This window comes from Sminthopsis crassicaudata, chromosome X, assembly GCF_048593235.1.
Source record: "Sminthopsis crassicaudata isolate SCR6 chromosome X, ASM4859323v1, whole genome shotgun sequence".
Taxonomy (NCBI): Eukaryota; Metazoa; Chordata; class Mammalia; order Dasyuromorphia; family Dasyuridae; genus Sminthopsis; species Sminthopsis crassicaudata.
Window position 1 is genome coordinate 69,474,486 of NC_133623.1, and position 72,089 is coordinate 69,546,574.

General features: G+C 40.8%; 2 long non-coding RNA genes and 1 pseudogene across 2 annotated transcripts; 1 reads left to right on the forward strand and 2 right to left on the reverse strand.

Moving 5' to 3' along the window:
- Positions 1-5,079: 5,079 nt before the first annotated feature.
- On the forward strand, positions 5,080-36,875 carry LOC141549102 (uncharacterized). Its single transcript, XR_012484225.1, has 4 exons — positions 5,080-5,190; positions 5,555-5,768; positions 7,002-33,561; positions 33,868-36,875. It is a non-coding gene; the product is annotated as an uncharacterized LOC141549102 (long non-coding RNA).
- A 3,603-nt stretch (positions 36,876-40,478) lies between these two features.
- Positions 40,479-45,498, reverse strand: LOC141549179 (small ribosomal subunit protein eS24 pseudogene; annotated as a pseudogene).
- Positions 45,499-59,460: 13,962 nt separating this feature from the next.
- Positions 59,461-65,225, reverse strand: LOC141549180 (uncharacterized). The gene is made up of 2 exons (XR_012484274.1): positions 65,108-65,225; positions 59,461-64,746 (listed from the first exon to the last, which is right to left on the reverse strand). It is a non-coding gene; the product is annotated as an uncharacterized LOC141549180 (long non-coding RNA).
- Positions 65,226-72,089: the final 6,864 nt, after the last annotated feature.

The window sequence follows — 72,089 nt, forward strand, 5'->3', positions numbered from 1 at the left end:
TATAGAAATTGGCAATAAGCAGAAAAAGCAGGGACTTGATTATAACAGCATCAAAACAGGTCCTTCAGGCCTCAGCCTGAAAGCACATACATGAGAGGATAAAGCATCCTTACCTCTGTTTGAATGATCACAGTTGACAACCAATCATGCAGCAACAAATCCACCTCATAGCCAAACTCAGGAATAATCAGGCAGAAAACAAAGAAACAGGACTGGGACACTGAGTCAGAAGGATATGAACTAGAGCAGAGGCCAAGGTTGTCCTCCCAGATGTTCTGCAAATAGGCTTTCATCTGTGACAGTTCAGGATGGCTCTTAGTAACTTAAGGCATTTTTCTCAAATGTTGGGTTACTGACTTAATGAGCCATCAGATAATCGTACAGAAATTCAAAACTCAAAAGAATCAGTCAGAGTCCCAAGAGATTTTTTCTCTAGTAGCAAATTCTACTCATCATAGCCTAGGGCTAGATACATTATTTTTACTCCCATGAAGTTGTGATGAGCAACAAAAGTTTATCAGGATTCACACATCTGAGATTTTGTTTAACATCTTTATTCATTTTTTATTTTTTATAAAGCTTATTAGTTTCAAAATATATAATTTAACAACAGTGACTCCTGCCTAGTCCTACGTTTCAGATTTTGTCCTCCTTCCTCTCACCCCCTCCCCAATCCAATATGTGTTTAACATCTTTAACATGTTTTCCTTTTCTTCTTCTTGAGTTGCACTCATCCTGGTGCAAGCTCCAGTCATTAGAAATCATTTCTATATAATAAATAAATTTATAGATTCTTAGTAAACACATTCCTTGTTTGGGAACTCTATATCCCCAACAAGCTCAATTCTCAGGGCTGATGACTTGCCCACACTGATGATTTAAAGAACACTGACAAGCTTATAAATGAAGGGGAATGGATAGAGACCCCAAAGAAGGGACTGAGCTTGCTGTTGCCCACCCCAACTATCAGATTCCGTGGTTGTACTGCTTGATACCTGCCCCAATCTGTGAATGGGGCACACCCTCACACGTGAAGGCGAACTGAAAGGCTTCACCTATCTCTCTTGTTCCATATATCATAACGAGCAATTTTAGGTTTAACATGACGACAATAACTACAAGTCTTAGTTTAACAATGTTAGAATTTTCATAAATAATAGCCAAATAGTCTTGGCGGTCATTGCCTCTTAATATTTTAGCAAAGGTGGAAATACCTAATTTGCTAAATTACATTTACAAAACCTTATAAAACGGAGGCTGATGAAATAAATAAACATTCTATCTTCTTTTAGTTGTTCAGTTTACTCTGTTCCCAAGCTGTTGCAGCTTTGGAAGTTCTCAAGGAGAGTTCTGTCTTCCCCTTCTCGTCTCTTCAATAAGCTTCCCTAAATGAGACAGAACAGACTCTATTGCAAAAATGAGTAGTAGTCCCATATAAATTCCAATCAAGTTTCCAATTTTAACATACAAACCACTTTTCAAAGTTATTTTAAAATTGATCTAACTTCAGTTTATGAGATTCCCAAAATTCTAAATAAATGTCATTTGGTTACTTTCCAATTCACACAAAGCATTTCTTTTTCTTTCTCTCTCTCTCTCTCTCTCTCTCTCTCTCTCTCTCTCTCTCTCTCTCTGTCTCTCTCTCTCTGTCTCTCTCTCTCTCTGTCTCTCTCTCTCTCTTTTTATGAACCAGGTAAGGGTTAAGTGCCAGTTTTTAGTGATAGGACCCCCAGAAGTCTGACTCTAATAACTCGAAAGCAGGCTGTTTGTTGCCACAGTTTTTGACAGTGAACTGCTTTTATGTTTTCCTAAAGCTCCCAAACTCTTAAATCTTCTGTACATTTGTCTTTATTGGGCTCTGATTAGAGCTGCTTTAAAGCTGCTTTTACTATCATGTCTCAGATAACAAATGTCACTGAACTGAGTATATTGTCTCTCTCTCTCTCTCTCTCTCTCTCTCTCTCTCTCTCTCTCTCTCTCTCTCTCTCTCTCACTCACACACACACACACACACACACACACACACACACCACACACACATCTGAGATGAGAGGGGCTAACAGAGGGGCATCGGTAATATTGATTTTGTTAGCCATCCCCACAACAGAGATGTACTCAGGACTCTGGGTAGTGGAAGATGCTGATTGATTAGGGTTGGGGAAAGGGTCTCGATACCTTCTGGTTTCCCCTTTGAGCGGCTGCCTTAGCCTTTATGTAAAGTGAACCACAGAACTGAGGAATTTGGTTATCACTGACCAGCAGGCCTAGGACTATCCTGAAGCCAGAAGACTTGAGAATCATCGAGGGAAAGATTGGGAGCAGAACAGGAGCCCGGACAAGATAACAGCCAAGGAAGGCTTAGCAGAAAGGTGACAGAATGGTAGCTCAAAAGTCACTAAGATGCTTCAGAATGGGGTAAATTCCGGGAATTCTCCCCACTGTCTCAGGAACTGATTTTGCAGTCTGAAAATGACTCATTGCCAAACTCCTTAATCATTGCTCTCAAAACCCCAAAATCAGCTAAGATGTTATTTCAGCAGTTCTCGAATTTTAATCAGCTAACATTATTTCTGTAGCCCCCAGCTTGCCCAGAACTGGGGTCCACAGGGGAAAAAATCAGGTTTTTCCTTTTTTAAAGTGGGAGTCAAAGATGTGAAGAAAGCTTTCCTAGAGTTCTGACTACAGCACAGAAGTTTTGGCTTGCTGGCAGCATTTTAAATTTTTCCAGGTGGAGAAGCACTGATGGAGATCAGTTATCTCCATGGTCCCCCCCTCTGGGAAAGTCTTCTAGTCTGAAATGCAAGTTAGGTCAACCCCTGAGAAGCTCCCTCTGTAGAGGGAGTCTCACCTTGCCATGCCTGTCAGGAATCCCAGTCGTGTCCCCGAGGCTAAATTCTCCCTAGAAAATCGACTTATGGGCCATCTCGTGGCCGCGGCCTTTCTTGGGGCCAGTCTGTCCCGGCACTCTGCTCATGGCGTCTCTCCCCTCGTCCTTCCCCATGTCACATGGTATCTTTCCTAAGCCCACTGTGCTTCGGAACCCCCCCTCTCCTTACAGCTAACTCCCTCTTTTGGGAGGCTAAGTCCCTTTCAGAATTCAGGCTGCCAGCTGAGGGTGTGCCCCAACCTCACGGGGTGCTCCTTTCCACTGGGGAATTGTCTCCTATGCTCTCCAGCTCTTTCATATTCACCATTCCCGGTGTCCCTTGTGCCCTTCGTTTAGTCTGCAACCTCTTCCCCTAAATAAATGTACCTCTTGCCAAAGAGAATGGCCATTGGGAATGCTTCACATGACCAAACCCCGACTTTTGGCACCTCCCACCTTCTGGCGTCTGCATCAGCTCCACCATCTTGGGGCTCGAACCCCATCCCAGATAACAACACCTGGCTCACAGGATGCACCTGGCACAGAGACTGCTGTGAGGCACAGGAAAAAGTGACATGAAAGAGGGTTGTCCCGTCTTGGCCAGAAAGCATAACATTTCTATTCCTGTAGCACCTTGCCTCCTGCAGCATCCCAGGGAGGGTGAAAAGGTGGCAAAGGCTCCCGTCAGGAGGGAAGGATGCCCCAAACGGCAAGAATTCCCAACGCTGAGGCTCGGAAGGGACCCCAAGAAGTGTGGGGTCTGCAGACCAGTGTCCTGAGCTTTCTCAGAAGAAGTTGCAGGCTTCAAGCCACAGGGAAGTCAAGCGGCACCGTTTAGTGTAACTGAAATGCCCACTGAAGGGGGCTAAACTGGAAAAGAATTTAGCAAAGGACCCGGAGCAAGAAGGCAAATTGATGCAAGTATTTCACTTGTGAGCATCTCCCCTTCTCTCCCCCCGAGGCCTGACTCACAGAGAAGGCGAGCAACGGATCCATCACCCGTGAGACTGTGTGAAATGTATTTCTGCGCTAGCCAGACACCGCAAAGCAGGGAGAACTTAGGCTAAAGAGAAATAGTCCGTTAAAAATAGGAGGAGAAGCTGAGGCCAGGGCTGTGCAGGGACAGGTAAGGGAAGTGAGCAGCAGCTGCCAGCCTCGGCTCTCCAAGAGGACCAGGACACCTCGAGGGGCTGCCCTGACTCCGAGTGGAGTTCAGGGAGGGAAGGTCACCTCCCCCCCCCCCCCTAGCAAGGCGCTGCTGCCCTCTGCCTCAACTTCCAAAGCTCTACCTGAGGCACAGGAGAACCCTCTGAGGTCCCGAAAAGCCAAAGCAAATGCATTCATGGCAGAATCTGTCCCTGAAATGGCCATTGATCCCCTCCCCCCCCAAAAAAAACAAACCTACAAAGGTGCGCATGTCAAAGGACAGGCTTAATTAGGAGCACCATTGCAGGGAAGGCATCCTTGGCGCCTCAAGGACACTCCTTCTATCCTGCCAAGAAGGAACAGCAACCCCAAGAAAGGAGGCTGTTTTTAATTGTCTGGTGGCTTTCAGCCGTGTCTGACTGACACCTGAGGTGCACTTTCTGTTGGGCGGGACGGGGAACTGGCTCCTCACTTCTTTATGGGCTGATTTTATAGAGGAGGAGACGGAGGCAAACACGGATTAGTGACTTTTCCCAAACAGCAAATGTCAGGGGCCACATTTGAACTCAGGAGAAGGAGCCAGTCCCCCGTGGGGCCGCATAGGCCCCCCCCCCCCCCCCCCCGCACCTCGCCCTAAACAGAGGCAGGTTGGCCACTTTAAAAGGTGGGAGGGAGGGGGGGAGGCAGGGAGGACGAGCTGGGGCGGGGTGGAGGGGGAGGGAAAGAAAGCCCAGTTATTTGGAGAATCAGCCCACAGCACTGTCTCCTCAACTCCCCTCCTCCCCACTTTCCTGTCCTGAAGCCTCTATCAAGTGAGGGGAAGGGGCCTAGCAGCCTTGTCATAAGGGCGGGGAAGGGGCGGGGGGGAAAGGGCCTTCTCTCCTTCACTCCCAGTCCCAACAGCAAGACCCCCTTGTCAGCTGGCTGTGCACGCCTGCGCCGGCCCCGCCCCCGCCCCAGCCTACACTTCCTGTTTCCTGTAGCCTACCTATGGCCAGACGCAGGGATGGAGGAGGGGTGCCCTACGACTTCCGCTTCCGGTCATGCGCGGTTTCCGATGTCGCACATCCTGTTTCCGACGGGCGGCGCTTCCTCTTCTTGTCCGTTTCCAAGGCCTCTTGACTTGTCCTTCCTCCATTAGGCTCCGGGCCTGGCGGACGAACCTGGTGTCTGGGAAGGTATAAAGAGTTTTCTGTAGCTGCCTTTGCGTTGGAAAGGAAGGAGGCGCAGCTGCGAGGGAGCGGGGAGGGGTCGAGGGTAGGCCTGGCCTTGGCTCCGGGGGAGGCTGGGAAGGCAGGCCGCCTCCGGCCCCTCCCGAGGTTCCGGCACCATTTCTTTCCTGCCTCTGCCTTTTCTTTCTCTTCTTCGTTTCTCCTACTCTTTCCCTTATTCTCCTCTTCCTCCCCCTCCCCCTCCCCACTTTCCGGGCCTGGAAATCTACGTGACGGAGCAGCCTAGAAAACAGAGCAGGCCGGCTGCTTCCGGATAGGCCGTGCATTGTTAGCGGTCGGCCATCCATTTCTCCCCCTGTGTTCTCTGCAGATCCGGTGGTGGCGCCTCCGGGAGCTGGGCCGTAGACCGACCACCGCGACGGGAGAAACCCACCCGGCAAAGGTGCCTTTGAAAGGGAAAGTGGCCGGGCCACACCCCGGGGGAGGCTTTCATTTCCGGCGGTCCGCGGCTGCAGAGGAAGTGGCACCTTGCTGAGCGCTGGGAGTCGGTGGCGTTGGCATTGCAGTGTGGGGCCAGAAGCCAGGTTTGAAGGCGACATAGTCCCTTTGTCTTCTGTCACTCGTGTGGGGGCGGGGTGGGGGTGTTCTCCTGCAGACAGTGCTTCTCAGTGGCCCGCTCTGCCCAGGGGAGGGATCGGCTCCCGTTAAGGACGGGAACACGGGAACACGGCACAAGGCGTTTCGGGGCTAAAACGCTGCCGAGCTTCTGATGCTTAGATATGGCAGTGACTGGGGAAGGCCTGGGGGGAGGGGAAGGCATTCAGTCTGATAGAGAGAGTGTGTGCCGGGCCTGGGCCTGCTGCAGGAGCCTCCTCAGCACTCTGCTTGTAAAGGCCCTGGGAGCTTTTAACCCTGGAAACGAGGCAGCAGCACCCATCTAGAGGCTGCTTGGCTGCTGTCATGCTAGGTTAGACTTGAGAACTTAAGGGGAAATAGCGGGAGAGATGGACCGGGAAAGTGCGTCCTCTGCGCCTCTCCCAGAGCCTCCCTGAGGGGGGAGTGACCCTCTTCCCACCCCTGCTTGTCACCCGGTCCTTTTCTCCACTTCGTCCCATCACATCCTTCATGGAGGACTGTTCTAATTAATGACTAAAAGTACCACGTCTTCCCCAGGAATTAGAGTGAGCTCTGCATCCCTACCCAGGCTTATTCAACATTCTTACCATATACAGAAAGACCTTGTTCCTTAAAGAAACCCCCCGGGGTCTGGGATTATTTGCAGTAAATCTGCTAAGAGAAAGACCGTGACCAAAATCATTTTTATTTTCAGACTTCTGAGTTCTGGCCACACAATCCCATGACTCTTTTCTCTGGGGATGCGCCTTAAAGGCTCTTGTCAAGCATTCTCTGTTTCTTTGCAAGATAAAGGTGGAACCCCCTTCTCTTTGCCCCCTAAAGGTAGGGGAAGAGTGGCTTGAAATGCCCAGTCAGGCGCGGTGTGCAGGATTAGGGAGAAGGCGTGAAGAGGCCATCAAGGCCCGGCTGGGCCAGTGCCCGTATCATTTGGAGGTGCACTTGTTGTCTGTCCCGGGTACAACACTGCCTGGCCCAAAGCTGGGGGAGGGGGTGGGGGGCGGGCGGCAGGAGGGTCGTTTTCTCCTCTGTAAAATGGGGATAAGAACAGAACAGCCCCTACAGCCTGGGATTGTTATCAGGATCAAAGGAGACGTTTTGAAAGTACTCAGCACAGTGCTTTATGGTCGGTGCTATGCACATACACATGTGCGGTGTGTAATAACTGTTACTGTCTGTGGCAGGAGCTGTGGAAGATGATGCTGCAAAAGAAATTGAAAAAGACCATGCTTTGTCAACTTAAGTTGATGAGCTTTGTTATGGACAGTTACACTTTCTTTCCCTAGTTTTTCCCTCCCAACAGGTAAGTAAGTAGTAGGTGGTTCCTGGTTGGACTGAAAAGGTAAGTCTCCAGCTCCCACTGGTAGCCGTGGCATTGCACAAGCATTAACAGCAGAGCAGCTTATGAACAATTCTCCATACACAGGAAGCCACGTAGAAGGAATTAGTCGTTTCATGAAGGCTGCGCAGCAGCGCTAGTGCAGTGCTTGTGATTGAGAAACAGTGGGGAGCAGCTCTTTGAGAGTGGGAACAGAGCACTTGGGTTGCTGTGTGAGTGCAGGGCTGTGTGTGTTTTGTGGAGTAGCACAACGGAGAGTGAGAGCTGTGCTGTTTGCATTTTGGAGACTTCCGGTAAGGATCTTGGAAGGCTTTGTCATGTATATGGAGCTCAACTTCCAGTAAAGACTTCCAAACAAAGCCTTAAGCTTCAAAACTTATCAGTTGGCACAGCTTCTAGCCCATAGTCCCTGCTTATGATCGCCTGTGGTCCGTAATTGTAACAGCCGGAACCTCACAGTTGGAAGGGACTTGGAAACTAGTGACTGGTGCAGAAATGGGAATCCCCAGTACCGCCCCCCTGCCTAGGGGTCAGTGGGGCAGGCATTCTTGTCCTCGTTTGACAGATGGTGGACCTAGGGCCCAGCAGTGGAAAGTAACTAGCTTAATGTCACCCAGCTAGATGGGAGCAAAACTGGGATAATGAATCAGGTGTCCAGGTGGAATGCTCTCTGTGCATAAGCACTGAGGTGAGTGGAGGTAAGCAGATGACCCATAAGTCCACTGCAGTGTCGCAGGCAAGAGGGGCTGGGCAAGGTGACCCCGCAGCAGACAGATGGTGCCCATGGGATGGAGAGAAAGGGAAGTGGGTGAGAGGGGTTAGGGAGGCAGGAGCAGCTAATTGGATAACTGGGGAGATGTCAGCAGCAGCTGGAATGACCGTGATCTCAGGGAGGTGATGCCGTTTGGGAGGAAAGGTATCAGTAACATAGGGGATGGATCTTCCACAACCCCTGCCTCAGTGCCCCTCTAACAAGGAGGGGGCAAGGTTCTTAATGGTTTGTCATCACTGGGAGGGAGGGGAAAGCTCTTCCCTGTAGTAACTGTCTAGCTGCTGCTGTTTTTCACCTGCAGTGGTTAGGTTGTCATTGCCCTGAGGCCTTGCCTGTCTGGGGCTGCTTAGAACATTACAGAGGAGAGGGAGGGCAGGAAGGGTGTGGAGTAGGGAGAGTGTTGCTTTTAATGGGAAATTTGGGGTTTTTTTGGAGAGAGGGCCCATGGTAGCTATTGGGGCAGGGTGTGGGTTGATCACACTGCCCTTGAGATCAAGGCACAGGTCTGCTCTGGGATAGAGAGAGAAACAGACAAATTGTGAAAACCCAGTGGTGATCAAAACCTGGAGCTAGTGATAGGTGCCCTTGGTGCCCCGCTGGGCCGTATACTTCGAGGGGCCTGCAGCTCTTGAGAGCCTAGGCTGGAATCCCTAAACAGAACCCAAATCTTCTGTCTCGACTTTCATCTTGGGGTTCAAACAATCTGTTTCCTTATCTCAAGGCCAGAAGTAAAATGGCACATCTTTTATAGCTTTCTTCCCAGTTCCCTTGAGACACTAGATGGGGTCATTAAAACAGGTACCAAAACATAGATCTCTCCCACTCTTCTCTCTTCAGAAATACCCTGGTGCAGGCAGTATTGGGAAGAGATTTCCACAGAACCCCATTGAAGAGAAAGGAGAGGGACTAGAGAAAGCCTCCACAGGCAATGCAAGCCTCCTGGTTTGTGGTGGAGCAGCTGCAAGTGCTGTGGTGTCAAGAGTAGCTCCTAGAACTTGCAGGTCGTACACTTACGACCCAGAGTGCTGTGAAAGAGCCAACAAAGCTTCCATCAGCCTTTTTTCTTTTTTCAGAACAAATCAGACAGCTCTAACTTTTGTGTTTTTTAAAAATAGCCTTATACCTCACGAGCCCTTCTTCTGGATCCCTTCCTCCCCTCTGTACTGTGACAGATAAAAACTCCTGCTGTGGTTGTGTTCTGCATTGAGGTTTGTGGTTTCCAGGAATAGGAAGGAGAGAGTAGCCAGGGCTCTTCCCTGCTCAGGCGTCACCTGGAGTATTGAATCTCAAAGATCTGGACTGCATCCAGGATAGAATTCGGCTTGGAGTTCCTGTTAAAACAGCCAGGGATGTTTAGCCTGAAATGGGGGAGACTTATTAGGGGGCAACCAAATGGCGTTAGACCCTGAACAACCATGTGTCCTTAGATAAGGCAATGGAGCCTAGAGTTGCCTAAGGGGAAGTTGCAGATCCCTTACCCCTCATCCCAGCTCCCCTGTATGTAGTCTCTCTTTCAGCAGTACAGTGTTAGTTGCTTGAGGGGACAGTCTTGCTTCCTAGTATTTCACTACTACCTGGCACATAGTAAGCAACAAATGTGTTCTCCCACTCCCCCTTCCCCTGAGATGCTTATTCTTCCTTTAACCCCCAAGTCCAAAAGGTTAGTAAGTCTTATCTTTACTCTCCACAACACTACTCTGAGCCATCCCCTTTTCTGCACTTACACACCCACTACACATCTGGGGTATGATAATAGCCTCCTAATTAGGCTTCCTGACTCAAGTCTTTCTCTTCCTCACGTGTCCTCTAGATGCCAAAAGAACATTCCCAAAGCACTGGTCAATAAACGCTCTCATTAAAAAACAGTTCTTTCCTGTTATGACTAGGATGAAATACAAGCAACTTTCTTGTCATGTCAAGCCCCTCATATTGTAGCTAGGCCCGCCCTTGGTAGCCGTCTTATATGTAATTCCCTTCACCTCCTGTGTGGTCCAGACAAGTGCGGATTCTTAATGCTCTTCCCCCATGATGCTTTTTGACACCATTTGCTTGCCTTTGAAAAGTGGGAACACCCCATGCCCAGAAGGTATTCCTCCTCACTTCTGTGCCTTGGAATCACAGCATTACTCCGTATCTCAGCCAAATCCCACAGGAAGCAGGTCCGCATTTTCCCGTGGTATTCCCGTGTTCTACCCTCTCTCTTGTTGCCATAACTTGGCACATTCTTCATCATTTGTACCTGGTGAGGTCAAAAGTGGTAAAGTCTCCATCCATTTGAGGTAAGCACCCAAGTTATTCTTGTTGTGAGTCTGAGAGCCTGGGGAGGAGCACCCATGCCCCTAATGGACCGGGCCTGAACATGTATTTCACACCAGAGGTCTTTTGCTGGGAAGAATTCTTGTGACCAACATGGATACTGCATTTTGCTGCTCTTCCACTTCAGAGGGGAAGAATCCAGGCTTAATAGACTTTGAGATAACTATGTAGTCTTCCTCTGACATCTCATGACCATCTTCTAGGAAGTGTGATCCCACTCAAACCATGTTCTGCTTTGGTTGCATTTTGGATCATCTGAAAGTTTGATCAGGGGAATATAATAGTCATGGGCTCCATTTTAATCTACAAATGAGAAATCATTTTAATTGCCTGGTTTGGAGATTTTAGCTCTACCATATTCCTTGCATCCTTCAGTATTCTCCCAGTTACTTGAAGGCTCAAGGAAATTGGCCTTTTACCTCCAGTTCCTGCACCATGCTTCATTTCTCTCCCTTTGCAAACCTGAGTTCCCTCCATCCACGCCATGAATGCGTTTCATTCTTCGCTGTGCCTGCCAGGAGCCCCAATTGTCCTGCAAAGCTCAGCTCAAATGCCACCTGATCCATAAGTGAGTAAGATACTGGTTCTCTCTGGCGACACTGAGGACCCTCTCCAGTGACCCTCTTGCCAATGCATCCAACTCAAGTATGACCATCTAATCCACAATTAGAAGAAAAGGAGGCTCTGTTACCTTATGATTGATTAGCTAATAGAGATATTCTCATCTTGGGGGTGAGGGTGACTTGTACTCCTCCTCTACCTCCCTAAGGACAATGGGGATGTTCAGGGTTCCATCTCTTAACTGTCTCAGGTCGCAGCTGTGACGGCAGCTCAGCACCGGAATGCTGCTGTTCTTCTTTACACCTGTGGCCCACAGTGGAGAAGGCCTGAAAACTCAGGATACCTGTCTCACCTTGGCCATTGTTGGCAGTGGCTGTTGTCTTTGTAGATCTGATGATATGACAAGGGTTCAGTACCCAGCTGCTGCTCAGTCTTCCCAGTGCCATTTTTCCTGCATTTTCAGGAAATTCACAGTGCCTATCTAAGTCTCTGCCCAATTTACACACCTTTGAGGAGGAGGAACTTGGGAGACTTTTCTCCTTTGTCCTGTTTGTCCTGCACAGTACTGGAGGCCAAATTAGCTTAGGGGTCTTCTACTTGTCCCCCTTCAAACCTAACAGCTGGCCTTGCCTCTAAGGGGTATTTGCAGCTTCCTCCCCTTCCCCCAGGCTATTTGACAGTCCCAGCACTTCATCTGGCTCTGGGGCCTTCCTTTGTCCTGGGAAAGCTCTTGCCCATCCAGCCCAAGTCCCCCGAGATTGTTCTAAGGGATGTGGTGGCTCTCCAGAGAAAATGCCAATTTTGGTCTCATGGAATCTATATCCCAGAGCGGGTAAAGCCACTGCCTTCCGTACTCATAGATGGAGTTGTATTCTTGTGCTCAATTGTAACAGTCTCTGTAGGAATGCCTCTTGATTAAAAGAGCTTCCACTTCCTTAAACTGCTCTTCATTGTCAGAGGATAGACAAGTCCAAAATTCCCAGGAATAATTTCTTACTCTCAGTTCCTCAGCCATATCTCCATGGAGAGAAAGGCAGTGTTAGAAAAAAAAACAACAATCTTGATTTCCTTGGCTCTCATCTATTCTAGGGATTACTCCACATGTGCCTACCTGATCACACAGATATTAAGTCAATGAATAAACATCCAGTGTTGTATCACCAGTGGTCTCTTGGATTAATATACTATGCTTAACCAATATGATGGCGCAGCAAACGACATGGATTCAATGAAGAATGATCCTGAGTCCCAAATCAAGTTTCTGAAAATCTTGTATAGAGAAAATTTTGTCAGAAATGGACAAAGAAATTCTCTTATATATTACAATTTTGTACATTCATTGAGACCAATTTAAAAAGACATTCATAATTCCATGCTTTTGTCAGTGTGAAAGATGTTAAAACAGGCTTAGCAAAGGAGAAACATGGTCATACAGGAAGAAAGACAATAGATAAACTAAGTCAGGTCACAGCTTCACTTTAAGGGTTCACGGTGGGCTCATTGAGAGGGGATGTTTTCTTTGAAGGTCTTTTGGCTTCTAATCTGAGGAATGTTTGAAGAATTAAGTAAATTTTCACCTGCATGGCACAAGATTTAGCCAGCTGGCTTATCTCAAGGGAAGAGAAAGTACCCTGACTTGCCTCCAAAGAATAAAATTAATAAAAGGAAATGAAATTTTTAAAATATCAGAGAGGCAAGTCAGGATAAGCTTGTTATGCCTCAAACAACCATAAAAATTTTTTAAATGCATTAAAAGAGTTCCAAGATAAAATCCAGAAGAAAAGAATCTGTGCCTGTGGGGGGAAAATTGCTTCTTATGACCAGAAAAAACAAAAATGAAAGCTGAAAAATATTCTCCAGAATGGGAAGACAAATTGTCTTTTCTGAAGCAAATGTGACCATAGAAACTAAATTTCCAGAAACTGGAAGTCTGAGAATTGTCCTGAGTCACCACCCATTCAGTGACAAAGGGCTAGATAAATATTGAAACAAGAAGAGCTGGTCTTAGATTCACCATCACAAAAAATTCAGTCTGGAAGGTAAACATCCTGTCTCCACTTTTTCCAGGAAAATAATTCTAACTAACAAACATAAATTTGGAATAATGCTATTTGTAGAGGACAATTCCTTTTAAACTCTTCCGAAGCATGAAGACTATGTAGACAAATCTTTTAAAAAAAGAGACCATTATAGAATCCAACCAATGAATAAACATTAACCCTCTGTGGTATTCCAGGCGCTCTGTTAAAGTACTAGGCTTATAAAAAGAGACAAGAGTTCCTGCCCTTTTGGTGTTCATAATCTAAAAAGAGAGACAAAAGGCAAAGTAATATATATTACAAAGCAAACCATAGAATAATTAGAAGAGAGGAACTACTGCAATTAAAAAGGGGCTAGGGAAGACTTTATTTAAAAAGGGAACAGCCAGAGAAATTTTCTAGAGCCAAAAGATGGAACATCTCGTTCCTGAAACAGCCAGATGGCCAGTGTCACCTGATAGAAGAGGATGTGTTGAGGAGTCAGATATGAGAGGACAGGAGGTGTCTAGGTTATGAAGTTTTGAATGCCAAATAGCATTTTTTTTTATTTGATCCTGAAGGCAATAAGGAGCCACTGGAGCTTATTGACTAGCAGGAAAGGACCTGAGCTTTAGAAAATCACTTTAGTGACTCAGAGTAGGACAAATCTGAGTACAGAGAGTCTGGAGACTCTTAAGACCCATCATCAGGCTATTGCAATAATGAAGGCAGGAAGTGGTGAAAGTCTGCCTCAAAGTAATGGCAGTGTCAGAGAAAAGGTGTTTTAGAGAGATGTATCCAGTCTGAAAGAAACAAGTTTTGGCCACATCTTGGATGTGGAGGGTAAATGGTAGTGAGAAATCAAGAATAATTCTTAATTTGAAAGTCTGGAGAACTGGGAAGATGGTATTTCCTTCTCCAGGTAGAAAAAGGAGAGAGTTTAGTAAGAAAGATGAGATCTGCTTTGTATATGTTAAATTTAAGGTGTATCCAGTTTGAGATGTCTCGAAGGCAGTTGGAAATGTGAGGTTTGAGATCAGTAGAGAGGTTGGGGCAGGAAAGAGTTTTGAGAGTCCTCACTATAGAGATGATGACATCCCCAAGTGAAATAGCACAGAGGGAGAAGAGGACCCAGAACAGATATCTGAGGAACACCTATGGTTAGAGGATATGATCTGGAAGCAGTTCCCACAAAGGAGGCTGAGAAGGAGCAGCAGATAGGAGAAACCAGGGGAGAATTGGTGTCCTGAAAACCTACAAAAAAGAGAATCCAGTAGAAAAGGCTTCACCCCGGTAAGACCCAGCAGTTGACGTCTGCAGAGGTGAAAGAGGATGAGGATTGAGGAAAAAGTCATTCCATTTGGCTGGGGCTTTTATATCAAAGTTTGAGGTGATTTGGACTAAAAGATATAGGCTGGTAGCCTCCTTCAGAACAGGGACTGGTCTTGAGAAAATAACTTATTTGAGAAAAAAAGCTGGAAGGAGGCTGGAGAGCTTCCTATCCCTCTATACCCAACTCCACTCCAGGGCAGAGCATTCATCTTCACAGAGAGGATCCCATACCAATGAGCTTTGGGCCAGGATTACTTATCAGTTGCCAGGTTTGGACATTCTCAGCTTTACAGCATCTCTTGCAACCATGATTTCTCTGTACTTTAAGGCTGAAGCAAATTGGCCTGCCTGATCTTCCTTAATCAATGGGGATGGAATATTTCATATGGAAGAGTATAACATGGTCTTTCCCTGACGTATCGTGACCAAAATGGTTATTTTATATCATACTGAAATTTGAGTTCAAAAGGAAAGAATTCAGAACTTATTACAACAGAAACAGATTTTCCTTTGACCAGTTTTCCTCTGACATCTCCTTTACCCTCCACCCTCATCTCTACTTCTAGGATTATATTCCCATTCAAGCTAAACTATACTTTGATTGCATTTCAAAGTATGTGAAGGTTCATTTCTGGTACATGTGATCAGCATGGAATCCATTTAAACATGTAAATGAGCAGAGAGAGCTTCAAGTCTTCCAGACTTGGACATTGCTAACTCGAAAATATCTTTTGCATACAAGATTTCCACACACTTAACCAAAAGCTGAAGCAAATTCTGCCTCATCTTGCCTTTACAAATCTCTGGAATCCTCCACTTTGTGTCGTGAATGAATTCCATTCTCACTTTTGCTCTCTAGAACACAAAGTGTGCCCAAGTCTAAAGCTCAAAGCTCAAATCCCACATCCCCAAAGTGGAAGATGGAAAATCCTAATCCCCCCATTGTGAGGGGAAGGGGGGAAACATCTTGTTATGTCTTCTTGTTACGTCTTCTGACATCTTGTGGCCAAAATGGATATTGCCCCATGCTGTGATTTCATATAATAGATCAAAAGGAAAAAATGGAACTCATTTTAAAATACTCAGATTTATCAATCACTTTTCCTGTGACATCTCATATCCCTCCCCTCCCCATCTATGTTTATACTTCCACTCAGTCCAAACTGTAGTTTGAGTATATTTTATTGTATTTAGGGTATCTGAAAACTTGTTAATGGTAAACTCGGTATGAAATTAAAACAATAATTAAGATCTATTTTGTCCAAGTATATGTCAGTAAACCTGATAATTTAAGTGAAATGCAGAAATACTTACAAAAATAAAAACTGCCCAGATTAACAGAGAGGGATATGGATTAATTAAATATATTTTACAAAAAATAAAAAAATTAACAAGCTATTATTGAACTCCTAAGAAAAAAATCTCGAGGGCCAGATGGATTTACAAGTGAATTCTATTATCAATTATTTCCCATACTATGCAATATTATCAATTAATAATACATTCTATCAATTAGTTCCCATACTATACAAACTATTTGGAAAAAAAGAAGAAAGAGTCCTACCAAATTCTTTTTATGACACAGATATGGTACCCAGGTAAGTTCAAAACAAAGGAAATTATTGACCAATTTCCCTAATGAATGTTGGTGCAAAAATTTTAAAATATTAGCAGGGATTATAGCAACTTATCACTAGGATAATGATATATTATGCATATATACAATACATATGTGTGTGTATATATATATATGCATATATATATCACATGTGATATAATGATTAAGTCAGATTTATACCATTGATGCAGGTTTCTGGCCTGGAACTATGAGCAAGTCCCTGTTCCTGCTAGTATTCCTCCTCTTCACCTTGAGGCTTTGACTAGAGCTGTTTACAAGCAATGTAACAGCATCCCACTCAAACTGCCAATAAAGGGTCCACTGTAATCTCTTTCTGACCAGTTGTCCAACACCCCCTTTTATTTGTGGGCTGAGGGCTCTAAAAGCTAGCACCTAGTCATCACTAAGGCCTGCTCCTGTTTTGCAGGTACACAGTCTGCACTGGACTTCATTTTATTCTCCTGCCAACCTTCTAAATAGTCTTGCACTGGAAAATTGTTTCACCCTATCTTGTTGATTCTAGCCCTCCACAATTCACTTTGAGATGTTATTTTAAAGTTTTTTGGGGGTGGAAATTTGGGAGAGGTCAAGGGAATCCCCATCTTCATAACCCTGCCTATTTTGTTATTTTAAAATTTTTTTTATGAATCTTTAATTCATTAATTATTTCTTTTTCTACTTGGTTATTTAATGATTGTAATGATATAACCTCACACACACACACACACACACACCCCTTTGGATTGCTTTATCTAAATGCTAGAAATTTTTGTATGTTGTATCATTATCATTTTCTTTTACATAATTATTATTTCTATGATTTGTTCTTTAACCCACTAATTATTTAAGTTTTCATTGTTAAGGTTCCATTTGAGCTTGCATCTTTTGTTTGTGGTCCTGGAACCAATTCTTATTGTATATTTTTGTCTGTAAAGTATACATTAACTATTTCTGGCTTTTTACATGTTTCTTTTATCTCTGTGCCCTAGATCATGTTTGATTTTTTTCTTGTACAGGTCCTATGTGGCACAGAAAAAGATATATATTCTTTGGCTTTCCAATTTAGAAGATACCACAAGTTATTAAACTTTAGCTACTTCAATAGTTTGGCTCTACATTTTCACTTTTGTTTATCTTTCTGTTAGACTTATCCAAAACTGAGAGAGGTATATTAAAGTCTCTTTTTTTGATTATATCACTCTCTTTATTTTCTTGAAACTTAAGTAATATTTCCTAAATGAATTTGGATGCTAAAGTAATTAGGATATAAAAATTTATTACTGATAGTAGTTTGTTGTCTGCAGTTCCTTTCAACATCATATAATTTCTTTGTTTATCCCTTTTAAGTTTTTGAATGTTTTTACTTTGTAAGATTGATAGCAAATCTGTCTTTAAATTCACTTGACATATGATCAATTTTTCCATCCTCTCAATTGTATTTTGTATATGTCTTTGTTTTATTTTAAATGTGTTTCTTCTAAGCAATAGATTGTAGGGGTTTAGTTTCTTAGCTAATCTGTCACTTGTTTCATTTTATTAGATTGTTTGGTCCATTCACAGTTGAAGTTATAAAAGTAAAGTTTGTATTTTCCTCCATCTATCTCTAAAATATCAGAAGGGTTTTCAAGTTATTTTCCCCTTCTTCAGTTACTTTATTTTATTCTTTTTTTAAGGTGGCTCTGTTTCCACTGGCCTTCTGCTTCTTTCTGATCCCCTCTTCTCATTTCTTTTAGGGTTTTGTTTGTTAGTTCTTTTTTTTCCTTCTGCTTTTATTTGATTAAATTTATCTTCTAACTTCTTATTTAGTCAAATAGATTCCCTCTTCTCTTACCCTTCAACTAATCCTATTAATTACTTTTTAAAATTTCACATTTGTTTTCTATTTATCTTAATCTCTTCATACCCATCTTCTCTTTTCATTTACCATCATTGTCTGATTCATGATCCCTAAAATTATCTAGTCTCTTTGTTTTCTTCATGCAGCTTTTCTTCATGCAGCATGTTTTCTTCAGAGATTCCAAGGTAGTCATTCTAGGCTCTCCCCTGTGGGCCACTGCTTTGTAGAATTTACCCAGGTGGATTCTCTTTTTTCATTGTTCCTCACTGGCAGTGAGGAACAGTGCTGATTATTGCAGATGTCATGGAGATCTCTACTCTATGGTAGGGCACCACCTTTACTACTTCTTTGATTATGTAGCCCCAACACTAATTTATAACCTCTGCTTACCTTTTCCTACATTTTCCTGGAAATCTCCTTTCTGTGTCCATGCTGTCTCAGTCCTCCAGTTACTGGGTGGCTGCCAATGCATCCAGTTCTTTAGTGCAGGACATGTAGACATTTCAAGAGCAAAAGCTCCCAAGCCTCTTCCAATGTGACACTCATCCTTATCTGCTTTTACTAACCATTTTACTTCACTCATTGAAACATTCATCGATGGAACCCCTTCACATCTCCAATGTAAAGTTAAGTAAGATAGAATTCTGGAAAGATAGTGGGATAGGTCAGAAGACTTTGGGCTCTCTAAATTTCCCCCACAAAAAAAGAGGGAACATTGCCTCAGAATGAATAGAGAGCAGCAGAAATAAACAGGAGTCAGGGTAAAGCAATTGTCTTCCTTTTTTTTTTTTTTTTTCTCCTACAAATTATAGTTGATTTTTTGTTCTTATTTTTACAGACTCTACCTGAGCTATATGATTTGATAATTATGAGTCATGCATCTTTGCATACAGAAATTTGGGGGTTTTGTATTTATTTTATTTATTTAATATTTTCCCTCAAGTACAATTAAAACAATTTTTTTGTGTTTTTAAAATTTTTGAGTTCTAAATTCTCCCTTATTCCCACCTGCAGTTAAGAAACCACATGTGAAGTAATGTAAAACATTTCCATAAAAGCTATGTTATGAAAGAAAACAGATCTCCCACCCTAATGAAAATAAAAACCCTCAAGAAAAATAAAGTTTTAAAAAAAGACAGAAAAAGGGAATGCTTTGAACTGTGGGGGTCAGACAGCTGAATAGAAGGACCTTCTATTGTTGGGGCTTATCAATCACAGCTATGCTGACTTGACAGAGTCCAGGGCCATGGCTGCAGGACAAATGAACCTAGTATATGTTTAGTAGCAAAAGGGTCTGACTATTGTAGTTTGCAACCACCTGAAGGAACACATAAGCTATAGCTTATAGTGAAGAGAAGTGTCCAAGGCTGGACCATGACAGAGCTGAGAAAATAACAGTAAAAAGACCTGAAAAATAGGACACTATTCTCTACATGTCTGAAACCTAATAATAATAATAGCTGCAAAAAACCCAAAATCAAACGAAAAATATCTAAGCAAAGGAGACAAACCCCCTTCTCCCCACCCCGGACCATAATTAGCTACTATGAAATCAGAGAAAATCTCAGTTCATATTCAGAGGACAATAGTGTGGCTAAAAAAAGGTCACTCCTTTTTTCTTTCATAATATTTATTTCTTTAAAACTAAATACAAAATAAAATAAAATAGAAAAAGAGTGACAAAAAAAGGTAAATTAAAAACACACACAACATTGTCTTGTACCCAGCAGAACATCAGGCAGGATTCTAAAGATAATAAATTTCCTTTTAAAGAAATCTTATATAATAAAAGATTATATTCATGACTTTCCGTATTCATGACTATTCATCATTTCTTTGCTTCTTTGTAAGTTATTCTTTTGTTCTCTGCTTTTTATTCCCCTTTCATCCCCCCCTTCCCCCACACAGGCTACAGTTAAACACACACAAAAGCCTGCACTGCATGTGTGAACATCTCATCAGAAAAAAAAAAAAACAACTGATCTGGAGAACAGATAGAGGAGAGACAACATAAGAATAGTCAAACTGTCTCAAAGTTATGATAAAAAAAATCTTGATACAATAATACAAGAAATTATCAAGAAAGATTTCCCTGAAGTACTAGAACAAAGACAAAGGAAAAATAGGAAAAAAAATTACCAATCACCACCTGAAAGAGATCTCAAGAGGAAAACTTAGAGGAATCTCATAACCAAATTTCAAAGCTCATATGTTAAGGAAAAAAATTTAAGTAACAAGAAAAAAAAACAACTTAAATATCATGGAGGTACAATAAGATCTTGTATAAACAAGACCTAGCAGCTACTACATTGAAGGTAAGTCCTGGAAATACTATATTTCATAGAGCAAAAGAGTTGAGGTTATGACTAATGGTGACTTATCTTAACAGCAAAGTTAAATATAATGCTGAATGAAAAAAAAATTAATGAGCTGAAAGACTTTCAGGTGTTTGTGACAAAATAGCAGAAATTAAAGAAAAATTTGACATTAGAAGAAATATGAGAAACATTAAAGACCAGTTATAAGGAACTCAATAAGATCAAATTATTTACTTCTTATATATGCAAATGTTGTCTGTACTCTTATGACTTATTGGGTAGTTTTGAGAAAGATGATGCTCAATTTTGCTGCATGATTGATTCTTGGCTGCAGTCCAAGTTCCTTTGTGGAAGCTGCCCTGACTCCCTGCCCCAGGCTCCCTGTTCTGTGGTCTGGGCTGGGCAGCCTATCCTCTTGCCCAGTTGAAACAGACCTTTGCTGAAGTTCTTCCACACTATCTTCTTCTGGAAATCTGTTGTACTCCAAATATTTGTAGGTTGTCACTCCAAAAGCAGTTCAGAGACTTACTCTGCTGTTAATTGGAGGGAAGTTCAGAGGAGGTCACAGAAAGCCTTGTCTGTTCTCAGACATCTTGCTACTACTGATTTCCCAATTGCCAGATGCAATGGTCTTTTCTTGGTCCTCATTCTCCATGATCCCTCTGTAGCTTTTGAAACCACTGATCACTTTCTTCTCCTTGATCCTCTCTTCTCTATGGGTTTTCAAGACACCCCTCTCTCCTGTTTCTTTTCTACTTGACAACTCCTCTCTCCTTTTCTTTTCAGATCGTGCTTTCTCACCATAGTCTTCCCTCAAGGCGTTCTCCTTTCACCCTTTTATGACTGACTTCTCTTGGTGAGCTCATCAGCTCCCGAAGGTTTAATTATCATCACTTTGCTGATGATTCTTAAATCCATCTTTTCTGCTCCAGGAGAAGACAGTGGCAGTGGAGATGGAGTTTTCTTCTTGGGCACCTGAAAATACATATTCCCCAGGTTAGCCATTACCATCACTTGATCTTATTAGAAAGGCTTCTAATTTATTCCCATTACATATCAACCTTGTTTATCTTGGTTTAAGTAGATGCTACTTATGCCTTCAGTTGACCATTTAGTTCACATTGTTTTTGCTGGCATCTTGTGACCAAACTGGGTATTGCACCATCCTGAAATTTGAATTCAAAAATTCAAAAATCCAGAACTCATTTGAACATAATCTCAGATATATCAAGTTTTCCTATTCTCCTCCCCAATCCCCCAGCCCCCACCTCAGCTTGTAGGAGTACATTGCCATTCAATCATTACTTTAGTTGTTTTTTAGGTTGCCTGAAAGCTCATTTGTAATAAATGTAATTGTTATGGAATTCTTTTAAAACTTCAAATGAAAAGGAAAAGTCCTCAAATCTATAAATTGCCTGGATTGAAATTTTTTTTTCTTTTTATTTTTTGTTACATTTTGAATTCTAAGCTTTCTCTTTCCTTCTTTTCCAACTCCATACTGGACAAGCTAACATTTGATGCATAGACACATATGTGTGTGTGAAACCACATAATACATATAATAATACATGAAACATATAATGTATATCAGTTCTTTATCTGAGGTAAATAGTATCCTTCTTCATAGATCCTTTGTAGTTGTTTTGAATAATCCTAGTATCCATAATAGTTTATTCATTCACATTTATTCCTTGAATCATATTGCTGTTACTTTATACAATGATTTTTCAGTTCTTTCTTTTTTTTCTTTTTTTTTTGTGCAAGTCTTTCCATGATTTTCTAAAACCAAACTGCTCATCATTTCTTACAATACAATAGTATTCCATTACAGCATCCAAAGCCTTCTTCAGTCGACTTGTTCTATATCTTGCCCTGGACCCAGATGGGTCTGGAGGCGAAAGTGAGGCTGATGACATTGTCCAGCCGTCCCTCACTTAAATCCACATCACTAGCATGTCATGTCAGTACCTCCCTGATGTCAGGGTCCTCTGAGAATGAAGGACAGACAACCACAAACAACCACAATTTGTTCAGCTATTGCCCAATTAATGACCTCAATTTCAAGAGAGCTGCTATCAATATTTTAGAATATATAGATTCTTTCCCTTTTTCCTTGCTCATTTTGGGTAAAGACCTAAGAGTGGTGTTGCTGAGTTATAGCTCTTTAGGCATAATTCCAGATTGTTCTACAAAATGGTTGGATCGCTTCACAGTTACCCCAGTATTGTATTAGTGTTCCAATTTGTCCAGAGCCCCTCCAACATTTATCATTTTCCCCTTCTATCATTTTAGTCAATCTAACAGATGTCAGATGGTATCTCAAAGTTAGTTTAATTTGCATTTCTCAAATAATGATTTGAAATGTTTGTTCACACAACTATATATCGTTTTGATGCTTTCTTCCCAAAACTGCCTGTCCATATCCTTTGATCAATTGGGGAATGAATCATATTCTTATAAATCTGATTCAATTCTTTATATATTTGAGATATGAAGCCTCTATCTCAGAAACCATAAAATTCCCCCCTTCAGTTTTCTGTTTTCTTTGTTGGTTACATTTGTTTTATTTTAAAAATTCTTTTCTTAATATATTTGTTTATTTTAAACTTAAATAGAAGATGAAAAAAAGAAAAAAAGGCAGGAAAAGAAAACATTGCCCTGTTCACAGCAGAACATGAGAGTATTCAAAATATGAAGTAATAACTTTCCAGTTCAAGAAAGCATATATGATAAACAGTACATGTTATATTCAGAACTGTCCATCTTTTCTTCCTTTAAGTTTTATTTTGTTCTCTGCTATGCACTTTTTACTTTGTTTTTTCCCCCTTTTCCTCCTCCTTACCTCCCTCAAACAGGCTACAGTTAAATGTAGATACACACATGTATATAATCAATTAAGTTCATAGTATTCTCCTTATATTGAACTAGTCCTACATTCTGTATATAAATCTCACCTGGTCATATTGTAAGATCTTGGTGATATGTTATTATAATATCCTTGCTAATATTACCTTCTATTCCTCTTTAAGTTAAGAAGACCTATAAGGTAAGTTGAGTTAAGAAGAGCTGGCTTCAGTATTTGCCTTTGCCCTTGGCTATGTGACACTAAGGAAGTGGTTGATTGTGCCCCAATTTCCTCACCTGTAAATGTAAGGGAATGGATTTGTTGGGCTCTGAAGTCTTTTAGAACTCTAAATCTGCATTCCTATGGGACAGCCAGTTTTGGCCTTGGAAAAGAGATGAGTTCCTCGGCAGCCTTCTTTCTTAGAAGAGGCCGGGAGCCCACGGGTCCAGAATATTACATAGAATGTTGTGGTCACCTACCTTGTCAGTTGGTTTTGCAGATCCATTATTCTTGGTTTGAAGGGAGGGTTCATTTGTCAATGGAGGATGAGGAAGTAATGGGCAGAAATGGCTGCTGTACAAACAAGAGACATTCATAAAGCTTCCATGGAAAAACAGGGATTGAACTAGATAATCTCTTTGGCAAGATTTCCCAGTCTATGCAGGGAGCCTTGGGAGTTATATTGTAGGGGCGCCTTTTTCATTAAGTAAGAAAGAAAAAGAAAAAGAGACTATTTAATGAATGAGAATGATTTGTTGTGCGAGGCTTCTACAGTTTATTTCTTTGTGTCACACTGCACATAATGCAGACAAAAGTGTATGAACTGAATTGCTCATTTCTTCTCTGGCTATGAGTAACTTGTGCCTTTGGAGCAGAGGGCATTTACTATCTGGTAACTGATATTGATTTGAATTCATCTCTTAAAACAGTTCAAAAATTATTATGCTGGGAATTAACACTAAAAAGTTGGGGTGCATGTTGGGCACCAGGCACAGTAGGCATGGGAAGTTTTTACACTTGTTTTTCCAAGCAAAAGATGCAGTAATACTGATGTGCTGATTATCTCACCAGAACTCAACCTCAGCTACATATGAAATCTGCAATATTTTACCCCTTGGTAAGTAAATGGACAAGAAACCCAAACAACTAATTTCAAACTCTAGTAACTTTCATCTATTCTTAAAGGAGAATACAGAGGCATCTTCTGCAAGGTGTAATTTTCCAACTCATTGTCTTTTCTCTTTTGCTGCTCCCTGCACTATATTAATTGTTCTCTGGCTTGATTAGCCCTGCTCACTCTGAACTAAAGGGGCGATGTATAATGGCCGGGCCAGCTTTCTGGAGGTCCTTCCAAGGGGCAGGATTGACACCACGGGAATGGTCAAGAATAGTCTTGGTTCTTTATTGTGGCCTACTCTTGATCTTAATGCAGGAGATAGGAGAGCCCCCATGAGGCTGGTCAAAGATAGAATCTCTGTGGCTGACTTTGTCCTCAGTTTAAATGCCCTATTACAATTACATCAGTTGTAGAGCTCTTGCATCACCATGCTTAGTACTAAGTATATGTAAACTAGATAACCATTGTCTCATCAATTCCACTGAGTTAACACCTTGTTCAAGTATTCTTCTCCAAAGTTCTGCCCTTTACAGGGATGTTTGGAGCCATGCAGCAAAGTGATGGATCCCTTTCTGCAGGGCAAGGTACTCCAAAGAAGCTCCCTCCACCTCGCCTTGTCTCAGCTTTATCTCACCCGATCATGATTGGTGTATTCCAAGGTACCTGAGGTCCTCTTATTTTATTTTGTCTGTAAGAGGCTCCAGCTCCCTTTGTCTACCCCAGTATAAAACTCCACCATCACTAATGTCTGCGGGCCATCTGGTGCCATCTGGACAATGTGGACTTCCTGGGAACTCCTTGGCATTGTGGTTTGTATGTCATTTAATAAATCACATAATTGGACCAATTGAGTAAAAGTCTGTTTCTCAGAATCCCTGATTCAGCTAGCCCAAATGAACTTGGAAAGCCTCAGATCTTGGTTACTGTGGTTCTTTCCGTTTATGGGACATCTTCAAAAAAGTGCATGATTTCAGTATGACCTTGTTGCAGTAGGTAGTGTAACTTTGTGCATAGGATGTGGACTGATGAGTTCTCTGCTACAGGAAACCCTTTTTACCCATACAGTAGGGAACCTTCTGTGCAGCTTCACTTGAGAACAGTGGGTCACACAGTCAGTATGTAGTAGGGGCAGGACTGAACCAGACCTTTCTCTTTTCATGCCTCTCTCTATTCCCTGCTCCATGCTGCCTTTTAGTTTCCTATTAGGGACATTAAAATGAATTTATTCCCTCCTCTTCCTAAACTCAGGAGTCATTCTAAAACAAAGGCTACAGTTTACTAATGGCGTTGTAAACCTGAGTATTTAAAAGTTGATACCTCACAAAGAAAGCAGTGAGACCCAGTGCCATCCTTAGACCAGGAAGACCCAGATTCATGCCCTTCCTCAGATCATGCTGGTTATGTCACCCTAGGCTAGGTGCTTAAATCTCTCAGTGCTCCCTAGCAAGGCTGGGACCCTGAAATTACAGAACATTTGTTGATTTATCACTGCTCACTTACATGCCTGCCCCATACCAAAAAAGGCATAGTTTAGACTAAAAGAAAATGAAGCCCCCAAACCTGAAAACCTTTCAGCCTTTATTTTTCACCTGCACTAATACTTATCAATGTTCCGAAATCAGCATTGATTAATATGCCTTAGCTGGATAAAGAAGTGACTAGTGTAAGGTAATTTTGATCTTAAGTGCCTTAACATGTAGCACTTCTTGTTCTGTACACATATTCAGTGGGCTGAAACTATTAATATGGTTTCATTTTCTCTTACCATCCATCCATACTGCAGATGGTTTCCTTGTTTCTGTTCTTGGCTTTCTGACCCTTTTCACAGTTGATTTCCATAACTGTTTTGAAGGAAGGAAGCTTTATTTATTTATTTTTACCTTCCCACAAAGTCAGATATCACAGAACCTTAGAGAAGTGTGGACAGTGAATGCCCTGAACCAAACTTCAAGTTGCCATCCACTTAGTGCTGGGGGGGGAAAATCTTTACATCTTTAAATGACTGACAGGGGTCAGAGTAGTGTCTGGGAAAGGAGGTGATGGCCTCCAGCTAGCTCTTTAGGAAAGGAAAAGAGAATATCATTTCTGGTAGACAAACTCCACTAGTGTTGAAGTGAGAAATACTTCTTGAACATGACAATTGGATGGTTACAGTAGCCATCACAGCCATTGTGAACATGCTGCCAGGATGTATAATGGCAAGCCAGACTTTGTGAATGGCCTCCTAGCCCGGACTTTTGTTACTCTGTTCTTATCAGTGGTTCCTTGCTTTTTTCCCCCTCAATACAGTCTTATTTTTCCAATTACATATAAAGACAGTTTTCATCATTCAATTTTTTAAGATTTTGTTTCAATTTTTTTCTCCTTCCCACCCTTACCTGCCCAAGACACCAAGCAATCTGCTATAGGCTATACATATATAATCCATGTCATGTTTGAAAGAAAAATCCAAACAAAGGGGAAAAAACGGTAAGAAAAAAGCAAAGAAACAAAAAAAGGTGAAAATAATATGTATGCTTCAATCCACCTTCAGTTTCCATAGTTCTTCCTCTGGATGCAGGTACCATTTTCCATCCCAAGTCAATTTGAATTTTTTTGGATCATTGCATTGCTGAGAAGGGCTAATTGATATTCACACAATCTTGCTGTTACTATGTACAGTGTTGTCCTGGTTCTGTTCACTTCATTCAGCATCAATTCATGTAAGTCTAGGCTTTTCTGAAATCAGCCTGTTCGTTATTTTTACAGAATATTATATTCCATTACATTCACATACCATAACTTATTCAGCAATTCCCCAATTGATGGGCATCCACTCAACTTCCCATTCTTTGCTACCACAAAAAGAGCTGCCGCAAACATTTTTGCACATGTGGGTCCTTTTCCCTCTTTTTGATTTCTTTGGATAGAGATCCAGTAATGGGACTGCCAGATCAAAGGGTATGATACCCTTTATAGCATAGTTCCAAATTTCTCTCCAGAATGACTAGATCCCTCCAGAAGGGCTGTATCCATTCACAATTCCACCAACAATGTATTAGTGTCACAGTTTTCCCACATGCCCTCCAACATTTATCGTTCTTTTCCTGTCATCTTAGCCAGTCTGATAGGTGTGACTTCAGGGTTGCTTGAATTTGAATTTCTCTAATTTAATCTTTTCATGTGACTAGAAATGGCTTTAATTTCTTTATCTGAAAATTGTCTGGTCATATCCTTTTGGCTATCAATTGGGAAATGAGTTGTATTCTTAAATGAATTTTAGAAAGGAGGTTTTTATTGGAAACACTGGCTGTAAACATTTTTCTCTTCTAATCTTGGCTTCATTGATTTTGTTTGTGCAAAACCTTTTTAAGTGGCTGAATCCCTTTTGGGCTAGCCCACCAGGTTTTCTGTTCATGGAATCTTTCCTCCCATTCCCTCCCCTCATGCCTCATAGTGTCTTTTTCTTGATTATAGTTAACCAATTCATTTAGGGTGCTAAACTTCTCTATGGATTTAGCCTGCCAGACAATGGTGTGTTCTTGTCTCATGGAGTAACATGATAGGTTAATTGTGAGTTCCACTGGGGAACTTATCTTTTCCGTTGCTAATTGTTAAAACCCTTTCCTGAAGGGACCCACATGTGCCAAAATGTTTGTGGCAGCCCTTTTTGCAGTGGCAAGAAACTGGAACCTGAGTGAATGTTCATCAGTTGGATAATGGCTGAATAAGTTATGGTATATGAATGTTATGGAATATTATTGTTCTGTAAAAAACGACCTGCAGGATGACTTGGGAGAGATTTACATGAACTGATGCTAAGTGAAATGAGCAGAACCAGAAGATCATTATACACGCAACAGCAAGATTATACAATGATCAATTCTCATGGATGTAGCTCTCTTCGACAATGAGACCAGTTCCAGTGGTCTTGTGATGAAGAGAGCCATCTACACTCAGAGAGAGGACCATGGGAATTGAGTGTGGTTCACAACATAGCATTTTCATTCTTTTCATTGTTTGCTTTCATTTTTTTTTCTTTCTTATTTTTTTCCTCCAGTCTTTGGTGTAGGGTAAGGTTAGGGACTCCCTCTATTAAAAGGGCTGTGGTAGCTAGCTCTAAGATAGGAGGGTCACCCCAAAGACACCAAGTTTCTTTGAGTAGTCTCCAAAATCCAGCCATGCCTAAGAAAGCATGAAGCTGTTTCTTTGAAAAAGGTTTAGGTAGTGATAAGATTGCTTCCTCTCCTCTTTGAGTGAAAAGGAGGTGATAGTTAATTCATGGTCCAAATACTCAACAGATTGATGGGCAATGTGGGCTTTTAGACAAAAAAACTTCATAGCCCTGGAAGTGAAGGGTTTTTATGGCTGTAGCTAGATAAGCCTCTGAGGTTGGGTTGCAGATTAAGCTATCATCTACATACAGGATGGTCAAACCCTGTCCAAATATGTGTGGGCTGTTAGGGAAGCTCAGAGCTACTTCCATGTTATGGGCCTAACTGTCCATGCTGATTGGTGGGGATTACACTTCCCTGGATTTGCCCATTTACAGGCAAAGAGAAATTGTGAATCTTTATGCAATTGTATGCAAAATTTAAGATCTAAAGTAGAAAAGCATTGTGTGTCTCCCGGGATACTTGTATTGTGCTGATGACTTCTACTGACCATTTGCACTGATTATAGAAATTTGCCATAAGAGGAAAAAGCAGGGACATGATTGTAATAGTGTTTACAACCAATCATGCAGTAAAAATTCCACCTCATAATCAGACTCAGGAATAATCAGGTGGGAAGCCAAGAAACAGAACTAGGAAACTGAGTCAGAAGAAGCCTACCTTGAGCAGAGTTGTCCTCTTGCCCAGATAACGGTCCTGTGGCCGTTCAGGAAGTGTCCCTTTAAGTAACTTATGGCATTTCTCTTAAATGATGCATTTCTGACTTAATGATCAGGCAATCAAATTCAAAACTCAAAAAAATATTAGTTACAGTCCTAAGAGATTTTGTCTCTAGTAGCAAATTCTACTAATCACAGCTTAAACTTATCTTTTATGAGCCAGGAAAAAGTTAAGTGCCAGTTTTTACTGACAGGGTCCTCGGAAATCGGTAACTCAAAAGCAATCTGTTTGTTGCCAGTTTTTTAAAGCAGCAGGGAAATGCTTTTTTGTTTTCCTAAAGTTCCTAAACTCAACTCTTCTGTTAACACTATCTGTGCAAATAGATTTACAATTTACATATATCTCTTTAGTGAGCTTTGATTAGAGTTCCTTTAAAACTGCTTTTACTATCATTTCAAATAACAAATTTCGCTGAACTGAGAATTTTTTCTTTCTCTTCTTGTCACTCCTTCGTCCTGTATCATCTCTCTGCAGTCAGGGAAGGAGGGAAAAGAGGAGAAAGAGAGAAACGCTCTCTTTCCCCTATGCACTATCCTCCTAATCCTGGGAAAGTCTTAATTTAGTAGAATTTGCTTCCAAGTTACTTTTCACACGCATTCAGAAATCATTTATCTCAACAGTGGCTTTATATGTTGGTCACATCTAAAAACCCATATAAAGTTATCAATTATGAAGCAATTATATCCAAGAAAGCAGCTAATATTTATATAGCATTTGTTTTATGCTAAGCACTTTTGCATTCATGTGATTTTTATAACAATCATTATTAGTTCTCTTTACAAATTAAAAAAAAAAACCTGGGCAGAGATAAAATAATTTGCAATAAATTACACGGCTAATACATATCTACAACTGAAACAGAGAATTGCGGGCTTACCAAATGCAGAGGCCGGCTGGCTTTCCCATCTCACACTGCCATGCTGGGTACTAGCAGGGGCCCTGGATTGTTCTCAGCTAGTTGCTGGACCGAACCTGCTGAAGCTGGGGTGACTGGTGCCAGTATCTTCCTTTGATGGTACCTTCAGGGGCCACAACTCAGGTAATGCTTACCATGGGGCCTGACCTCCACTCTATCCCCACTCCTCCAGGCTGGGTTGGGGAGGTGTTTGGGCAAGGTTGTGTGGGGTCCCATGACTATTGCTGCTTCCCCTGTGACTACAGGTGAGACACAATTTAAGTTTCCCTACAATTCTTTAGCATTCACTTTTTCTTAATCTGATCTGAGAGGGGTTAGCAAACAGGGGGACATGGACTATATTGATCTTGTTAGCATTCCCCTCAACTGAAATACACTGAGGACTGGAGAGTGGAGCATGCTGAGTGATCAGGGTTGTGGAGAGGGTCTCAATACTTTCTGGGCTGCTTTCCCAAAGGGGCAGAAGGGCACTCTTGTCAAGGAAGGTTAGCAAAATGTTGCTAGTTTGTTTTTTCTTTTTTACTCCCTTCTTTCAGAATGGGGTATATTCCTGGAACTATCTCCAATTTCTTGTAATCTTAAAATAGCTAATTGCTAAGAGGGTTTCCAATCTGTTAAGATGTTATTTTAGCTGTAATTTTAATGAGCTAACTATTTCTGTAAGCCCCAGTTTGGCCAGAGCTGGAGTCCCCAGGAAAAAGTTAGGCTTTTTCCCCCTTTTAAGATGGGAGTCAAGAATGTTGAAGAAATCTTTCCCAGCATTCTAACTATAGCATAGACGTTTTTTTCTTGCTGGCTGGGTTTTAAATCTTTCCAAGTAACAAAATCTAGCTCACAGAACAGACACAACACACATTCTGCCAAAAGATGCAGAAACAGACAAAAATTTCATGGGAGAGGACTGTTTCATCCTACATAAAATAGCAGTATCTCATCAAGTACACTATCTGGTGGCATTTAAAATTTTTGCTCCTAAGATTTGGGTTTGGATTGCCCCTTCCCCATTTTGCTCTTCTGAGGAGAGCAGCGCCACTTTAATGACTTGTGATCCTGTAAAACACAGAGCCAACTTCTCGACGCTGATCAACAAGTCTAGTGGGGTTGTCTCCACCAAGCTAGTCAGCCAGAGTGACCCTCTTCTGTGCTGTTTATCAGGGCTTCCTTCTAGTTTACTAGGCAACATCTCTTTCATTGGATCACTAAACTTTAACAAGCTTTACTTGTAAACTTGTCTCCAGTGATCCCAGGGTCCAGGTTCAGCCTGAGAACAGCCCAAGGGCACAAGCTGTGCCACTTACCTCTGGATTATGCGGGCATAAGTTACCTGACTGCCCTCTTGTCCTTGGGATCCTTCAGAGTTTTTACTTTTGCTTTCTGTTTTTATTAAGTGCCTCTGCCTCAGACTGGTACTTCATGGAAGAGAGGCTGGGAATGTGATTTTAAGGACCATTGGAGAAAACTCTCAACTTGTGCCTGTCCCTGTATCAGAACCTTAACTGTCTCTCTGTGAAGTCACGTGATCCCAGATGAACCCCCTCATAAACTGTGTGGAACAGGGTACTAGACCCCCCCTTTACCCAAATTGACTACTTGGAGGCCTCTCCATATACAAACAGAAAGCCTTTATTTGGTCCTTGCAAGAAATGGGCCAGAATACTCAATAGGTAGTCTAGTCAGGTGTGGGCCAGTATATACACAGAAGCTGGATTATATAGCTGAAAACCACTTATCCTCTTGATTTTTAAATTCATTGGTTGAAGTGAATTCTTCAGGAACACGGAAGAGTGCTGTTGGCCAACATATAACAACGTCTCCTTTTTTGACATGAGCAACCTGAAACTTAGGCCTAAGATATGATCTACTTTACTTTACAGTCTCAAAGAAATCTTCCATTCAGACTCAGTTGGAGTCCCTGATTAATATAGAGGTTGGGCATTTCAGAGAAAATATGTTGTTCCTTGTAGATTCAGAAACAGAGAACTCCTTGCTCTCTCTTAGGGGGATGAAACTGAGTGAGGATAGCCTTATGATCTTTGGAGTAAAAGGAAAAAAATTTCAAGTACCACTTTTAATGAAGCAGCCATTAAGTGTGGAAATAAGTTAGCCGCCACTAGGTTTTTGTTTGTCCCAGAAGCAGGAGTAAACCTGTTAAGAAGAGATTTAATTCTTAAGTTGAATTTAGAGATAAAAGTAATGCAGAAATGGTTGTTACATTTGGTAACTCCTGAGATCTATAAAGAAATCAAACCAGAAGTTTGGGCGAAGAAAGAGAACTGGGGGTGGGGATGAAGGGTGATTCAATAGAAGTTAAACTAAAAGATCCTCAGGCTGTAGCCTGTATTAAACAATATTTTATTACATTAGAAGGAGGAAGGGGTTACAACCAGTTATTGATCAATTGTTAAAGGAAAGACTCTTAGAACCATGTATGTCTCCCTTTAACACTCTGGTGCATCCAGTTCAATAATTTGACTGGAAAGTGAATCAGTTATTATTATTATTATTATTATTATTATTATTATTATTATTATTATTATTATTATTTGCATCACCCAGTGGTCCCTAATCCTTATATCCTCCTTAGTCAAATACCTGCTACCCATGGATGGTTCACAGTCATTGATTTTGGACTTGTCTTTTAGTTAAAGATAGCCAGGACCTCTTTACATTCACTGGGAAAATCTGGAAACCCAGTTAACATCAATACAGGTGGATGGTTTTGCCTCAGGGATTCATAAAGACTCCAAAGCTTTTTGGACAAATTCTGGACAGTCTTTTGGAAAATTTAAACTTCCAAGGAGCTTGAGTTTGTTACAATATATAGATGACTTACTCCCTACTGGGGAAAAAGGAGAGGGAGGTATCTCAGGACTCAGTGAATCTTCTTGATTTTTAGGATACAGTGGGTTCTTTAAAAATTTGGATATGTAGAGATTTATGACATAGCAAAGCAGATTAGAGATGGGTGTGTAATTTGCCAGACAGTCAACAGGAAAGTTCTGAGGAAACAAACAAAAGTGGGGAGAGAGATTGGCTATAGCCTTTCCAAAGTGTTCATATAGACTTCACTGAGATGTTATCAATTGGGAGACTCAGATATTTGTTGGTAATCATAAATCACTTAACTGGGTGGGTGAAAGCCTACCCTCTGAACTCAGCCATGACAGCCAGGGTTGGCAAAATATACCTTGAATAAATCATTTTTAAGTTTGGGTTCATTTGAAAGGATTGATCCAGATAATGAATCTCATTTCACTGCCAGAGTATGGCAGAATCTTATGAATTGGGGGCAGCTAGGGGGCGCAGTGGATAGAGCACCAGCCCTGAATTCAGGAGGACCCGAGTTCAAATCTGGTCTCAGACACTTAACACTTCCTAGTTGTGTGACCCTGGGCAAGTCACTTAACCCCAGCCTCAGGGGGGAAAAAAATCTTATGAATTGTTGAGGGATAAAATGGAAACTTCATACTCTCTCTGGAAGGGAAACAACAGATCAGTAAAAATGGGGATAGAGACTAAGCGTTTGCCATGAGCACTTATGGGTAGGATGGCTCCTAGGAGGGATATAAGAATGTCACCCTTTGAGATGTTATATAGGAGGAAAGGGGAGATACCAACATTTCAGACGAAAGATGGGTTCCTGGGAGATTATATACTGGCATTTTCCACTTCTCTTTCAGAATTCTGATCAAAAGGACTCTTCGCTCAGACTCCACCTCTTGATTTCATGGTACATCCTTTCAAGCCAGGGGATTAGATAGTAATAAAGTCTTAGAAGGGAGAAAAGCTGTATCCCAACTGTGAAGGACCATTCCAAATTCTACTCATTAACTGAAACTTCCATAAAAACTACTGAACACAGTTGAACTCACTACACCAAGGTAAAAGGGCCTATTACTAGACTGTGAGGAACAGAGGAAGTGGACAAATAATTGAGAAATAATTCCCACTGGGAATCTACAGCTAAAATTAATGAGGGGAGTTTGAACTTGAAAACTGTCCTGATTTAAGACTTTGACCTTTGGATTAATCTAATAAATTCTAAAGATTATCTACACTGGGGATCAGTGGGTCTTGGGCACCTGTTTGGGTCTAATTGTGTTATGTTTGTGTATCTTTAAGAATTGTAGTCACCAGCAGGATTTCTAATCCTGTAAATATCTTCTTGCTTTATGTCTCTTACACAGGTTGATGACCCTGGTTGTGATGTAAACTGAGATCTTTTGGGGGCCAAGAAACTGGATCCACCTGGGAAAAGCCTGCAAACTCCCAGTTATTCAATTGAACATTTGCCACAAACAAACTCAGCGGTTCAAACTTCCAGTTATTCAAGTGGAGATCTCTGTCTGATGGTCCTCTATTGAGTAGCCCAGTCATCTCCCAGCCCCAGGCCAAGATGTATCCCATATAATCACAATTTGTCAATCCATCTCTGCCAAATTCTTAATGAGGAGTTTTGCCCACTAAGAAAGCTTTCTTCTTAGTGAACAATTAAAATTCCCTTTTTGCCACACAGACTTTGGGTTTGTGAATTCTTTCGCATCGGACCTACGTCTCCAAGTAGAGGGGATCTCTCCCCATATTCCCACACCTCATCAGTTGGACTCCTGAGCAAAGATACCAGAGACTCTTAGCTTGGTTGTTTCACACTCAGCAGCTCCTCTGAAGCAATCACTGAGTTCAGTGGAGAAGTCCCCATGACCAGAAATAAGGTAAATATAAAAATACTGTTTGGAAGTAGATTGGGAGATTAAGTGGGTGTAGTGGGATCAGATGAACCTGAATGGAAACAGAATTCACCTGAAAGAAATTTGCTGGGAGTCACAGAGACCTTACCCATATCAATCTTCCTTTAGGCTTATTTGTGTAGAGACCCAGTGTTGAGGGCCACAGATAGTGGGGGAACTCTGGGTGAGGTATAAGACCCTTCAGCCTGGAAGGAACCTGCTGACAATGTCTAGTTTGGCTCTCCACTTCCCTTTGGTGTTCTCACTCTTCCTGAGAAATCAGAGAGGGCATGGCCACCTATGTTCTACTTGAAGGAAAGGGATACTTACTACATATCTATAGTGCTTATAGTTAACACATGCACAGTGTGCTGTAGTTATGTAATCCTATTAAGGTATTTGAGAGCTGAGAGGACTTGAAATAAACAGACTCCATCTTTGACCATCCTTGTGAGTCTCCTGCCTTTCTTCACTCCTCCACTAAAGACTGGAAGAACAAAAAGTCAAGAATATCAAAATAGTTACTGAAATAAATACAAAGGACAGTGACCTAGCAGTATGACATCTAAAACTATTATAAAGTAGCAGTCCTCAAAATCATCTGGTACTTGCTAAGAAATAGACTGGTATCAGTGGAAGACGTTAGACACACGTGATACAGTATTCAAAGATTATAGTAATCTAGTGTTTGATAACTCCCCAAACTCCAGCTTCTTGGATAAGAGCTCACTATTTCACAAAAACTCTTGGGAAAACTAGAAAAATAAGATGTCAGAAACTCTGCATAGACCTACATCTCATACCCCAAACCAAAATAAGTTTAAATGGGGACATGATTTAGGGGTAAATGGGTAATACTATAAACAAATTAGGAGAGTAAGAGATAGTTTATCAGATTTCTGGAGAAAAGAGGAATTTATGGCCAGAGAAGAACTACAGAATATTATGAAATGCAAAATGGACAACTTTGATTACATTAAATTAAAAAAAAAATTAGTGGGGGCAGCTATGGCACAGTAGCTAAGGAGTACCAGCCCTGAAATAAAAATTTGAGTTAAAATCTGGCCTCAGAAACTTAACACTTCCTAGCTGTGTGACCTTAGGCAAGTCACTTTTACCCAAGTTGCCTCACCAAAACAAAAAAAAAAGTTTTGCACAAACAAAACTGTAATGTCCAGGCTAGCTTTCTGGAGGTCCTCCAGGAAGGGCCTTGGTATCAGCAGGATAGACACCAGGAGAATGGACAAAAATAGAATCCAAAATCTTTATTGTCTCTTACACAGTGTGTGTCTGACATAGTCTGACCCAGTTTCCTCCAGCCGTCTGCCAGTCTCAACCAGTCTCCCCCCCTAGTGCAGGAGGCATGAGAGCCACCACTAGGCTGGTCAAAGATAGAATGTCTCTCTTCCAGACCTTCTTAGTCCTTATATACCTTATTCTAATTACATCATTATAGCATACTGATTATGTGTGAACTTGGAGAACCATTATCTCATCAATTCCACTGAGTTAACACCTTGTTTCACGCATACTTCTCCAGAGTTCCGGCCCTCTACATCTCCTACTTTTTTTTTGTTTTAGAACAGAAGTGGTTGTAAGGGTCTGAGAGGAACCTCACATAGTGTAAGAGGAAGTAAAAAGGCTTTAAGGTCTTAGGCACCCCGATGTATTCTGTGTGATCAGCACTAACTGCCTCATGAGCCGAAGCTCTAGTCTCATTGAGAAAGCATCATCAATGGGAGAGGTCTCCTTCCCTTATTAGCTGTGCATGTGACCTCATAGACCCTATATAAGCAGTGGGGACCAGGAAGTAGGTGGAGTTCAACAGGAGTCAGTGGGAGTTCAGGAGGAGGTCAGTAAGAGTGAAGGATGTGAACACATGGAATAAAGACCTGATCTTGTGAGTCTGCTGTCTTTGGGTGCTCTGTTGGACATGAGAATCACTGCTCAGAGAGGCAGTGGCCAGGAATCTGAGAAGACCTGTGATTGGGTAAGATTCCTTAAGGCCTGGGAATTAGGCATTTTCCCTCTCCCCAAAGAAAGCTACAATTAAACTTGGATATATATATATATACACACAAATATTTATAAACATACACATATATGCACATATACATGTATTAAAATTGTACTATGCTTATTTCCTCCTATTATTTCTCTGAGTGATTAATATCTTTCCTTCATAAGTCCAAGTTTTTCCATGTTTTTCTGAATCAACCAGATCATCATTTCCTACACCACAAGTTTCCAACCCAAGCACATGCCACCTGAGACATTGTCTATGAAAGTTTCCCCCCCCCCCAGAATTTTGCATTTCTTCTGTTCTTGGCTATTTAGGTTTTATTTATGCAAGAAAATTTTAATTTAAAATGGAAATTATCATTTTTATACTTCTACAATGCTCTCATATTATAATTTTTCAAGTTTTCCTTAGTTGCTTTGAAGTTTCTGACCTTTTGTTCTTCCAAATGAACTTTGTTATTGTTTTTTCTAGCAGAGTAAAATAACTTTTTAGTAACTTAATTGAAATGTCATGGATGCAATAGGTTTGTTAAGTAAAAATGTCATTTTAAAATTATATTGGGTTTACCTACTCATGGACAATAAATATTACTTCAGTAATTTAGAACTGACTTTATGTGTGTAAAAAGTGTTTATGTTCATATAGTTTGTGTCTCTTTGTGGGTATACTGTTAGGTATTTTATATTGTCTAGGTCTAATTTGAAATGGTCTAAAACAATATTGAATAATATTGGTGACAGTGTAGTTTATCTATTAACACTTTTCTGATTCAATCTCTTTTAACTTTATCTTTTGTCTGAGGTCATTACTACAATCTCTGCTTTTTTATATATTGAATTCTTCTCCTGTCCTTTATCTTTGTATGAATCTCTCATTTTTGCAATGTTTCCCGAAAGCAACATATTGTTGAATTCAGATTTTTAATTTGCTATCAATTTCCATTTTATGGGCAAGTTCATCCCATTTACTTTCAAAACTACAATTATTTGTTGTGTATTTTCCTCCTTCCTATCCTTCGTATCCTACTTACCTTTTCTCTTCACTCCTCTGCTTTACTTCTATCTGCTATCTTGCCCTCCTATTCCTTAACCTACTTTCCCTTCTAAGAATTCCTCTTTTTTTTCCCTCCACTATCTCTTTGCCCTCTTATTTCTTTCTGATTTTAGAAGATTTTATAGATACACACACACACATATACATATATATATATATATATATATATATATATATATATATATTGTGCTCTCTTTGACTCATTCCCAATGAGAATAAGGTTCTAGCACTACTTGACCCTACAATACTAGCTACTTTCTGTATCACTTTTTCTTTTTATGTGTTATCTGTATGATTCATTTGTATGCATCCTATCTCTCCCTACAGTTTTATTTTTTTAGAATCACCCCATCATACTCAGCTCAATTCACACTTTTTTTCAAACTACTCAAATAATGAAGACAATAATAAGAATATTGCAAATATTTTCACATATATGAAGTAAATAATTTGACCTATAATTGATCTTTAATGTTTACCTTATAATTTCTCCTAAATGTTAAATTAAGTTCTGAAGTTTTTGTCACAAAAACCTCAAAGTCTTTGAATTCATTAATTATCTCTTTTTTAAATTAAGAATTTATATTTAATTTTGTTGAGTAAGTTTCCCTTGGTCATAACCTTAGCTCTTTAGTTCTAAAAAAGTTTTATTCCTAGACCTTCAATTCTTCAATGTAGTAGTTGGTAGGTCTTGTGTAATATTTATTATAGTTCCATGATATTTAAATTGCTTTTTTTCCTTGTTGTTTTTTCAGTGGTGATCAGTGGATTGTTTTTTTTTTTTTCTATTTCTGCTTTGCTTCTTATTGTAGAACTTCAGGGCGATTTCCCCTCATAATTACTTGTAATATCATATCAAGTTTTTTTATTATATTTTTCAGGGGGTCCAACTATTCTTAGATTATTTCTTCTCTTTATGTTCTCTAAATTAGTTGTTTTTCTGATAAGATGTTTCACTTTCTTTTTTACTTTTTCATGTAATGCTAGTAAAACCGAGGTAAGACAGAGATTGGTTTTTAATCATTTTAATTGTGGAGAATTTAGACTATCCGAGACTAGCCAGCTGCATGGGACTCTTGTCTCAAAGCATTCAGCAGCAAGCAACTAATTCAGAAGACTTTTATAGCTAGGGGAAACAAAGGCAAATGGGAGAGGGGCAAGGATACTGAACAAGTCATAGCTCCAGGAAAGGACCATAACTCAATCCTGATGGGATAAGGGTAAGGGAGATTGAGAACACTGGATGAGTAGACAAGAAGGTCAAGGGCAAGAAACAGTGAGGTGAGGGGCAATACTCAAAACAAAAAGGAGAGCAAATTATCCCAGCAAACATTTGAGATAAAACACCTGGAGTTTTATGACTCAATGGTATTTCAGGGCCTCTCTTCCAACTTAGTCCCAGTGGCAAGGGACAAAGAAGTGGGGCTATAATAACCTTATTCAGAGCATAATAATTCAGGGAAACTGAGGCACAGAGGGTCCAGTTGTTGTGGGCGTAGCCCCTTTAAGATTCCTTGTCTGATCTACCTTTGGGACAAGATATTCCTAGGGGAAAAGATCTGTATCTGAGCCAGTTTGGGCTGTACCCAGCCCCCAGCTGGTTTGGGTTTTTAGCCCCCTTTGATATAAGATGTGGTCATACTAGTTTGGGCTGTACCCAGCCCCCCCCCCCCCCACCGGATCTGAGCTGGCTTGGATAAAGCCCACCAAAAATCTGGCCTTCAAGGAATTAACCTGAGCTCCATCCATTGCTTCTTCAAGCAGATAAAAAGAGCAAAGCTAGAATCATCTTTGGTCAGAGATTTGAAAGATGCCAGCTAAGATGCTTGCAGCAGAGATTCTCTGTTCCCGCCGCTTTCGGTGTATATCTTCCTCTCTCTAATGCCTTTTACTAACCAGACTTTAACCTTACTTCAAAACCTGGCAATAAACATCTTTTTACCCATCTAGGTTTTCGGGCCTGTAAATTCATTTACAGGGGACTCTCGCCGCCCCTAGACCTGACTTAACTTTGTATCCTTGCGCTGATTCCTAAAGGGGTTTCAGGGGAGCTCCATATGACTCCCTGTACCCCGAATCCTGCCACTAGACCTTAATTAATCCTATTGAGGTATATACTTTCTCATTAGGTATTTACCTCATAATTTGGTTCATGTTACCTCATCATCTTGAGGTTCCCTATTACCTCATCACAGTGACCAAATCAAGTTAGAAAACTGGAATCCCAAACTCTCAGAGTTAGAGCTTAATTTTTTAATGTAGAAACTTCAATTAAATTTTGTATTATAAGAGCCATCTTTGCAACATGGATTCTCTGTTGATCAATCCAATTCGACAACCTCTCATCCTGCATTTCTTATTTACTTTCTTTCCTTTTATAAATCTTGCACAAAAGAACCCTATGTATTGGGAAAACCTCGTTTTTTACTATGTCAATGATACCAATATAGTATTCAAAGCATCTCCTCAGCCATGAGTAATTATTACTAGCATACAGTAGAGGTACACAGGGCTTCATTTTCTTTTCTTGTGCCAGGACACTTACTCTGTCTCCACTACTGAAGCACAAACAGCATTTGTAAGTCAGAGAAATCCAATTAATGGGGTGCGGACTCCACCATTGCAGCTGCTGTTTTGAATACAAACACTTCAGGGAGAAAGTGCCCCAAAGCAAGGAAGATGGGTAAAGAGTCTTGTTGGGGATATTGATGGGCCAGAAGAAGCAAATCAGCTGGCTCACCCTCAACTCAAGTTTATAATCTCTCCAATCTGGGACCCTGTAGTATGATTTATGTCTATTGCAAGAAGAAGTAATTTCAGAAAATGAGATCATTACTCCATACCCCAAAGGATAATAATTTTTCTTTTTTTTTTTTTTTTTTTTTTTTCAAAGGATAATAATTTCCATTTGTTTGGAGGGAAACCAATTTTGGGGGTGAATGGACCCCAGCAAAATACTACCCAGTATCTAACTGGGCCTCTACTAAAGAGAAAACAGACCCTATGCTAATCTTCACTCTTGTACTCTAGTAACCAACTTGTATACTTTTTTGGCTTAAGCTTATCTCTGTAACACTCTCCATACTATATTTCATTCCCAGTTTCTAGGCAGCTTCTATACTGGTTGAATATATCAAGTGTCTCTGGATTTGGCCTCCAAAATAGACTTAAAAACTTTAGCATTGCCTTCTAAACCCTGTTTAGGGAAGACCTCCTCTCTCACTTTCAAAAGATTTATTTTTGCAAATCAAAGAGTGGGGAAAATTGATATGATTTATTCTCTTCCCCTGTCAGAGGAAGCCCAAATGGCTTTTATCAGATATAACAAATTCCCAGATTACACTATTTGAAAAGTGACTATGTGGATGGAAATCTTTTGTCTATCCCTCAAACCTTTGTGAATCTTTAAGCAACCTTTTGAGATACTGATTAGTGTATTTTTTATTAAAGCTTTTTATTTTCAAAACATATACATAGATAATTTTCAAAATTCACTATTGCAAAACTTTGTGTTCCATTTTTTTCCTTCTTCCCCCCCATCAATTCTCCTAGATGACAAGTTAATCCAATATGTTAAACATGTGTGTAAGAGCCCTTTAAATGATTTTGAGTGCCCCCGGAAGTAATCTCTGTGGATATTAGGACTGCCTTGTAGGTGGGATCTTGGCCACGTTGAGATAGCTTCCTAATGGGTGACTCTCTCGCTGATTGGCTGTGTGTGTGACCTCACAGGCCCTTTATAAGCCCAGTGCAGGCAGCAGTCGCTCTCTTTAACCTGGTGCTCTTCACCCTGGCTCCCTAACCTGGGTGGCCAAGCCAAGATGGGTAGCCAAAAGAGGTAAGGAGTTTGGTAGTGAACGCGTGGGTCTTCAGACCAGGTGTTCACTAGGGAACCAACAAGTCAGGGCATCAGTCAGGGCATTATGTGAGTAGGTATAATAAAGACTTTTAAGATTACACGTGGCTGTTCTTGAGTGCGCTACCGGTTATTAAGCTATAGATTCAAGAGATCGTGGCCAGAGACCTTTGAAGGCCTCAGAGGAGGCGAGCCGGGTAGAGTTGGCACTGCAAAGCTCAGTGGTCAAAGGTACTCTGTTGGGCCTAGGACAGACTAGTAATTGAAACTGCCAGGAGAGCACGTTATACATGTGCAATTCTTCTATACATAATTCCACAATTATCATGCTGCACAAGAAAAATCAGATGAAAAAGGAAACAAATGAGAAAGAAAATGCAAACAAACAACAATAAAAAAAGATGAAAATACTGTGTTGTGATTCACACTCAGTCCCCACAATCCTCGCTCTGGGTATAGATGGCTCGCTTCACCGAAAGTCCAATGGAACTGGCCTGAATCACTTCGCTGTTGAAAAGGGTCACATCTGTCAGAGTTGATCATCCTATAATCATTGCTGTGTACAATGATCTTCTGGTTCTACAGACTTTACTTAGCGTAAGTTTATGTAAGTCTTTCCAGACCTCTCTGAAATCATCCTGCTAATTGTTTCTTATAGAACAATAATATCCTATAACATTCATATACCATAACTTATTCAATCATTTCACAGTTGTTGGGCATCCATTCAGTTTCCATTTCCTTGCCATTGCAAAAAGGGCCGCCACAAACATTTTTGCACAAGTGGGTCCCTTTCCCTTCTTTATGATCTCTTTGGAATACAGACCCAGTAGTGACATTATGGGATAAAAGAGTATGAACAGTTTGATAGTCCTTTGGGCATAGTTCCAAATTGCTCTTCAAAATAGATCAGTTCACAACTCCACCAACAATATATTAGTATCCTGGTTTTCCTATATCCCCTCCACATTCATCATTATCTTTTCCTATCATCTTAGCCATTGATTAGCATATCTTTATACAGTCTGGGACCTGGTCTGCTAGGTGCATTCCATCTGGCTCTTTGATTTCTCCACTGACCTCCCTGGCACTTTCTCTCTCTCTCTTATTCTCCTTCTTGAGTTCATGTCTTTACTTCTTAGAAATCCCCAAGGCTGTATTTCTCCTATGAAAGATCTGGTTATGATGAAGATCTTTGCTAAGTTTTTTCAGGATTAGACCCACTATGAAGTACTCCCTCTCTTCCTACTCATAGTGCCTTTCCCTTGCTAATCTGCCAAACTCCTCTATGGATCTAACATGCCAGTCAATGGTTTACTCCTATCTCATGGAGTATTTCCTTTCTACTGGTTAATTGTGAGTTCCCCTGGAGAACTTGCCTTTTCCTTGCTAACTAACTCTCCCAACTCTATTTCATATTTAGCATTCCTGGTGTCCTTTGTATCCCTTCATTTTGTCTGTAACCTATTGCCCCAAATAAATCTACATTTTGCCAAAGAGAAAAAAAGAAACAGTGAATCAAACAGGCAAAGAGGGAGTCCTGCCAAATTCCTTTTATTATACAAAAATGGTGCTGATATCTAAATCAGGAAGAGCCAAAACAGAAAGAAATTTATAGACCGATTTCCATAATGAATATTGCCACAAAAATTTTCAATAAAATATAGCCAAAAAGATTACAGCAACTTATTACCAGGATAATACACTATGACCACATGGGATTTATACTAGAAATTCAGGGTTGATGTAATATAAGAATATCAACATAATTGATGATATCAATAAGAAAACATACAAAAATCATATGATTTCTCAGTAGATGCAGAAAAAGCTTCTGACAAAATGCAACATAAATTCCTTATAACAAATACTAGATAGCATAGGTATAAAGGAAATTTTCCTTAGAAGGATAAGTAACATTTACCTAAAATCATCAGCAAGCATTACATGTAATGGGGATAACCTAGAAGCATTCCCAATAAAATTGGGTGAAACAAGGATGCCAGTTGTTACCACTATTACTCAATATTGTACTAGAAATGTCAACTTTAGCAAATAGAAAAAGAAATTGAAGTAATCAGAGCAAACAAAATTATCACTCTTTTCAGATGATATGATTAGAGAATCCTAGACAGTAGGAAAAAAAAAACTAGTGTAAAGAAATAAGTAAAGTTGCAGGATAAAAAACAAACTCAAATAAATCATTGGCATTTCTATATATTACCAACAAAGTTCAACAGCAAAAGATAGAAAGAGAAATCCCATTTAAAATAGCTGTAGACAATATAAAATATTTGGGATTCTACCTGGTAATTCAAATCCATGAATATATAAACACAATTACAAAGGACTTTTCACACAAATAAAGTCCGATCTAAACACCTAGAAAAACATCAATTGCTTGTGACTAGGCCAAGGTAATATAATAAAAATGACAATTCTATCTAAATTAATCTACTTGTTCAGTGCCATGCCAAAAATTATTTTATACACCTAGAAAAATTAATTACAAATTTCATCTGAAAGAACAAAAGGTTAAGAATAATAAGTAAATAAATGAAAAAAAAATTGAGGGAAGGTGGCCTAGGTATACCAGACCTAAAACTATATTACAAAATGGCAGTCATCAAAACCATTTGCTACTGGCTAAAAATAGAGTCATTGATCAGTGGAATAGGTTAGGAAGATAAGATACAATAGCCCATGACTATAGTGATCTAGTGTTTGATAAACTCAAAGACCCAGCTTCTGTGATAACTCACTATTTGACAAAAATTGCTGAGAAAATTGGAAAGTTGGCAGAAACTAGGCATTGACCAGCCCCTAATTATCTCTACCAAGGCATGATTGAAATGGGTTCATGATGTGATATTATAAGCAAATTAGGAGAACAAGGGATAATCTCCCTCTCAGATCTATGGAGAAAGCAGGAATTTATGACCAAAAGACTGTAGAATATTCTGAAATACAAAATGGATAATTTTTATTACATTGAATAAAAAAGGGTTTTTTACATAATTTATGTTCATGAAAAATCCATATTATCTTCATGGATAAAAATCATCCATAGTGCCATTTATTCTTTCTTTTATGAACCTAGCTTGCTTTTTGTTAGCACCCACATTTGTCTTTGTAGTACCCCTGACTTGCTTCATTTTCTTGTCTTACTTTTACTTCTTTCTTGATGTCCTTTTCTTCTCTTACAGGACATGCCTTACAAGTTTGTGCTTTAGTTCATAGTTTCTCTCCCAGTCAAGAGAATGATAAATCATGTCAAAGCTTTTTGTTTTCCCACTACCAAAATGGGCTCTAAATATATTTCAAACCCAAAATAGGTCTGAAAAATAAAAGCGACACCTGTAGTTTTCTTGTACATCTTGGCCAACTTGTTTTGAATTTCATTACTAGTCTCCATGGCCTTTCCAGGATGAGGGACATCTATAACTATCTGTTTATGTTGAAGAAGTCTGTTTGATATGAAATTCCTGGTTCTGATGGTCATAGTATCATTCATGGTAGCTGTCAGCTTCTTAAGCAACAGGAGGGGGAAAGGCACAACAGTTGGCCATTTTTAAAAGGCTAGAGTTTATTACCTCTCTATGAAGAGGCAGGAGGCATACTTCCTTATCAGTTCTGGAGTTCCTATGCCCTACTATGTAATTTCCTTTACATCATTGTGGTCATCATAGATTCTTGGTTTCACCCTGTCTTTTTGTCCAAAAGATGGCCATGAGTTTCAAGCAGCAAATGATGAGACTGGGTTCAGTAGCAATTCACCTGTGAAGAATTCACAAGAGCTTTCTCTTTGCCAAAAAACTTATGAGAAGAGGTCATAGACAAAATAAAAGGGTAAAATAGAAACCAGGAGTGGTAAATATGAAATAGATTTGGTAGAGCATATACTTAGCAAGTAAAGGGTTTTTTTTTTAATAAAGCTTTTTATTTTCAAAATATATGCATGGATAATTTGATAACATTGACACTTGTGTTTCAGATTTTCTCCTCCTTCCCCCCACAGCCTCCCCTAGATGGTAGGTGAGTCAGTATATGATAAACATGTTAAAAATTCATTAAGTCCAATTTGTTTTTTTTTTATTATATATATATATATATATTTTATAATATTATCCCTTGTATTCATTTTTCCAAATTACCCCCCCTCCCTCTATTCCCTCCCCCCGACGACAGGCAATACCATACATTTTACATGTGTTACAATATAGTCTAGGTACAATACATGTGTGCGAATATCATTTTCTTGTTGCACAATAAACATTAGAATCCGAAGGTATATGCAACCTGGGCAGACAGATATTAGTGCTAACAATGTTCATTCCCCTCCCAGTGTTTCTTCTCTGGGTGTAGCTACCTCTGTCCATCATTGATCAACTGGAAGTGAGTTGGATCTTCTTTATGTAAGTCCAATTTGTATAAACATATTTATACAATTATTTTGCAGCACAAAAAAAATAAAATCAAACCAGAAAAAGATGAGAAAGAAAATAAAATGAAAGCAAACAACAACAAAAAGAATGAAAATGCTATGTTGTGAAACACACTCAGTTCCCACAGTCTCTGGGTGGAGATAGCTCTCTTCATCACAAGATCATTGGAACTGGAATCAATCATCTCACTGTTGAAGAGAGCCACGTCCATCAGAATTGGTCATCATACAGTCTTGTTGTTGCCATGTATAATGATCTCCTGGTTCTGCTCATTTCACTTAGCATCAGTTCATGTAAGTCTCTCCAAGCCTCTCTGTATTCATCCTGCTGGTTATTTCTTACAGAACAATAATATTCCCTAACATTCATATACCATAACTTATTCAGCGATTCTCCAACTGATAGACATCCACTCATGTCACTACAAAAAGGGCTGCCATAAACATTCTGGCAAATGTGGGTCCCTTAAGGAAAGGGTTTTAACAATTAGCAACGGAAAAGATAAGTTCCCCAGTGGAACTCAGAATTAATCTATCTATCACTCCATGAGACAGGAACACACCATTAACTGGCAGGCTAAATCCATAGAGGAGTTTAGCACCCTAAACTAATTGGTTAACTATAGTCAAGAAAAAGACACTATGAGGCATGAGGGGAAGGAATGAGAGAAAAGATTCTATGAACAGAAAACCTGGTGGGCTAGCCCAAAAGGGATTCAGCCACTTAAAAAGGATTTGCACAAACAAAATCAATGAAGCCAAGATTAGAAGAGAAAAATGTTTTTACAGCCAGTGTTTCCAATAAAAACCTCATTTCTAAAATATATAGAGAACTAATTCATTTAAGAATACAACTCATTTTCCAATTGATATATAGTCAAAGGATATGACAAGACAATTTTCAGATAAAGAAATTAAAGCCATTTCTAGTCACATGAAAAGATTAAATCACTAGTGATTAGAGAAATTCAAATTCAAGCAACCCTGAAGTCACACCTATCAGACTGGCTAAGATGACAGGAAAAGAATGATAAATGTTGGAGGGGATGTGGGAAAACTGTGACACTAATACATTGTTGGTGGAATTGTAAATGGATACAGCCCTTCTGGAGGGATCCAGTCATTCTGGAGAGAAATTTGGAACTATGCCATAAAGGATATCATGCCCTTTGATCTGGCAGTCCCACTACTGGATCTCTATCCAAAGAAATCAAAAAGAGGGAAAAAGACCCACATGTGCAAAAATGTTTGCAGCAGCTCTTTTTGTGGTAGCAAAGAATGGGAAATTGAGTGGATGCCCATCAATTGGGGAATTGCTGAATAAGTTATGGTATGTGAATGTAATGGAATATAATATTCTGTAAAAATAACGAACAGGCTGATTTCAGAAAAGCCTAGACTTACATGAATTGATGCTGAATGAAGTGAACAGAACCAGGACAACACTGTACATAGTAACAGCAAGATTGTGTGAAGATCAATTGTGACACTTAGCCCTTCTCAGCAATGCAATGATCCAAAATAATTCAAATTGACTTGGGATGGAAAATGGTACCTGCATCCAGAGGAAGAACTATGGAAACTGAAGGTGGATTGAAGCATACATATTATTTTCACCTTTTTTTGTTTCTTTGCTTTTTTCTTATGGTTTTTCCCTTTTGTTTGGATTTTTCTTTCAAACATGACATGGATTATATATGTATACCCTATAGCAGATTGCTTGGTGTCTTGGGCAGGTAAGGGTGGGAAGGAGAAAAAAATTGAAACAAAATCTTACAAAAATGAATGATGAAAACTGTCTTTATATATAATTGGAAAAATAAGACCGTATTGAGGGGGGAAAAAGCAAGGAATCACTGATAAGAACAGAGTGACAAAAGTCCGGGCTAGGAAGCCATTCACAAAGTCTGGCTTGCCATTATACATCCTGGCAGCATGTTCACAATGGCTGTGATGGCTACTGTAACCATCCAATTGTCATGTTCAAGAAGTATTTCTTACTTCAACACTAGTGGAGTTTGTCTATCAGAAATGATATTTTCTTTTCCTTTCCTAAAGAGCTAGCTGGAGGCCATCACCTCCTTTCCCAGACACTACTCTGACCCCTGTCAGTCATTTAAAGATTAAAAGATTTTTCCCCCCCAGCACTAAGTGGACGGCAACTTGAAGTTTGGTTCAGGGCATTCACTGTCCACACTTCTCTAAGGTTCTGTGATATCTGACTTTGTGGGAAGGTAAAAATAAATAAATAAAGCTTCCTTCCTTCAAAACAGTTATGGAATTCAACTGTGAAAAGGGTCGGAAAGCCAAGAACAGAAACAAGGAAACCATCTGCAGTATGGGTGGATGGTAAGAGAAAATGAAACCATATTAATAGTCAGTTTCAGCCCACTGAATAGTGTATAGAACAAGAAGTGCTGCATATCTAAGGCACTTAAGATTAAAAGTCACTTCCTTTTAAAAAAATTTATTAATTTTATAATTATAATTTTTTTTGACAGTAAATATGCATGGGTAATTTTTTTTACAACATTATCCCTTGTATTCACTTTTCCAAATTTTCCCCTCCCTCCCTCTACTCCCTCTCCTAGATGACAGGCAATCCCATATATTAAATGTGTTACAGTATTTCCTAGGTACAATATGTGCGTGTAAAACCAAATTTCTTGTTGCTTGGTAAGAATTGGATTCTGAAGGTATAAGTAACTTGGGTAGAAAGACAATAATGCAAACAGTTTACACTCAATTCCCAGTGTTCCTTCTCTGGGTGTAGTTGTTTCTGTCTATCATTGATCAACTGGAACTGAATTGGATCTTCTCTATGTTGAAGATATCCACTTCTATCAGAATACATCCTCATACAGTATTGTTGTTGAAGTGTATAATGATCTCCTGGTTCTTCTCATTTCACTCTGCATCAGTTCATGTAAGTCTCTCTAAGCCTCTTTGTATTTATCCTGTTGGTCATTTCTTACAGAACAATAATATTCCATAACATTCATATACCATAATTTACCCAGCCATTCTCCAATGGATGGACATCCATTCATCTTCCAGTTTCTATCCACTACAAAAAGGGCTGCCACAAACATTTTGGCACATACAGGTCCCTTTCCGCTCTTTAGTATTTCTTTGGGATATAAGCCCAGTAGTAGCACTGCTGAATCAAAGGTTATGCACAGTTTGATATCTTTTTGGGCATAGTTCCAAATTGCTCTCCAGAATGGCTGAATTCTTTCACAATTCCACCAACAATGCATCACAGTCCCAGTTTCCCCACATCCCCTCCAACATCCATCATTATTTGTTCCTGTTATCTTAGCCAATCTGACAGGTGTGTAGTGGTATTTCAGAGTTGTCTTAATTTGCATTTCTCTGATCAATAGTGATTTGGAACACTCTTTCATATGAGTGGATATAGTTTCAATTTCATCATCTGAGAACTGTCTGTTCATATCCTTTGACCATTTATCAATTGGAGAATGGTTTGGTTTCTTATAAATTAGAGTCAGTTCTCTATATATTTTGGAAATGAGACTTTTATCAGAACCTTTAACTGTAAAAATGTTTTCCCAATTTGTTACTTCCCTTCTAATATTGTTTGCATTAGTTTTGTTTGTACAAAAGCTTTTTAATTTAATGTAATCAAAATTTTCTATTTTATGATCAATAATGATCTCTCCTTCTCCTTTGGTCATAAATTCATTCCTCCTCCACAGGTCTGATAGGTAGACTATCCTCTGTTCCTCTAATCTATTTATGGTCTCATTTTTTATGCCTAAATCATGGACCCATTTTGATCTTATCTTGGTATATGGTGTTAAGTGTGGATCCATATCCAATTTCTGTCATAACTAGTCACTTCTTTATCCAGCTAAGGCATATTAATCAATGCTGATTTCAGAACATTGATAAGTATTAGTGCAGGTGAAAAATAAAGGCTGAAAGTTTTTCAGGTTTGGGGGCTTCATTTTCTTTTAGTGTAAACTATGCCTTTTTTGGTATGGGGCAGGCATGTAAGTGAGCAGTGATAAATCAGCAAATGTTCTGTAATTTCAGGGTCCCAGCCTTGCTAGGGAGCACTGAGAGATTTAAGCACCTCACCTAGGGTGACATAACCAGCATGATCTGAGCAAGGGCATGAATCTGGGTCTTCCTTTTCTAAGGATGGCATTGGGTCTCACTGCTTTCTTTGTGAGGTATTAACTCTTAAATACTCAGGTTTAAAACACCATTAGTAAACTGTAGCCTTTGTTTTAGAATGACTCCTGAGTTTAGGAAGAGGAGGGAATAATTAATTCATTTTAATGTCCCTAACAGGAAACTAAAAGGCAGCATGGAGCAGTGGCTATAGAGAGAGGCGTGAAAAGAGAAAAGTCTGGTTCAGTCCTGCCCCTACTACATACTGACTGTGTGACCCACTGTTCTCAAGTGAAGCTGCACAGAAGGTTCCCTACTGTATGGGTAAAAAGGGTTTCCTTGGCAGAGAACTCAGCAGTCCACATCCTATGCACAAATAAAGTTACACTACCTACTGCAACAAAGTCATACTGAAGTCATGCACTTTTTTGAAGATGTCCCATGAACGGAAAGAACCCCAGTAACCAAGATCTGAGGCTTTCCAAGTTCATTTGGGCTAGCTGAATCAGGGATTCTGAGAAACAGACTTTCACACTCAGTTGTTCCAATTATAAGCTTTATTAAATGAGAAATACAAACCACAATGCCGAGGAGCTCCCAGGAAGTCCACATTGTCCAGATGGCACCAGATGGCCGGCAGGCATTAGTGGTGGTGGAGTTTTATACTGGGGTAGACAAAGGGAGCTGGAGCCTCTTACAGACAAAATAAAATAAGAGGACCTCAGGTACCTTGGAATACACCAATCATGATCAGGTGAGATAAAGCTGAGACAAGGCGAGGTGGAGGGAGCTTCTTTGGAGTACCTTGCCCTGCAGAAAGGGATCCATCACTTTGCTGCATGGCTCCAAACATCCCTGTAGAGGGCAGAACTTTGGAGAAGAATACTTGAAACAAGGTGTTAACTCAGTGGAATTGATGAGACAATGGTTATCTAGTTTACATATACTTAGTACTAAGCATGGTGATGCAAGAGCTCTACAATTGATGTAATTGTAATAGGGCATTTAAACTGAGGACAAAGTCAGCCACAAAGACTCATGGGGGCTCTCCTATCTCCTGCATTAAGATCAAGACTGGGCCACAATAAAGAATCTAGACTCTATTCTTGACCATTCCCGTGGTGTCTATCCTGCCCCTTGGAAGGACCTCCAGAAAGCTGGCCCGGCCATTATAGATCGCTTCTTTAGTTCAGAGTGAGCAGGGCTAATCAAGCCAGAGAACAATTAATATAGTGCAGGGAGCAGCAAAAGAGAAAAGACAATGAGTTGGAAAATTACACATTGCAGAAGATGCCTCTGTATTCTCCTTTAAGAATAGATGAAAGTTATTAGAGTTTGAAATTAGTTGTTTGGGTTTCTTGCCCATTTACTTACCAAGGGGTAAAATATTGCAGATTTCATATGTAGCTGACTTTGAGTTCTGGTGAGATAATCAGCACATCAGTATTACTGCATCTTTTGCTTGGAAAAACAAGCATAAAAACCCTTCCCATGCCTACTGTGCCTGGTGCCCAACTTTTTAGTGTTGTTAATTCCCTGCATAATAATTTTTGAACTGTTTTAAGAGATGAATTCAAGTCAATATCAGTTACCAGATAGGTTTTAGTAAATACCCTCTGCTCCAAAGGCAACAAGTTACTCATAGCCAGAGAAGAAATGAGCAATTCAGTTCATACTACTTTCAATCTTTGCCCATTACTTCCTCATCCTCCATTGACAAATGAGCATTCCCTTCAAACCAAGAATAATGGATCTGCAAAATCAACTGACAAGGTAGGTGACCACAACATTCTATGTAATATTCTGGACCCGTGGGCTCCCAGCCTCTTCTAAGAAAGAAGGCTGCTGAGGAACTCATCTCTTTTCCAAGGCCAAAACTGGCTGTCCCATAGGAATGCAGATTTAGAGTTCTAAAAGACTTCAGAGCCCAACAAATCCATTCCCTTACATTTACAGGTGAGGAAATTGGGGCACAATCAACCACTTCCTTAGTGTCACATAGCCAAGGGCAAAGGCAAATACTGAAGCCAGGTCTTAACTCAACTTACCTTAAAAGTCTTTTTAACTTAAAGAGGAATAGAAGGTAATATTAGCAAGGATATTATAATAACATATCACCAAGATCTTACAATATGACCAGGTGAGATTTATATACAGAATGTAGGACTAGTTCAACATAAGGAAAACTATTAACTTAGTTGACTATATAAGTGTGTGTATCCACATTTAACTGTAGCCTGTTTGAGGGAGGTAAGGAGGAGGAAAAGGGGGAAAAAACAAAGTAAAAAGTGCATAGCAGAGAACAAAATAAAACTTAAAGGAAGAAAAGATGGACAGTTCTGAATATAACATGTACTGTTTATCATATATGCTTTCTTGAACTGGAAAGTTATTACTTCATATTTTGAATACTCTCATGTTCTGCTGTGAACAGGGCAATGTTTTCTTTTCCTGCCTTTTTTTCTTTTTTTCATCTTCTATTTAAGTTTAAAATAAACAAATATATTAAGAAAAGAATTTTTAAAATAAAACAAATGTAGCCAACAAAGAAAACAGAAAACTGAAGGGGGGAATTTTATGGTTTCTGAGATAGAGGCTTCATATCTCAAATATATAAAGAATTGAATCAGATTTATAAGAATATGATTCATTCCCCAATTGATCAAAGGATATGGACAGGCAGTTTTGGGAAGAAAGCATCAAAACGATATATAGTTGTGTGAACAAACATTTCAAATCATTATTTATTAGAGAAATGCAAATTAAACTAACTTTGAGATACCATCTGACATCTGTTAGATTGACTAAAATGATAGAAGGGGAAAATGATAAATGTTGGAGGGGCTCTGGACAAATTGGAACACTAATACAATACTGGGGTAACTGTGAAGCGATCCAACCATTTTGTAGAACAATCTGGAATTATGCCTAAAGATCTATAACTCAGCAACACCACTCTTAGGTCTTTACCCAAAATGAGCAAGGAAAAAGGGAAAGAATCTATATGTTCTAAAATATTGATAGCAGCTCTCTTTGTGATGTCAAAGTATTAGAAATTGAGGTCATTAATTGGGCAATAGCTGAACAAATTGTGGTTGTTTGTGGTTGTCTGTCCTTCATTCTCAGAGGACCCTGACATCAGGGAGGTACTGACATGACATGCTAGTGATGTGGATTTAAGTGAGGGACGGCTGGACAATGTCATCAGCCTCACTTTCGCCTCCAGACCCATCTGGGTCTAGGGCAAGATATAGAACAAGTCAACTGAAGAAGGCTTTGGATGCTGTAATGGAATACTACTGTACTGTAAGAAATGATGAGCAGTTTGGTTTTTGAAAATCATGGAAAGACTTGCACAAAAAAAAAGAAAAAAAAGAAAGAACTGAAAAATCATTGTATAAAGTAACAGCAATATGATTCAAGGAATAAATGTGAATGAATAAACTATTATGTATACTAGGATTATTCAAAACAACTACAAAGGATCTATGAAGAAAGATACTATTTACCTCAGATAAAGAACTGATTGATATACATTATATGTTTTATGTATTATTATATGTATTATGTGGTTTCACACACACATATGTGTCTATGTATCAAATGTTAGCTTGTCCAGTATGGAGTTGGAAAAGAAGGAAAGAGAAAGCTTAGAATTCAAAATGTAACAAAAAAGAAAAAGAAAAAAATTTCAATCCAGGCAATTTATAGATTTGAGGACTTTTCCTTTTCATTTGAAGTTTTAAAAGGATTCCATAACAATTACATTTATTACAAATGAGCTTTCAGGCAACCTAAAAAACAACTAAAGTAAAGTAATGATTGAATGGCAATGTACTCCTACAAGCTGAGGTGGGGGCTGGGGGATTGGGGAGGAGAATAGGAAAACTTAATATATCTGAGATTATGTTCAAATGATTTTTGAATTTTTGAATTCAAATTTCAGGATGGTGCAATACCCAATTTGGTCACAAGATGCCAGCAAAAACAATGTGAACTAAATGGTCAACTGAAGGCATAAGTAGTATCTACTTAAACCAAGATAAACAAGGTTGATATGTAATGGGAATGAGTTAGAAGCCTTTCTAATAAGATCAAGTGATGGTAATGGCTAACCTGGGAAATATGTATTTTCAGGTGCCTAAGAAGAAAACTCCATCTCCACTGCCACTGTCTTCTCTGGAGCAGAAAAGATGGATTTAAGAATCATCAGCAAAGTGATGATAATTAAACCTTCGGGAGCTGATGAGCTCACCAAGAGAAGTCAGTCATAAAAGGGTGAAAGGAGAACGCCTTGAGGGAAGACTATGGTGAGAAAGCACGATCTGAAAAGAAAAGGAGAGAGGAGTTGTCAAGTAGAAAAGAAACAGGAGAGAGGGGTGTCTTGAAAACCCATAGAGAAGAGAGGATCAAGGAGAAGAAAGTGATCAGTGGTTTCAAAAGCTACAGAGGGATCATGGAGAATGAGGACCAAGAAAAGACCATTGCATCTGGCAATTGGGAAATCAGTAGTAGCAAGATGTCTGAGAACAGACAAGGCTTTCTGTGACCTCCTCTGAGCTTCCCTCCAATTAACAGCAGAGTAAGCCTCTGAACTGCTTTTGGAGTGACAACCTACAAATATTTGGAGTACAACAGATTTCCAGAAGAAGATAGTGTGGAAGAACTTCAGCAAAGGTCTGTTTCAACTGGGCAAGAGGATAGGCTGCCCAGCCCAGACCACAGAACAGGGAGCCTGGGGCAGGGAGTCAGGGCAGCTTCCACAAAGGAACTTGGATTGCAGCCAAGAATAAATTATACAGCAAAATTGAGCATCATCTTTCTCAAAACTACCCAAATAATAAGTGACAAGAGTATAGACAACATTTGCACATATAAGAAGTAAATAATTTGATCTTATTGAGTTCCTTATAACTGGTCTTTAATGTTTCTCATATTTCTTATGTCAAACTTTTCTTTAATTTCTGCTGTTTTGTCACAAACACATGAAAGTCTTTCAGCTCATTAATTTTTTTTCATTCAGGATTATACTTAACTTTGCTGTTAAGATAAGTCACCATTAGTCATAACCTCAACTCTTTTGCTCTATGAAATATAGTATTTCCAGGACTTACCTTCAATGTAGTAGCTGCTAGGTCTTGTTTATACAAGATCTTATTGTACCTCCATGATATTTGTTTTTTTCTTGTTACTTAAATATTTTTTCCTTAACATATGAGCCTTGAAATTTGGTTATGAGATTCCTCTAAGTTTTCCTCTTAAGATCTCTTTCAGGTAGTGATTGGTAATTTTTTTTTCTATTTTTCCTTTGTCTTTGTTCTAGTACTTCAGGGAAATCTTTCTTGATAATTTCTTTTATTATTGTATCAAGATTTTTTTTATCATAACTTTGAGACAGTTTGACTATTCTTATGTTGTCTCTCCTCTATCTGTTCTCCAGATCAGTTGTTTTTTTGTTTTTTCTGATGAGATGTTCACACATGCAGGCTTTTGTGTGTGTGTTTAACTGTAGCCTGTCTGGGAGAAGGGGGGATGAATGGGGAATAAAAAGCAGAGAACAAAAGAATAACTTACAAAGAAGCAAAGAAATGATGAACAGTCATGAATATAATCTCTTTTATTATTATATAAGATTTCTTTAAAAGGAAATTTATTATCTTTAGAATCCTGCCTGATGTTCTGCTGGGTACAAGACAAAGTTGTGTGTGTTTTTAATTTTCCTTTTTTGTCATTCTTTTTCTATTTGTTTTACCATTTATTTTTTCTATTTTGTTTTATTTTATATTTAGTTTTAAATAAATATCATGAAAGAAAAAAAGGAGTGACTTTTTTTTAGCCTCACTATTTTCCTCTGAATATGAACTGAGATTTTCTCTGGTTTCATCGTAGCTAATTATTGGGGGGTGGGGGATTGTCTCCATATATATATACACACACACACACACACACACACACACACACACACACACACACACAATAGAATATATCATTATCCTGGTGATAAGTTACTATAATCTCATTGTTAATATTTTAAAATTTTTGCACCAACATTCATTAGGGAAAAATGGTTAATAATTTCCTTTGTTTTGAACTTACCTGGATATCAGTATCATATCTGTGTCATAAAAAAGAATTTGGCAGGACTCTTTCTTCTACTTTTCCAAATAGTTTGCATAGTATGGAAATTAATTGTTGTTTAAATGTTTGATAGAATTCACTTGTAAATCCATCTGGCCCTCGAGATTTTTTCTTGTGAGTTCTATAAACTTGTTAAATTTTTCTAAAATATATTTAAGTAATCCATATCCTCCTCTGTTAATCTGGGCAGTTTTTATTTTTGTAAGTATTTCTGCATTTCACTTAATTATCAGGTTTACTGGCATATACTTGGACAAAATAGATCCTAATTATTGTTTTAATTTCTTACCGAGTTTATCATTAAGAAGTTTTCAGATACCCTAAATACAACAAAATACACTCAAACTACAGTTTGTACTGAGTGGGATTATAAACTTAAAGGGGGAGGGGAGGGATATGAGATGTCACAGGAAAAATGATTGATAAATCTGAGTATTTTAAAATGAATTCGATTTTTTCCTTTTGACCTGAAATCACAGCATGGAACAAAATCCATTTTGGTCACAAGATGTCACAAGACATCACAAGAAGATGATCACAAGATGTCTCCCCCCCCCCCCCCCACACACACACACAATGGTTTAGGATTTTCCATCTTCCACTTTGGGGATGTGGGATTTGAGCTCTGAGCTTTAGACTTGGGCACACTTTGGTGTTCTAAGGAGCAAAAGTGAGAATGGAATTCATTCACGACCCGAGGTGGAAGAGTCCAGAGATTTGTAAAGGCAAGATGAGGCAGAATTTGCTTGAGCTTTTGGTTAAGTGTGTGGAAATCTTCTATGGAAAAGATATTGTGAAGGTAGCAATGTCCAAGTCTGGAAGACTTGAAGCTCTCTCTGCTCATTTACATGTTTAAATGGATTCCATGCTGATCACATGTACCAGAAATGAACCTTCACATACTTTGAAATGCAATCAAAGTATAGTTTAGCTTAAATGGGAATATAATCCTAGAAGTAGAGATGAGGGTGGAGATGTAAAGGAGATGTCTTTTTTTTTTTCTTGAGGCTGGGGTTAAGTGACTTGCCCAGGGTCACACAGCTAGGAAGTGTTAAGTGTCTGAGACTAGATTTGAACTCTGATCCTCCTGAATTCAAGGCTGGTGCTCTATCCACCGCACCACCTAGCTGTCCCTGGTAAAGGAGATGTCAGAGGAAAACCAGTCAAAGGAAAATCTGTTTCTGTTGTAATAAGTTCTGAATTCTTTCCTTTTGAACTCAAATTTCAGGGTATGTCAGGGAAAGACCCTGTTATATTCTTCCGTATGAAATATCCCATCCCCATTGATTAAGGAAGATCAGGCAGGCCAATTTGCTTCAGCCTTAAAGTACAGAGAAATCGTGGTTGCAAGACATACTGTAAAGCTGGAAATGTCCAAACCTGGCAACTGATATGTAATCCTGGCCCAAAGCTCATTGGTATGGGATCCTCTCTGTGAAGATGAATGCTCTGCCCTGGAGTGGAGTTGGGTACAGAGGGATGGGAAGCTCTCCAGCCTCCTTCCAGCTTTTTTTCTCAAATAAGTTATTTTCTCAAGACCAGTCCCTGTTCTGGAGGAGGCTACCAGCCTATATCTTTTAGTCCAAATCACCTCAAACTTTGATATAAAAGCTCCAGCCAAATGGAATGACTTTTTCCTCAATCCTCATCCTCTTTCACCTCTGCAGACGTCAACTGTTGGGTCTTACCGGGGTGAAGCCTTTTCTACTCGATTCTCTTTTTTGCAGGTTTTCAGGACACCAATTCTCCCCTAGTTCTCCTCCTATCTGCTGCTCCTTCTCAGCCTCCTTTGTGGGAACTGCTTCCAGATCATATCCTCTAACCATAGGTGTTCCTTAGACATCTGTTCTGGGTCCTCTTCTCCCTCTGTGCTATTTCACTTGGGGATATCATCACCTCTATAGTGAGGACTCTCAAAACTTTTCTGCCACAACCTCTATTGATCTGAAACCTCACATTTCCAACTGCCTTCCAGAAATCTCAAACGGGATATTCAGTAGACTTCTTAAATTCAACATATCCAAAGCATCTCTCATCTTTCCTCCTAAACCCTCTCCTTCTTCTACCTTCCCTATACCCAGAGAAGGAAATACCATCTTCCCTGTTCCCTAGACTTTCAATATAAAAGTTATCCTGGATTCTTCACTACCACTCACCCTCGACATTCAAGATGTGGCCAAAACTTGGTTCTTTCCAGCCTGGCTACATCTCTCTAAAACACCTTCTCTGACACTGCCATTACCTTGCTGCAGACCCTCACCACCTCCTGCCTTCATTATTGCAATAGCCTGAGTCTCCAGTCTCTCTCTAGTCCAATTTGTTCTACTTAAGTCACTAAAGTGATTTTCTAAAGCTCAGGTCCTTCCCTGCTATTCCTATTGCCTCCAGGACTAAATACAAAATGCTGTTTGGCATTCAAAATTTCATAACCTAGCCGCCTCCTATCTTTCCAGTCTTCTCATATCTGACTCCTCACTGCATCCTCTTCTATCAAGTGATACTGGCCATCTGGCTGTTTCAGGAATAACATGTTCCATCTTTTGGCTCTGGTCATTTTCTCTGGCTTTCCCTGAGCCTGGAATGCTCTCCCTCCTCCACTTGAACTCCTGACTTCCCATGCTTCTCTTAAATCCTGTTTTAGAGAAAATCTTCCCTATCCCCTTTTAATTGCAGTAGTTCCTATCTTCTAATTATTCTATATAGTTTTCTTTGTAATATATATTACTTTGCCTGTTGTCTCTTGCCTTACATTATGAACATCTTCAGGGCAGGGGCTCTTGCCTCTTTTGGTAACCCCAGGGTCTTAACATAGTCCCTGGAAGACCATAGAGTTAATGTTTATTCATTGGTTAGATTCTATACTGGTTTTTTTTTTTCTTTTAAAGATTTGTCTACATATTCTTCATGCCTCGGAAAGAGTTTAAGAAGCAATTTTCCCCCCAGAGGGAGAGATTTTTTTCTTCTGGATTATATCTTGAAACTCTTTAATGCATTTTTAAAAAGTTTAGGGTTTTTTGAGGCATAATAAGCTTATTCTGGCTTGGCTTTGTAATATTTTAAAAATTTTATTTCCTTTTATTAATTTTATTCTTTGGAGGAAAGTCAAAGTACATTCTCTTCCCTTGAGATAAGCCAGCTGGCTAAATCTTGTGCCATGCAGGTGAAAATTTACTTAATTCTTCAAACATTCCTCAGATTAGAAGCCAAAAAGACCTTCAAAGAAAACATCCCCTCTCAATGAGCCCACCGTGAACCCTTAAATGGAGGTGAAACTGTGACCTGACTTTCTTCCTGTATGATCATGTTTCTCATTTGCTAGGCTTGTTTAACATCTATTACACTGACAAAAGCATGGAATTGTGAATGTCTTTTTAAACTGGTCTCAATGAATGTACAAAATTGCAATATGTAGGACAATTTATTTCTCCATCTCTAATAAAATTTTCTCTATACAAGATTTTCAGAAACTTGATTTGGGACTCAGGATCGTTCTTCATTGAATTCATGTCTTTTGCTGCATGGTTAAGCATAGTATATTAATCCAAGAGACCACTGGTGATACAACACTGGATGTTTATTCATTGACTTAATATCTGTGTGATCAGGTAGGCACATATGGAGTAATCCCTAGAATAGATGACAGCCAAGGAAATCAAGAGGTACCATGTTGTTGGTATGGTCGAAAAGCAGAAATCTTCTAATTTCAGGACCAGACATCAAGAAGGAGAACATTTGAGGATATTAGGCAGAAAAAGTAAAGGAAGAAGAGTTTAAAAAAAAAAAAAAAAAAAAGGCATATGAGCCAATTCAGGGACTTTTTCTAACACTGCCTTTCTCTCCATGGAGATATGTCTGAGGAACTGAGAGTAAGAAATTACTCCTGGGAATTTTGGACTTGTCTATCCTCTGACAATGAAGAGCAGTTTAAGGAAGTGGAAGCTCTTTTAATCAAGAGGCATTCCTACAGAGACTGTTACAATTGAGCACAAGAATACAACTCCATCTATGAGTACGGAAGGCAGTGGCTTTACCCGCTCTGGGATATAGATTCCATGAGACCAAAATTGGCATTTTCTCTGGAGAGCCACCACATCCCTTAGAACAATCTCGGGGGACTTGGGCTGGATGGGCAAGAGCTTTCCCAGGACAATGGAAGGCCCCAGAGCCAGATGAAGTGCTGGGACTGTCAAATAGCCTGGGGGAAGGGGAGGAAGCTGCAAATACCCCTTAGAGGCAAGGCCAGCTGTTAGGTTTGAAGGGGGACAAGTAGAAGACCCCTAAGCTAATTTGGCCTCCAGCACTGTGCAGGACAAACAGGACAAAGGAGAAAAGTCTCCCAAGTTCCTCCTCCTCAAAGGTGTGTAAATTGGGCAGAGACTTAGATAGGCACAGTGAATTTCCTGAAAATGCAGGAAAAATGGCACTGGGAAGACTGAGCAGCAGCTGGGTACTGAACCCTTGTGAAATCATCAGATCTACAAAGACAACAGCCACTGCCAACAATGGCCAAGGTGAGACAGGTATCCTGAGTTTTCAGGCCTTCTCCACTGTGGGCCACAGGTGTAAAGAAGAACAGCAGCACTCCGGTGCTGAGCTGCCGTCACAGCTGCGACCTGACACAGTTAAGAGATGGAACCCTGAACATCCCCATTGTCCTTAGGGAGGTAGAGGAGGAGCACAAGTCACCCTCGCCCCCAAGATGAGAATATCTCTATTAGCTAATCAATCATAAGGTAACAGAGCCACCTTTTCTTCTAATTGTGGATTAGATGGTCATACTTGAGTTGGATGCATTGGCAAGAGGGTCACTGGAGAGGGTCCTCAGTGTCGCCAGAGAGAACCAGTATCTTACTCACTTATGGATCAGGTGGCATTTGAGCTGAGCTTTGCAGGACAATTGGGGCTCCTGGCAGGCACAGCGAAGAATGAAACGCATTCATGGCGTGGATGGAGGGAACTCACAGGTTTGCAAAGGGAGAGAAATGAAGCATGGTGCAGGAACTGGAGGTAAAAGGCCAATTTCCTTGAGCCTTCAAGTAACTGGGAGAATACTGAAGGATGCAAGGAATATTGTAGAGCTAAAATCTCCAAACCAGGCAATTAAAATGATTTCTCATTTGTAGATTAAAATGGAGCCCATGACTATTACATTCCCCTGATCAAACTTTCAGATGATCCAAAATGCAACCAAAGCAGAATATGGTTTGAGTGGGATCACACTTCATAGAAGATGGTCATGAGATGTCAGAGGAAGACGACATAGTTATCTCAAAGTCTATTAAGCCTGGATTCTTCCCCTCTGAAGTGGAAGAGCAGCAAAATGCAGTATCCATGTTGGTCACAAGAATTCTTCTCAGCAAAAGACCTCTGGTGTGAAATACATGTTCAGGCCCGGTCCATTAGGGGCATGGGTGCTCCTCCCCAGGCTCTCAGACTCACAACAAGAATAAATTGGGTGCTTACCTCAAATGGATGGAGACTTTACCACTTTTGACCTCACCAGGTACAAATGATGAAGAATGTGCCAAGTTATGGCAACAAGAGAGAGGGTAGAACACGGGAATACCACGGGAAAATGTGGACCTGCTTCCTGTGGGATTTGGCTGAGATACGGAGTAATGCTGTGATTCTAAGGCACAGAAGTGAGGATGGAATACCTTCTGGGCATGGGGTGTTCCCACTTTTCAAAGGCAAGCAAATGGTGTCAAAAAGCATCATGGGGGAAGAGCATTAAGAATCCGCACTTGTCTGGACCACACAGGAGGTGAAGGGAATTACATATAAGACGGCTACCAAGGGAGGGCCTAGCTACAATATGAGGGGCTTGACATGACAAGAAAGTTGCTTGTATTTCATCCTAGTCACAGCAGGAAAGAACTGTTTTTTAATGAGAGTGTTTATTGACCAGTGCTTTGGGGTTGTGGAAGATCCATCCCCTATGTTACTGATACCTTTCCTCCCAAACAGCATCACCGCCCTGAGATCACGGTCATTCCAGCTGCTGCTGACATCTCTCCAGTTATCCAATTAGCTGCTCCTGCCTCCCTAACCCCTCTCACCCACTTCCCTTTCTCTCCATCCCATGGGCACCATCTGTCTGCTGCGGGGTCACCTTGCCCAGCCCCTCTTGCCTGCGACACTGCAGTGGACTTCTGGGTCATCTGCTTGCCTCCACTCACCTCAGTGCTTATGCACAGAGAGCATTCCACCTGGACACCTGGCTTATCATCCCAGTTTTGCTACCATCTAGCTGGGTGACATTAAGCTAGTTACTTTCCACTGCTGGGCCCTAGGTCCATCATCTGTCAAACGAGGACAAGAATGCCTGCCCCACTGACCCCTAGGCAGGGAGGTGGTACTGGGGATTCCCATTTCTGCACCAGTCACTAGTTTCCAAGTCCCTTCCAACTGTGAGGTTCCAGCTGTTACAATTACGGACCATGGGTGATCACAATCAACAAACATTTATTAAGCATGGACTATGTGCTAGACACTGTGCTAACCGATTGGTTATAAACACCAAGAAAAAGAACCGGATTGAGCCCCAAAGACCTTACACTGTAAGCAAGGCAGACAAGTACACATATAAATGAAACAGGGCTTGCCCAAGCCTCGCCTTGGTGTCCATGACATTGCATACTCCTGACCTATTACACGACCCCTGCCTGGGGCTGAAGCCCCAAGCCTCCAAACTTTAAAGCTTAAGGCTTTGTTTGGAAGTCTTTACTGGAAGTTGAGCTCCATACACTCGACAAACCCTTCCAAGATCCTTACCGGAAGTCTCCAAAATGCAAACAGCACAGCTCTCACTCTCCTTTGTGCTACTCCACAAAACACACACAGCCCTGCACTCACACAGCAACCCAAGTGCTCTGCTCCCACTTTCAAAGAGCTGCTCCCCACTGTTTCTCAATCACAAGCACTGCACTAGCGCTGCTGCGCAGCCTTCACGAAACGACTAATTCCTTCTACGAGGCTTCCTGTGTATGGAGAAATCAAGGATGATTGTTCATAAGCTGCTCTGCTGTTAATGCTTGTGCAATGCCACGGCTACCAGTGGGAGCTGGAGACTTACCTTTCCAGTCCAACCAGGAACCACCTACTACTTACTTACCTGTTGGGAGGGAAAAACTAGGGAAAGAAAGTGTAACTGTCCACAACAAAGCTCATCAACTTAAGTTGACAAAGCAAGGATGTTTTTCAATTTCTTTTGCAGCATCATCTTCCACAGCTCCTGCCACAGACAGTAACAGTTATTACACACCGCACATGTATATGTGCATAGCACCGACCATAAAGCACTGTGCTGAGTACTTTCAAAACGTCTCCTTTGATCCTGATAACAATCCCAGGCTGTAGGGGCTGTTCTGTTCTTATCCCCATTTTACAGAGGAGAAAACGACCCTCCTGCCGCCCGCCCCCCCACCCCCTCCCCCAGCTTTGGGCCAGGCAGTGTTGTACCCGGGAGAGACAGCAAGTGCACCTCCAAATGTAACGGGCACTGGCCCAGCCGGGCCTTGATGGCCCGTTCACGCCTTCTCCCTAATCCTGCACACCGCGCCTGACTGGGGATTTCAAGCCACTCTTCCCCCACCTTTAGGGGGCAAAGAGAAGGGGGTTCCACCTTTATCTTGCAAAGAAACAGAGAATGCTTGACAAGAGCCTTTAAGGCGCATCCCCAGAGAAATGAGTCATGGGATTGTGTGGCCAGAATTCAGAAGTCTGAAAATAAAAATGATTTTGGTCATGGTCTTTCTCTTAGCAGATTTATTGCAAATAATCCCAGACCCCGGGGGTTTCTTTAAGGAACAAGGTCTTTCTGTATACGGTAAGTAAGAATATTGAATAAGCCTGGGTAGGGATGCAGAGCTCACTCTAATTCCTGGGGAAGACTTGGTACTTTTAGTCATTAATTAGAACAGTCCTCCATGAAGGATGTGATGGGACGAAGTGGAGAAAAGGACCGGGTGACAAGCAGGGGTGGGAAGAGGGTCACTCCCCCCTCAGGGAGGCTCTGGGAGAGGCGCGGAGGACGCACTTTCCCGGTCCATCTCTCCCGCTATTTCCCCTTAAGTTCTCAAGTCTACCCTAGCATGACAGCAGCCAAGCAGCCTCTAGATTGGTGCTGCTGCCTCGTTTCCAGGGTTAAAAGCTCCCAGAGCCTTTACAAGCAGAGTGCTGAGGAGCCTCCTGCAGCAGGCCCAGGCCCGGCACACACCCTCTCTATCAGACTTTCTCCCTGAATGCCTTCCCCTCCCCCCAGGCCTTCCCCAGTCACTGCCACATCTAAGCATCAGAAGCTCGGCAGCGTTTTAGCCCCGAAACGCCTTGTGCCGTGTTCACGTCCTTAACGGGAGCCGATCCCTCCTCTGGGCAGAGCGGGCCACTGAGAAGCACTGTCTGCAGGAGAACACCCCCACCCCGCCCCCACACGAGTGACAGAAGACAAAGGGACTATGTCGCCTTCAAACCTGGCTTCTGGCCCCACACTGAAATGCCAACGCCACCGACTCCCAGCGCTCCGCAAGGTGCCACTTCCTCTGCAGCCGCCGACCGCCGGAAATGAAAGCCTCCCCCGGGGTGTGGCCCGGCCACTTTCCCTTTCAAAGGCACCTTTGCCGGGTGGGTTTCTCCCGTCGCGGTGGTCGGTCTACGGCCCAGCTCCCGGAGGCGCCACCACCCGATCTGCAGAGAACACAGGGGGAGAAATGGATGGCCGACCGCTAACAATTCACGGCCTATCCGGAAGCAGCCGGCCTGCTCTGTTTTCTAGGCTGCTCCGTCACGTAGATTTCCAGGCCCGGAAAGTGGGGAGGGGGAGGGGGAGGAAGAGAAGAAGGGAAAGAGTAGGAGAAACGAAGAAGAGAAAGAAAAGGCAGAGGCAGGAAAGAAATGGTGCCGGAACCTCGGGAGGGGCCGGAGGCGGCCTGCCTTCCCAGCCTCCCCCGGAGCCAAGGCCAGGCCTACCCTCGACCCCTCCCCGCTCCCTCGCAGCTGCGCCTCCGTCCTTTCCAACGCAAAGGCAGCTACAGGAAACTCTTTTTACCTTCCCAGACACCAGGTTCGTCCGCCAGGCCCGGAGCCTAATGGAGGAAGGACATGTCAAGAGGCCTTGGAAACGGACAAGAAGAGGAAGCGCCGCCCGTCGGAAACAGGATGTGCGAAAGCGAAAACCGCGCATGACCGGAAGCGGAAGTCGCAGGCACCCCTCCTCCTCCTCCCCCCCTGCGTCTGGCCCAGAGCTGGCTACACTAAACAAGAAGTGGGGCCGCGGGGGCGGGGCCGGCTTCCACAGCCCTGTGACCAGCGGGGTTTGCTCTTGGGACAGGGAGTAAAGGAGAGTACCCTTTGCGCTCTCCCCCCCCCCCCCCAATATGATCTGGAGGCCGCTTCCCCTCACTTGACAGTCAGGCTTCCAGACCGGAAGTTGAGGGGAGGAGAGGGGTTGAGAAGGTGTTGTAGGTTGATTCTGAAAAGAACTGGGCTTTCTTAATTCCCATTCCTTCCCCCCCCACCCCAGCGCTCGTCCTCCTAGCTTCGCCCCCCACACACAACCTGCCTCTGTTTAGGGCGAGGTGCGGGGGGGGGGGGGGGGGCTATGCGACCCCACGGGGGACTGGCTCCTTCTCCTGAGTTCAAATGTGGCCCCTGACATTTGCTGTTTGGGAAAAGTCACTAATCCGTGTTTGCCTCCGTCTCCTCCTCTATAAAATTAGCCGATAAAGAAGTGAGGAGCCAGTTCCCCGTCCCGCCCAACAGAAAGTGCACCTCAGGTGTCAGTCAGACACGGCTGAAAACCACCAGACAATTAAAAACAGCCTCCTTTCTTCGGGTTGCTGTTCCTTCTTGGCAGGATAGAAGGAGTGTCCTTGAGGCGCCAAGGATGCCTTCCCTGCAATGGTGCTCCTAATTAGGCCTGTCCTTTGACACGCGCACCTTTGTAGGTTTTTTTTTTTGGCGGGGGGGAGGGGATCACTGGCCATTTCAGGACAGATTCTGCCATGAATGCATTTGCTTTGGCTTTTCGGGACCTCAGAGGGTTCTCCTGTGCCTCAGGTAGAGCTTTGGAGTTGAGGCAGAGGGCAGCAGCGCCTTGCTCCGGGGGGCAGGTGACCTTCCCTCCCTGAACTCCACTCGGAGTCAGGGCAGCCCCTCGAGGTGTCCTGGTGCTCTTGGAGAGCCGAGGCTGGCAGCTGCTGCTCACTGCCCTTACCTGTCCCTGCACAGCCCTGGCCTCAGCTTCTCCTCCTATTCTTAGCGGACTATTTCTCTTTAGCCTAAGTTCTCCCTGCTTTGCGGTGTCTGGCTAGCGCAGAGATACATTTCACACAGTCTCACGGGTGATGGATCCGTTGCTCGCCTTCTCTGTGAGTCAGGCCTCGGGGGGAGACAAGGGGAGATGCTCACAAGTGAAATACTTGCATCAATTTGCCCTCTTGCTCCGGGTCCTTTGCTAAGTTCTTTTCCAGTTTAGCCCCCTTCAGTGGGCATTTCAGTTACACTAAACGTTGCCGCTTGACCTCTCCCTGTGGCTTGAAGCCTGCAACTTCTTCTGAGAAAGCTCAGGACACTGCTCTGCAGACCCCACACTTCTTGGGGTCCCTTCCGAGCCTCAGCGTTGGGAATTCTTGCCGTTCGGGGCATCCTTCCCTCCTGACGGGAGCCTTTGCCACCTTTTCACCCTCCCTGGGATGCTGCAGGAGGCAAGGTGCTACAGGAATAGAAATGTTATGCTTTCTGGCCAAGACGGGACAACCCTCTTTCATGTCACTTTTTCCAGCAGTCTCTGTGCCGATTGTCTGTGCCAGGTGCATCCTGTGAGCCAGGTGTTGTTATCTGGGATGGGCTTCGAGCCCCAAGATGGTGGAGCTGATGCAGACGCCAGAAGGTGGGAGGTGCCAAAAGTCGGGGTTTGGTCCTGTGAAGCATTCCCAATGGCCATTCTCTTTGGCAAGAGGCAGATTTATTTAGGGGAAGAGGTTGCAGACTAAACGAAGGGCACAAGGGACACCGGGAATGGTGAATATGAAAGAGCTGGAGAGCATAGGAGACAATTCCCCAGTGGAAAGGAGCACCCCGTGAGGTTGGGGCACACCCTCAGCTGGCAGCCTGAATTCTGAAAGGGACTTAGCCTCCCAAAAGAGGGAGTTAGCTGTAAGGAGAGGGGGCGTTCTGAAGCACAGTGGGCTTAGGAAAGATACCATGTGACATGGGGAAGGACGAGGGGAAAGGCGCCATGAGCAGAGTGCCGGGACAGACTGGCCCCAAGAAAGGCCGCGGCCACGAGATGGCCCATAAGTGGATTTTCTAGGGAGAATAATGTTAGCTGATTAAAATTCGAGAACTGCTGAAATAACATCTTGGCTGATTTGGGAGTTTTGAGAGCAATGATTAAGGAGTTTGGCAATGAGTCATTTTCAGATTGCAAAATCAGTTCCTGAGACAGTGGGGAGAATTCCCGGAATTTACCCCATTCTGAAGCATCTTAGTGACTTTTGAGCTACCAATCTGTTAACTTTCTGCTAAGCCTTCCTTGGCTGTTATCTTGTCCGGGCTCCTGTTCTGCTCCCAATCTTTCCCTCGATGATTCTCAAGTCTTCTGGCTTTAGGCTAGTCCTAGGCCTGCTGGTCAGTGATAACCAAATTCCTCAGTTCTGTGGTTCACTTTACATAAAGGCTAAGGCAGCCGCTCAAAGGGGAAACCAGAAGGTATCGAGACCCTTTCCCCAACCCTAATCAATCAGCATCTTCCACTACCCAGAGTCCTGAGTACATCTCTGTTGTGGGGATGGATAACAAAATCAATATTACCGATGCCCCTCTGTTAGCCCCTCTCATCTCAGATGTGTGTGTGGTGTGTGTGTGTGTGTGTGTGTGTGTGAGAGAGAGAGAGACAGAGACAGAGACAGAGACAGAGAGAAAGAGAGACAGAGAGACAGAGAGAGAGAATATACTCAGTTCAGTGACATTTGTTATCTGAGACATGATAGTAAAAGCAGCTTTAAAGCAGCTCTAATCAGAGCCCCATAAAGACAAATGTACAGAAGATTTGAGTTTGGGAGCTTTAGGAAAACATAAAAGCAGTTCACTGTCAAAAACTGTGGCAACAAACAGCCTGCTTTCGAGTTATTAGAGTCAGACTTCTGGGGGCCCTATCACTAAAAACTGGCACTTAACCTTTACCTGGTTCAGAGAGAGAGAGAGAGAGAGAGAGAGAGAGAGAGAGAGAGAGAGAGAGAGAGAGAGAGAGAGAGAGAGAGAGAAATGCTTTGTGTGAATTGGAAAGTAACCAAATGACATTTATTTAGAATTTTGGGAATCTCATAAACTGAAGTTAGATCAATTTTAAAATAACTTTGAAAAGTGGTTTGTATGTTAAAATTGGAAACTTGATTGGAATTTATATGGGACTACTACTCATTTTTGCAATAGAGTCTGTTCTGTCTCATTTAGGGAAGCTTATTGAAGAGAAGAGAAGGGGAAGACAGAACTCTCCTTGAGAACTTCCAAAGCTGCAACGGCTTGGGAACAGAGTAAACTGAACAACTAAAAAAAGATAGAATGCTTATTTATTTCATCAGCCTCCGTTTTATAAGGTTTTGTAAATGTAATTTAGCAAATTAGGTATTTCCACCTTTGCTAAAATATTAAGAGGCAGTGACCACCAAGACTATTTGGCTATTATTTATGAAAATTCTAACATTGTTAACTAAGACTTGTAGTTATTGTCGTCATGTTAAACCTAAAATTGCTCGTTATTATATATGGAACAAGAGAGATAGGTGAAGCCTTTCAGTTCGCCTTCACGTGTGAGGGTGTGCCCCATTCACAGATTGGGGCAGGTATCAAGCAGTACAACCACGGAATCTGATAGTTGGACTGGGCAACAGCAAGCTCAGTCCCTTCTTTGGGGTCTCTATCCATTCCCCTTCATTTATAAACTTGTCAGTTTTCTTTAAATCATCAGTGTGGGCAAGTCATCAGCCCTGAGAATTGAGCTTGTTGGGGATATAGAGTTCCCAAACAAGGAATGTGTTTACTAAGAATCTATAAATTTGTTTATTATATAGAAATGATTTCTAATGACTGGAGCTTGCACCAGGATGAGTGCAACTCAAGAAGAAGAAAAGAAAAACATGTTAAAGATGTTAAACACATATTGGATTGCCTGCCATCTAGGGGAGGGGGTGAGAGGAAGGAGGACAAAATCTGAAACATAGGACTAGGCAAGAGTCACTGTTGTTAAATTATATATTTTGAAAATAATAAGCTTTATAAAAAATAAAAAATGAATAAAGATGTTAAACAAAATCTCAGATGTGTGAATCCTGATAAACTTTTGTTGCTCATCGCAACTTCATGAGAGTAAAAATATTGTATCTAGCCCTAGGCTATGATGAGTAGAATTTGCTACTAGAGAAAAAAATCTCTTGGGACTGATTCTTTTGAGTTTTGAATTTGGGTATGATTGTCTGATGGCTCATTAAGTCAGTAACCCAACATTTGAGAAAAATGCCTTAAGTTACTAAGAGCCATCCTGAACTGTCACAGATGAAAGCCTATTTGCAGAACATCTGGGAGGACAACCTTGGCCTCTGCTCTAGTTCAGATCCTTCTGACTCAGTGTCCCAGTCCTGTTTCTTTCTTTGTTTTTTACCTGGCTATTCCCGAGTCTAGCTATGAAGTGGAATTGTTGCTGCATGATTGGTTGTCAACTGTGATCATTCAAACAGAGGTAAGGATGCTTTATCCTCTCATGTATGTGCTTTCAGGCTGAGGCCTGAAGGACCTGTTTTGATGCTGTTATAATCAAGTCCCTGCTTTTTCCGCTTATTGCAAATTTCTATAATCAGAACAAGTGATCACTAGAGACCACGAGCACATGTATGTAAGATCTTGCTGTTTTCAGTCTGATAATATGTACTCCTTATATCCTAAATAATTATATAAGTGAGAATTTGGCCAGGTCATTTGCCTGTTCCTAGATATTATACCTCTATGAAATTAGGTCCCTAAATTGATACACTATGGGACCTAATGTTATTCCATTGATTATTTAAACAGAATCTGAAACTTCTTCAGTATGGTTTAGACAACTTTAGTGCAATGAATTTTCTGAGAGGGATGTATTACATCAATGAAAAAGTTGACTTTATTCAAATTTGTTACTAGTGTGAAAATAATATCTTGTTTGTACTTTGGGACCTGTGGTACAAACCTCTTTTTTTTTAAATAAATAACCTTCCCAAGTCTTTCACCCTAGGAGTAGAAAGCCTCTACTTGTAAGGGTGTTGTTTCCATGCCAACTCTTACTTTTTGTGAGCTTTGTCTCTTCTAGTCTATCTAGTTACTATGGACATAGAGAAGATCTGCATTCATATTTAGAGGATGATAATGGAACTAAAAAGAAAAAAAACACTTCTTTTTTTAATGAGAAATGTCAAATGGTCCCAAGAACAACAAATGTTCTTGGAAGGACTTAAAACCAAATTTTAAAATCAGATAAATTGAAGAAAACTTAGGAAAAAAATAAGAGCAATCCAAGAAAATTATGAAAAGAAAATCAACCAAGTGGAAAACAGAGAATGAAAAACTTAAAGAAGAAAATAATTCTTTGGAAACTAGAACTGGGCAAGGGGAAGCCAATGACATTCTCAGACACGAACAAATAATAAAACAAAAGAATGAAAAAGTAGAAGAGAAAGTGAAACATTTTATCAGAAAAACATCTAATCTAGAGAACAGAGACAAGAAGTAACGTAAGAATTGGACCACCTGAAAAATGCAATAAAAAATCTTGATATGATATTACAAGAAATTATCAAGTGAAATTGCCCTGAAGTTCTACAACAAGAAGGCAAAGTAGAAATAGAACAAATCCGCTGATCACCACCTGAAAGAGATGCCAGGAGGAAACCTTACAGGAATATCATAGCCAAGTTTTAAAGCTACCAGAATAAGGAGAAAATATTAAAAGCACCAAGAAAAAAAAAGCAATTTTAATATCATGGAGCTTCAATAAGGATTACACAAGTCCTAGCATCTACTACATTTTGTAGTGCAAAGGAGCTGGGGTTATGACCAAGGGAAACTTACCCAACAAAATTAACAAAATCCTGAATGGGAAAAATGGATAGTTTATGACCTCAAAATCTTTGAGGTTTTTGGAACAAAACCCACAGAACATAATATAACATCCAGGAGAAATATAAGGTAAACATTAAAGGCCAATTATAAGGTACTCAATGAGGTCAAATTGTTTATTTCATATATGTGAAAATATTTGTAATTCTCTTACTATTGCATAAAAGAAAAAACTGATACAGAAGAAGCTAGTATTGGGGAGGGAAGGTAGTGCTGAATCTTATTCTTATTGGGAATGTGTTAAAAAGAGCACAATATATGTATGTATATATGTATATGTATATATATATATGTATATATATATATATATATATATATATATATATACATAGCATATGTATGTGTGTATGTACCTATAAAATCTTCTAAATTGAAAAAGGAATAAAGGGCAAAGAATCAGTGGAGGGAAAGAATAATGGAGGGACTCTTAGAGGGGGAGGTAGGTTAAGGAATAGCAAGGCAAGACAGCAGATAGAAGTAAAACAGAGGAGTGAGGAGAGATAGGGTACGTAGGGTATGAAGGATAGTAGAGAAAAATAGGAAGGAGGAAAATACACAACAAATAATTGTAGTTTTGAAAGTAAATGGAATGAACTTGCCCATAAAATGGAAATAGATAGTAGATTAAAAATCTGAATTCAACAATACTTTGCTTTCAGGAAACATTATAAAAATTAGACATTTACACAAAGAGAATAAGAGCAGGAGAAGAATTTAGTATATTACAAAACAGGGATAGTAGTCATGATCTCTGACAAAGTTGAAGTTAAAGAAATTTAATCAAAAAGTGAAAAATAGAGAAGCTACACGGTCTCAGCAATATTATTCAATATTTTAGACTATTTAAAATAAAATATAAAATACCTGCAAAAAGAAACACAGGA